This window comes from Hyperoodon ampullatus (genome assembly GCF_949752795.1).
Source record: "Hyperoodon ampullatus genome assembly, chromosome: 11".
NCBI lineage: Eukaryota > Metazoa > Chordata > Mammalia > Artiodactyla > Ziphiidae > Hyperoodon > Hyperoodon ampullatus.
This window is the reverse complement of record NC_136924.1, coordinates 101,774,303-101,844,795: the sequence shown is the minus strand read 5'-3', so window position 1 is coordinate 101,844,795 and position 70,493 is coordinate 101,774,303. Positions and strand designations below refer to the sequence as shown.

The 70,493-nt window shown below is 53.9% G+C and overlaps 1 protein-coding gene across 2 annotated transcripts; it reads left to right on the top strand.

Moving 5' to 3' along the window:
• Nucleotides 1-48,137: 48,137 nt before the first annotated feature.
• On the top strand, nucleotides 48,138-70,288 carry ADA2 (adenosine deaminase 2; the record flags this gene model as incomplete). 2 transcript variants are annotated; one of them, XM_079714212.1, is made up of 9 exons in its annotated part: nucleotides 48,138-48,640; nucleotides 49,405-49,630; nucleotides 50,796-51,006; nucleotides 63,786-63,913; nucleotides 65,297-65,387; nucleotides 66,640-66,748; nucleotides 69,208-69,365; nucleotides 69,784-69,986; nucleotides 70,189-70,288. In XM_079714212.1, the coding sequence occupies 9 exons, from the start codon at nucleotides 48,205-48,207 to the stop codon at nucleotides 70,286-70,288; spliced, it is 1,662 nt and encodes a 553-aa protein (XP_079570338.1). The 2 variants fall into 2 exon arrangements, with proteins under 2 accessions (XP_079570338.1, XP_079570337.1); XM_079714211.1 differs by having other exon boundaries at nucleotides 48,328-48,640; nucleotides 70,162-70,288.
• Nucleotides 70,289-70,493: the final 205 nt, after the last annotated feature.

Genomic DNA, 70,493 nt, shown 5'->3' with positions numbered 1-70,493 from the left:
CCGTATGCCGCGGAGCGGCTGGGCCCGTGAGTCATGGCCGCTGAGCCTGCGCATCCGGAGCCTGTGTTCCTCAAAGGGAGAGGCCACAACAGTGAGAGGCCCGCGTACTGCAAAAAATAATAATAATAATAAAATAAAATAAATAAATAAATTAAAATACTGGGCATTTCTAGTTTTAATAAAGTGTCCTCTAAAGAAAGGTTCTGTGCAACAAATGTTTTCTCTAGTCCAGTGTAACTGTCAGTAGTATTTTTCCCCCAATCGTAGCTTCAACTGCACTGCCCGGTGTTCACCGAGAGGCTACTTGGTACCTGACACAAAAGTCGATGCTCTGAGAGGCGTGAGATGAACAGGATGCGGCCCCCAGTTCTGAGCTGTTTACAACCTAACCAGAGCGCATCCTGTCTGGGTCCCTCACTTTGCTTCAGCCTTCGTCACCTCGCTCTCTGAGCCCCTTTCTCTTTTTTTAAAAAAAATTTTCTCGGAGTATAGTTGATTTACAATCTTGGGTTAGTTTTTGCTGTGCAGCAAAGTGAATCAGCTATACGTATACATAGGTCCACTCTTTCTTAGACTCTTTTCCCATAGAGGTCTTTACAGCGTACTGAGTAGAGTTCCCTGTGCTCTACAGCAGGTCCTTACTGGTTATCTGGGCCCCTTTCTGAAATAGCTCCACCACCTCTTCCCTCTCCAGTCCCTCACACTTGCTGATTTTCCCTCGTGTCGCTCGTCAGCAGCTCACAAATTACATGTTCATTTGATCATCATTCATCTTCTCCAACTAGAACAGTACCTGCCCCATAGCAGACTGTCAATAATTACCTGTTGAACAAATAAATAAATGAGTTAAGAAAGGAAGGGCTGAGCATTCCATGTTACAAAGGTGGTGTAGACAGTACACAGGGCCAAATAAAGTCGAGAAGAATCAGGGATCCTACGCATGAGTTTGGGGCGGGGATGGCTGGAGAGTCATCATAAAGACAGCGGATCCGAGGTCTCTTGTGTTCTTCACTTGGTCAGAAATAATCCCTAAGAAGCTAATGGCCCACAAACGGGAGGCAGACCTAAATTCTGCGCAAAAGTTCATCAACTAGAATCAAAAACCCAAGCCAGAGCCCGAATATAAATTTATCTAAAGACTCAACAGTCCTCACAAGTCCTCGTGGGAGCGAGTTCTACATCCTAGTGGCTGGGAGATAGCACCCTCCGTACTACTTACACCCTGTTTATTTTTTACTTTCTATTTTTAAAATTTTTATTTATTTTCTCTTTTTTTTTGGCTGCTTTGGGTCTTATTTGCGGCATGTGGGATCTTTCGTTGCAGCACGGATTCTTCATTGCAGTGCGCGGGCTCCTCTATAGTTGTGGCATGCAGGTTTTCTCTCTCTAGTTGAGGCACGCAATCTCATTAGTTGTGGTGCTTGGGCTTAGTTGCCCTGCAGCATGTGGGATCTTAGTTTCCCGACCAGGGATCGAACCCGCATCCCCTGCATTGGAAGGCGGATTCTTTACCACTGGACCACCAGGGAAGACCCTACACCCTGTTTAAATCCCTTTGATTATGAGACCCTTTTCCCTTCTTTCTGGCCTCAGCTAAAGCGGCGAGCTGAAGCCTTCATTACTTACCTGGACCTTCCGTTAAAGGCTCCATCCGCAGACAGTCAGGGCTGGGAGGGCGGTCCCCTCCAGGCACCTGAATGGAAGGTTAAATGGCTGATGGCTCTACATTGATGCCAGAGAAGGCTGGTGATGATGCATTAGCCACCTTGTTTCCAGAACAGTCACAGGAGTGCAAGCCTTCTTGTCATGCTTCATCAGACTCGTTGGAGAGCTGGGCAGGTGTAGCAGAGGGTGTGCTTGTACACACAGGTGTTACAGGTGGTGAGAGCGTGTGCTTATACACACGACACTGAAATCTCTATTTTATCTCCTTAAAATTTAGTTTACTGAAGTAGAGTTGATTTACAATGTTGTGTTAATTTCTGCTGTACAGCAAAGTGACTCAGTTATACACTTATATACATTCTTTTATATTCTTTTCCATGGTGGTTTATCCCAGGATATTGGGTGTAGTTCCCTGTGCTCTACAGCAGGACCTTGGTGTCTATCCATTCTGTACAGAGTAGTTTAGAGCCTCACTCCCGAGCATCCATTCACGGTAACAATTCTCATCCTCTGGGCCTGTCATCAGCTCAGCACTGTGACCACCTCACCCTGAGACGCCTTCATCCTCCATGTCAGTGACCCCGGCCTGCACCCCTGCTTTCGAGGCAAAACAGCTGGGGGTACAGGATGCGGCCCTTGGCTCTGGGCCTTGTTGGGGGTTCCGCGAGCTGCTCCAGGTCTCTGACCCTCAGTGTTTTCAAGTGGTGCTTACCCCTTTAGGTCATTGTGAGAATTAAATGAATTAATACTTGAAAGACCCTCAGACTAGGGCTTGGAATGTAACAAGCACTTAATTGACCTTAGTTGTGGTCGTTTCATCTTTGGATTCTCCATCTCCTTCTCTGGCTCCTTTTCCGGTTCCCTGAAGATGACTCAACTTTGCCCACTGACCTTCTTTTCTCTGTGTGTGTGTTCTTTCTTTATCACATGATCCTTCGAAGCTCCATCCGGCATTGGCAGCGGGCTCTGCACTGGTCCTGCTTTTCCTCCGAGCTCCAGCCAAGGTCCCAGCACCCCAGACCCTGACTCAGTGGTCCTGGCAGCAGCAACATCAACACTCCTGGATCTCAGCTCATCTCTCAAAGACTTTGATGTCTCCCCGGAATTTGATGTCCAAGTAGCTGGTGAGTCCGTTGCTTGTGTGCACCCTTCCGGCCCCAGTGCCCCCCGACTCAGAGTTCTCACTGCACCCCTGGATGAAGCCAGTCACCCCACTTCCTCCCACCCGCGTCTCACTGCCAATTAACCATAAATTGTACAATAATCTCCGCTCAGCAGCCTTTTGGGGTCTCCTCTCGTCCAATCTACTAAACTCCAAACCCGCACGGGAGGCCTTCCGGCCCCCAGCTCCCGGTGAGCCCCCTTTCTCCCCGATTCCTCTGCCACCTTGACCTCTTCAAGCCCTGTGTCCTTCTCACAGCAGTCAGCTCAGATGGCTCTTTACCAGCCTCAGCTACTGAAATCCCAAATCCTACTCACCCCCCAAAGCCCAGTGTGCGTGACACCTACTCCAAGAGACCCTTCCTGACCTCTTGGTCCTCATAGGCTCTTTTAGTCTCTCTACCATTTTTATTCTACTTATCACATAGTGCTTTGTGTTGTAATTGTTCATTTCCACGGCTTGGTCCTCCTGACAGATCACAGATTTGGGGGGCAGGGACCCTATGCTGTGTATGTCTGGGCATCAGACTCGCTCAGTTCAATACTGTTCCCATAGTAGATTCTTTTTTTTTTTTTTTTTTAATTTTTATTTATTTATTTAGTTATGGCTGTGTTGGGTCTTTGTTTCTGTGCGAGGGCTTTCTCCAGCTGCGGCAAGCGGGGGCCACTCCTCATCGCGGTGCGCGGGCCTCTCACTATCGCAGCCTCTCCCGTTGCAGAGCACAGGCTCCAGACGCGTAGGCTCAGTAATTGTGGCTCACGAGCCCAGTCGCTCCACGGCATGTGGGATCCTCCCAGACCAGGGCTCGAACCCGTGTCCCCTGCATTGGCAGGCAGATTCTCGACCACTGCGCCACCAGGGAAGCCCCCATAGTAGATTCTTAATAAACGTGAACGAAAGAGTAAAATCATAGTGTTTTGAGCCCAGTTCTGTGTGTAATTTTTCCACAGGGCTTGGTATCTGCCACCCAGTCATAATCTAAACCAGAAAGTACACTTTAGAGGATAATTTAATTTCCTTGGCTCATTAAATCTCATAATTTGGGAAGTGGCTTCAGGGATGTGGTCATTTTCCTGCTCAGCCCCAAACCCAGACCATGAGCTCATGAAGAGTCAACATGTGGAAATGTTTATCAGCCTCTAAGTGCCAGCGCAGAAGGTCCTGCTGCAGCCAGCAGCCAGTCAATCAGAGAACACAGTTCTTCAAACGGCAGGCCCAGACCCTGAGCAGGAAGGACGAGAAACACAAAAACCAGTTAAGGTGTCCTCACTGCCTGGGGGCTTTTCATCTGATTATGATACAAAGTCAGTATCCCCAAAATGATTTAAAAATCAATAAGGCTAGGGAGTTCCCTGGTGGCCTAGTGGGTAGGATTCAGCACTTTAACTGCTGTGGCCCAGGTTCCATCCCTGGTCGGGGAACTGAGATCCCACAAGCCGTGTGGCCAAAATAAAAATAAATAAATGCATATGGTATTGGTAGTAAGTGTCATGGGAATTTAGAGACAAGAAAGATAAAAATAACACCATTTGAGGGACTTCCCTCGTGGTGCAGTGGTTAAGACTCTGTGCTCCCAATGCAGGGGGCCCAGGTTTGATGCCTGGTCAGGGAACTAGATCCTGCATGCATACTGCAACTAAGATTTCCCATGCCAGAACTAAGGAGCTGGCGAGCTGCCACTAAGGAGACTGCCTGCTGCAGCTAAGGAGCATGCCTGCCGCAACCAAGACCTGGTGTAACCAAAAAAATAAAATAAATATTTTTTTAAAAAAATAGCATTTGAGGGGCTTCCCTGGTAGCCCAATGGTTGAGAGTCCGCCTGTCGTTGCAGGGGACACGGGTTCGTGCCCCGGGCCGGGAAGATACCACATGCCGCGGAGAGGCTGGGCCCGTGAGCCATAGCCGCTGAGCCTGTGCGTCCGGAGCCTGTGCTCCGCAATGGGAGAGGCCACAACAGTGAGAGGCCCGCGTACTGCAAAAAAAAAAAAAAAAAAAGCATTTGAGGACTTCCCTGATGGCACAGTGGTTAAGAATCCGCCTGCCAATGCAGGGGAGACGGGTTTGAGCCCTGGTCGGGGAAATAAGATCCCACATGCCGCAGAGCAACTAAGCCCTTTCCCCACAACTACTGAGCCTGCGCTCTACAGCCCACAAGCCACAACTACTGAGCCCACTTGCCACAACTACTGAAGCCTGTGTGCCTAGAGCCCGTGCTCCGCAACAAGAGAAGCCACCGCAGTGAGAAGCCCGTGCACCGCAACGAAGAGTAGCCCCCGCTCGCCACAACTAGAGAAAGCCCGCACACAGCAACAAAGACTCAACGCAGCCAAAAATAAACAAACAAATTTATATATATTTAAAAAATACCATTTGAGTGCTTAGTATTTGACAATTTATTATCATTATTACACATGATTTCCCCCCAGATCTTATGAGCTAAGCATTAATATTCTCATTTTAGAAATGCAGAAACCAAGTTTAAAGTTTAGGTGATTTTCCCAAGGTCTAGAAATGTAACCAGAAAATATTGTCATTTACCAGTGGGGTTTCAAGTACATGTTCTGCCTCCATCTGGGCCCAGCTTTCTGAAGCCACCTCTGAAAGTGAATCGCTCTTTTGCTTGAAACATCAGTCGTTCTTTCTTTACTCCTTAAGCAACATGACCCCGACTTCTCTATGTGGCAGTCGGGGTCTCCACGATGTGTCTCCAACAACCTGCCCTTCCAGCCTGGTGGCCAAGCACTTCCCTTGAACTCCGGGCAAAGGAGAACATCTCAGACCCCGCCTCTTTTTATCAATTCCAGTGTTTCGGCCGCTGTGTCTTATTTAAACGCTTTTTTTTTTTGCAGTACGCGGGCCTCTCCCGTTGTGGAGCACAGGCTCCGGACGCACAGGCTCAGCGGCCATGGCTCACGGGCCCAGCCGCTCCACGGCATGTGGGATCCTCCCGGACCGGGGCACAAACCCGTGTCCCCTGTATCGGCAGGCAGACTCTCAACCACTGTGCCACCAGGGAAGCCCTTATTTAAACGCTTTTGATGCTAAGTAACTGAAAGACACAAGCAAGCAAAAAAAGAGAAAGCTTATTATCAGGATTTGAAGAAATCTTATAAAACCCACAGGTGTAACATCTGGTCCAGCTTCTCAAGGGATTGGGGCCTGGACCTGGAGGTGCTGGCCCCCTGCAGCCCAAGCCACACACACACACACACACACACACACCCCGTCTTGTCTAGGTGTTGGTTTGGTTCCTCTTTCTCTTGCACGCTGGCACAGGTAGAAGATTGCTATCCCACAGAGGAAGAAACTCACCAGCACCTGCGAACCCTGACTTCAGATTCACAAATGAGGAGGCTGGCCAGCCACTTGTGCGGAGGGTCCAGGGAGCACAGCGTCCATCGCACACACGTGACCATCACAGCCCTTCCCTCTGTGGGGGGCACTTGCGGGGAGGCATCTTGAAAAAATCAACTAAAAATGAATCCAACCAAAGGGACCCACTGCAATCTATCAATACCTTTCCCGTCTCGCCCTAGAAAAATCCCCACCCTCCTTCCAATCCCAGCGCAAGTGCCATGTCTTTGATATATTTTTCTCCCTTAGAAAGACAAAAGCTATATATTCTGTCCAGCTTCATGACCTCCCATGTCACAGTTCCTCGCAGAAGACAGCTGCTCCAGAAATGTAGGTGGAATCGTGCACACGCAGAGCTGTGGGAAGAGGAGAGAGCGGCACGCAGGCCTGGGGCCCAGGGGCTGGCAGGTGACCGTGCAGGGACTTGGAGTGGGCAGGTGAGGCCAGATTGGAAGGAACTGCAGGCCTGGCATGCCCGCAGCCTCTGCCGTGCATCTCCTTGGTAACTGGTAACAGCGCACCCCTCCTTGTAAGCAGGTAGCTGAGGTCACACAGTTTGGGCTGATCGTACAGGAAAGAAGCCAGGAAAACATCCTCGGGGAACCAGGGCGGGTTTATTCACCAGCAAACAGGAGGGTGCCTGACTTTTCTGAGGTTTCACTGGCTACCAAAATCATTCCCAGAGCCGGCTTCTGGAGCACCACCTAGAAAGCCCCAGAAAAGCAACCACTTTACTCCCAGCTAGGTGTTCTGATATATTTTCCAGCTCAATGAAAAGAGGCAATTTATCTCAAACCTGCTCCCTTGTGCTGGGTGAGTGTGGCGCTTCCTTTGCTGTTTAAGGGAACTCTTAAAGGGGGCAGTGGGCCTGTCACCCAGGAATTGCCTTTGATTAAAAATAAAACAGCTGGGACTTCCCTGGTGGTGCAGTTGTTAAGAATCTGCCTGCCAATGCAGGGGACACGGGTTCGAGCCCTGGTCCAGAAAGATCCCACATGCCACGGAGCAACTAAGCCTGTGTGCCACAACTACTAAGCCTGCGCTCTAGCGCCCGTGAGCCACAACTACTGAGCCTGTGTGCCACAACTACTGAAGCCCACGCACCTAGAGCCCGTGCTCTGCAACAAGAGAAGCCACCACAGTGAGAGGCCCACGCACCACAAGGAAGAGTAGCCCTTGCTCGCCGCAACTAGGGAAAGCCCGTGCACAGCAACGAAGACCCAAAGCAGCCAAAAATAAATAAATAAATAGGTTAATTAATTAATTAAAAAAAAAAAAAGCTAAGTGTGACCAGGAAATAAATAAATAAAATATTTCAATAAAGAAATAAAAATAAAATAAAACAGCTGGACTTTCCTGGTGGCACAGTGGTTAAGAATCCGCCTGGCAATGCAGGGGACACAGGTTCGAGCCCTGGTCCGGGAAGATCTCACATGATGCGGAGCAACTAAGCCCGTGCGCCACAACTACTGAGCCTGCGCTCTAGAGCCCGTGAGCCACAAATACTGAGCCCGTGTGCCACAACTACTGAAGCCCCTGAGCACTGAGCCCATGTGCCACAACTACTGAAGCCCTCGCACCTAGAGCCTGTGCTCCGCAACAAGAGAAGCCACCACAATGGGAAGCCCGTGCACCGCAACAAAGAGTAGCCCCCGCTCGGTGCAACTAGAGAAAGCCCGCGTGCAGCAATGAAGACCCAACACAGCCAAAAATAAATAATAAATAAATAATTTTTTTAAAAAAACAGCTTAAAATACAAACAAAATACCCACTTGGTCAGATACTTCTCTGTCCTTTTATTTATTTTTCCTTTCCTTACACCTAAGCATGTTCACAGAGAAAATTGAGGGACTCCTAACCCCTTCTTAATACACAAATCCCTCTGTCTTTTCCAGTTAAAACTTTGAGCTTCCTAAGAACAGGCCGCATAGGTTAAAGTGTCCAAAATTATTAATCAGAGGCAGAGGCCAGTAAATTATGAGGTGTCATTCTGTTTCTCTTCCAGACATTTGGCCTTTGAAGATGATACCAGACTGTTACCTGAACAAGCAAAAAAAAAAAGCAATTAACTTGGTTCCAAAGAGGAGATCAAATGCTAGGAACAGGCAAGGGATCAGCCTGACAGGTAGGGGGGGTGTGGGCAGGAAACTTAGATCAGAGTAAAGAGAAGCCTCCCCTCCCCCAATTCTCCTTCCGTTTCTGTTCTCTGCAGGTGGCACATGGCACCTGCAAGGTGCTTTGGGGAGAGCAGGTGAGCTGTGACCTCCAAAGCTGGGGCTCGGATCAGGCGTTGACAAGGCCTCCGTGTGACCGAGATGTGTTGCTGTCCTTGCAAGAGCTTTCCTGTGAATTGAACTTAACAAACCTGAAAACAGTTTAATGAGAACCGTTATTAAGTTGGCTTAAGTGAACTTAGGAAGAGTTTCACTTGAGGACATCACACGCAGCATGGTACTCTGGTTAAGAACATGCATCGTACACTTGAACTTTGCTAAGAGTCGACCTGGGGCGTCCACACACGGAGGAAACGGTGAGGCAGTGGGTGGGTCCCACAGGTGCGTCAGTCATGGCGGCGTTCCCCTTTAGTACATACCAGTTTGTCAATTATACTTCAGTTATACCTCCAGTCCCCCAGTAAAGCTGGGGGACTTGATTAATTATAGAATCAGAAGATTTTTAGATCTGAAACGGATTTCAAAGGCATCTAGTTCAGTCCCTTCATTTTACAGAAACAGGAAAATGGGGGTGAAGTGACCACTGACGACTGCCCAGCAGGGGAGAAAAGGACACCAGGTGCCCCATCACAGGTGAGTCCCATGGGCTAAATTCCTCTGTCTTCTGGCTGCGATGGCCTGAGCTCTTCAGCAGATTGGACCTTCCTTTCCTGACCCTCGGCCCCTAAGGCACAGGAGTCTTCTTTTCCAGAGCTGGAACACAGTGGGATTTCCTCTGCCTGGCAGATGGGCAGGTTTGAATTTGCTGGAGTGGAAGCAGGGAGAGGTGAGAGAACTGGTTATGGTGGGCCTGCAGCCGCGAGCCCAGAACAGTACCTTTTACACTCTGGCGGGTCAAAGTTTGGGGAAGGGACCCCGACTTAGTCCGTTTGGGCTGCTTTGACAAAAACACCATAGACCGGGTGGCTCATCAACAGCAAAGCCTGTCTCTCACAGTCTGGGCACTGGATGGCCAAGGTGCGGGTGCCACAGATTCTGAGTCTGGTGAGGGTCCCTTCATGGTTCTGAGACCGCCCCCTTCCTCTCACTGCGTCCTCGCTGGCAGGAAGGAGGGAGAGCTCTCTGGGTCTCTTCATAAGGGCACTCGTGCCGCGTGTGACCTCAGCACCCCTGTGTCCCCATCACCTCTCCAAGGCTCTCCCTTCACACTGGGGGTTAGGATTCAGCACGTGAAACTTGGAGAGACACACGCTTTCAGACCATCACAGACCCAGTCCCTTAACATCGTTTTATTTCAGTGGATGCTGGTTAGGTATCAGCGCAAAGCATTGCTCGGGTGCGGCAGCGGCAACGTGGATGGACACGTCCGTGGCCCCAGTTACCGGGCCGGCCTTGTCAGCGGCTCCTTCCAATAGAAAGAGGAGAGAGTAAGCGCGGGCGGAGTGGAAGGCAACATGCGAGGAAGAAAGGCTCCCCCTCGGCCCTGGGAGAGGCACGGCCTCACAGAATACTTAGGATTTGGACAGAATCCGAGGGGCGGAGCTGGGGGAGCCCCGCGAGTTCAGAGTCAGCAACCGCTCCCTGAGCGCCCTGTGACGCAGAGTGATAGACAGTCGACTGTCAGAGCCAGTCCCAGGTCACAGAGTGAACCCCGTGCCGCTCTGACTCATGGGAGCTGGGACTAGGCACGGCCAGAGAAGCCACCAGGGGGCCACGGGTGGGCCAGGATGTCAGGCACACACCCAGCTTCTAGAGGGGCTCCTAGTGTCAGAGTGAAGGCGGCTGAGGACGTGGCCCCCCTTCCCACGGGCTTCAGAGCTAGGAAAATGCACAGAAGTCCATCACCCAGCGCGCCTTGGATTGTGCCCATAGGACCCCTGCAGCTGTGCTCGGGTGAGCCCCCGTGGGCGGGACTGCATCTCCCAGGCCGACGGGAGGCAGGAACAGGCCAGAGCTTCTTCTCCTACAAAGGCTGTGTGTCCTGCAGAGGCTGCGCCTCCCGCCTGAGCCCACCTCCAGCTGGACAAGGCTCCCCCCACGGCCTGGCATCCCCCCAGACACTAGCACTTCAGGAGTGGTGATGTCGCACGGTCCCTGCATCCTTCTAACCCTCAGGCGGCAGTGGTGCCAGCTACTGCTAATCCCCAGGGGACTCCCAAGCACTGCTTTGGCCCCTCGTGCGTCCAGCTTCCAGTCCTGGGATGTCTGCCTCCCTGGATGGACAGACTGAACCCCAGAGCCAGCCCACTGCTGCTACGGGCAGTGCCTTTGCTTATAAGGCCATCCGTGTCCCAGAATATATCTGTGCGTTTTAATATGAAAATAACGTTTCCCACAAATCTCAGCGTGACTTGAGCACCTCCCTCTTTCTTGCTCCATCGTGGATGGACAGGGATCCTCCAAGTGGTCTTGGACCATCTGTAGGAGTCCACTTGGGCTGCAGATCAGAGCACTGTGGATGGGGGACCCTCTCACCAGTCTGGAGACAGGTAGCCCCAGATCAAGGTCCAGCAGGGTCAGTTCCTGGTGAGGCCTCTCACCCTGGCTTGCAGACGGCCACCTTCTCGCTGTGTCCTCACCTGGCCTCCCTCTGTGCATACACTCCTGGTGTCTCTTCCTCTCCTTGTAAGGACACCAGTCCTACTGGGTCAGAGCCCCACTCTTACGACCGCAATTAACCGTAATTACCTCCCTAAAGGCCCCATCTCCAAGTACAGTCCCACTGTGGGGCTTCAACATGTGAATTTTGGACAATTCAGTCCCTGCCACTGGCCCTATAATCTTCGGGCAGAACTGCAGAAAATTCATCCCTATTATGAAGATGCTTATTCCAACATTTCCGGGCTTTTAACAATCCCAGGGGGCAGAGACAGTGTCCCCCCAGAGGCCACTACTGAGCCTCCCAGGAGTCTAAGAACTACCCGCCCCTCCTGCCCAGGGTTCTCCTATTAGCGCTGACAAACAACCACCCACACCGACCACACCGAAGGCACCGAGAGGGTCCTCCTGGGAAGAGGCTGCCTGGGTGTTGGGGTGGAGCGGGGCGTGGACTGGAGTTGCTCAGGCCACAGATGCCGGGCGGGGGTCTTCTTGGGCTCTTAGGTATTATAGCCGTGAGGCAGTGAAATGTCTTCTCCTTTTTCTGCTCCAATTTTTTCTCCTTTGCTCCCTGGTTAAGTCCTGGTGTGAGAAGCAGAGCCCTAAACAAGGAGGCACCGGGTGCTGTTCCATGGGGCCGTTCACGGGCCGCTGGCTCTGGGCACAGGTTGTGGCCACACCCCTGGCTGTTCCCCCTCCTGTGACACTCACAGTCTCGTATGGAACTTTGAGTCCCCTCAGCTATTCCAGTAGCTCATTTGAGTCACAATTTGAGAAAGTCAGCAGAGGGTATGTTACCACTATGAATTTAACCATATCCACTTTGGGGGGAAATTAAGCCAATTAGAAAATAATACAAGGACTTCCTTGGTGGCACAGTGGTTAAGACTCTGCGCTCCCAATGCAGGGAGCCTGGGTTCAATCCCTGGTCAGGGAACTAGATCCCACATGCCACAACTAAGAGTTCACACACCACAACTAAGGAGCCCACCTGCCACAACTAAGACCCGGTGCAACCAAATAAATAAATACATACATAAATAAAATATCTAAAAAAAAGAAGAAAATAATACAAAGTCAAATAATACAACAAGCCACCTTCTCCACCCTGAACCAGAGCCGACCAGGGCTAGGTTTCTGGCCCTTATGAGCCGCTGCCCCTTCTCCTCTGCTGTTTTGTGCCAACCACACCCCACGGGTCTGGTTGCTTCTCAGTATTGGTGTTAATTGCAGAGACATAATTGTTTATGTGTTTTCTGCCTCCATCAGTTATTTTTCTATTTCTTGCTGTCCCCATTCTACTGTAGAAAAGCTAGAGAATTCTCCACACCAAATGTGTTTGGGGGTGGGACTTCCCCAGCTGTCCAGTGGTTGGGACCCTGCGCTTCCACTGCCGGGGGTGTGAGTTCCATCCCTTGTTGGGGAACTAAGCTCCCGCAAGCCACACAGTGCAGCCAAAACCAAAAACAAACAAAAAATAGCTTTAAAAATGTGTTTGAGGTGAAGCTGCGAAATGCATGGCTTGTACAGGCCCCCCAGCTTTCGGGAGCTCCCCCCATGGTCCATCATCCGAAAGTCCCCCTAATTGCAGCAGTCAGAGGCAAATGCTGTCTTTTTGCGACAAAATGTCTCTTCCGTTTAACCACGTGTGTGCGTCCTGAGTGTTGGAGCCCGGTCACCCATCATCTGGGCTCCGCTGGACGCGGTGACAATGACTCCCTTCCTGGAGGGGGGTCGCCGGGGCCAGGAGCCTCTGGGCGCCAGGAGTGAGTTATAACCCCACTTCTCCCCATCCTCGTATTCCGCTTTCACTTGTCTTTCATACATTTTTTATACTTTTAAATCAGGTTGGGTAAAGTTAAATATGTGCGCTTCAATTTCTAACCAAAAAAATAAAAAGGAAAAGGAAATAGCATTTCTTAAGCCCGTGCACCATGTGAGGTGCCTTCATTATGTCGTCTCTGTTTAATAATCCCAACGGTGCTGGGAGATTTGCCTCACCGCCTGGCAGTGGACACACAGTCCCAGAAAGATGAGAGGCACTGGGACCCGGAGCCGGGACGCGCCGGCAGCCAGTCAGACCCTGGCCCGCATTCGCATCTGCTTTTGTTGCAGCAGGATCCCTGCCCCAACCCACACTTTGCTTCCATTTTCTGTTTCAGCTCCATCACCAAGGTCACACAGCTGGTAAGCCGCAGCACACGAACTGTAAAAAAAAATCAGGCCGCCTTTTTTTTTTTTTTTTTTAATTTATTTATTTTGGCTGCGCCGGGTCTTAGTTGCGGCATGTGGGATCTAGTTCCCCCACCAGGGATCAAACCTGGGCCCCCTGCATTGGGAGCACTGAATCTTACCCACTTGACCACCAGGAAGTCCCAAAATCAGGCCTTCCGACTCCCCATTTGCCATCAAACTTTAGAATGCAGAGGATCTTCCTTTGGATGAACTCGACCTTCTGGTTTTCTGTGTGAAAGTTACTGCGTCTCCCCCATGGGCAGCAGCTGCAATGGCGCATATTTCCACACTTCAGAAGAGTCACAGTCTCTCTTCTTTGTGGTTGTTTTTCTGTTATTGACCAAAATATCAGGACCAACTTTTCTATAGACACACATTTCTACAGAGTAATAAGCAGCATCTGAGTATTGGTGTAATATTCCCCAGCTTCCCCCTGCTCTTTCCAAGTATCTTATGTATATTTGGGGAGTGTGTGGAATGAATGTTAATTTGTACAATCCTTCACATTCTCAATTAAATATAAAGGGAGTATTTACCTTTTCCCCCCTAAGGAAATGCTCCGAAGCAAAACAAATCCACGATTGCCCAGTGATCATGTCACACAACGTTTTTGTTTTTGTTTTTGTTTTTTTTTTCAGTGTCACACAACGTTTTGAAGCACCAAGAATACTCGTGTGTGGTGTCTTTATCCTAAGAGGATGTTATTCACCTCATCAGCCATTTGTTTTTGCTGGTTTTGTGGGGCAATAAAATATTAAAAATTCAGTCCCTCGGGACTTCCCTGGTGGCGCAGTGGTTAAGAACCCACCTGCCAACGCAGGGGACACGGGTTCAACCCTGGTCCAGGAAGATCCTACATGCTGCAGAGCAACTAAGCCCGTGCGCCACAACTACCGAGCCTGCGCTCTAGCGCCCGTGAGCCACAGCTACTGAGCCTGTGTGCCACAACTACTGAAGCCCACGCGCCTAGAGCCCGTGCTCCGCAACAAGAGAAGCCACTGCAATGAGAAGCCCACGCACCACAACGAAGAGTAGCCCCCGCTCGCTGCAACTAGAGAAAGCCCACGGGCAGCAACGAAGACCCAACGCAGCCAAAAATAAAATTAATTAATTAAAAAAAAATTCAGTCCCTCGACGGGAGGGAGCGAGCTGACACCAACAGCAGGTTGCTGTGGGAAGCGGCCTCTCCATGGGGGCTGAGACCCCACAGGCCACTTGATTCCAGACCCCATTGGCCACTCGGCCGCTAAGCCCAGAGGGGGCAGGTGGTTTGATCACTGGGGCACGAACCGACTTTGGAGTGCGCTGAAGCACAGGAAACTACCAGCTATCCTTGTTTCAAAAAGAAAACCAAACAAACCTAGTGCTAACCTTAAAAAGCCTATAGCAGCATAGTTTAAAAAGGGAAATTATACATACATATGCGTGTATGCATACCTATGACAGAAGTCAAATATATATGTATGTGTGTGTGTGTGTGTGTGTATATATATATATTCTGAGTCTTTACTTTTTCCCTTTTTGCAAAGCTGAGGTTAAAATTTTGCATCCAGGGACTTCCCTGGTGGCGTAGTGGTTAAGAATCTGCCTGCCAATGCAGGGAACATGGGTTCGAGCCCTGGTCCAGGAAGATCCCACATGCTGCGGAGCGGCTGGGCCTGTGTGCCACAGCTACTGAGCCTGCATGCCGCAACTACTGAAGCCCGTGCGCCTAGAGCCTGTGCTCTGCAACAGGAGAAGCCACCTCAGTGAGAAGCCCATGCACCACAACAAAGAGTTGCCCCTGCTTGCCACAACTAGAGAAAGCCCATGTGCAGCAATGAAGACCCAACACAGCCAAAAAATAAAAATAAAAAAATAAAAAATAAATAAATAAGAAAACTAATAAAAAAAAATTTTGCATCCAGTGCTTTGTTTATAAGTAACAGCAGTGGATTCTTGCTAACTGGAGGCAGGGAAGGAAGGGACGAGGGAGGGGTGTTGGAGGACGGCTCACAGAACCAAAGGAAGAATCAAACCACCCTCTTTGAAAGGAGTCTCAGCACTTAGGTGGCTCTTGGACGCTGGTTCCAGCTTGCCTCGAGCCCCACTGTTTCTGCTCAGTGTTTACATTTGGGGAGGGAGTTACCGATGGGCTTGGGGGGGTCAAATGACCACGTGGCAAGGTGCAGAGCCCTGGGATTGACGTCCCACCTAAATTCGATGAAACGGGGCTAGTAGGGTAGGGCAGTTCCCCCAAAGGAAGGATGCTGGTCAAATAAAGGAAAAGCCCAGCGAGGCCACAGGAGACAGCTGGACCCAAAGGACTCACCTGGGCGAGGTGGAGAGGAGAACTTGAGGATGTTGCCAGGTGTCTGTGAAGGACCAGAGGCAGCAAGGCCGCAGGACTCACCTGGGAAGCGTCAGGGGGTGGCGGGGTTGTGTGTGGGAGCTAAGCTGGTAGGTCACGTGGGCCTGTTATGCTAAAGAGTTTGGAAGTCACTCCCAGAGCACAGTGAGCATCCCAAGGGCCAGGAGGAGAGTGATGGGGAGGTCAGTCCCTGCGGAGGCCAGGCTGGAGGTGGGCAACCGGCTAGGCGGGTGTGGCCCTAGCCCAGGAAGCGGCGGTGGGTCTGCATCCAGGGTGAGCAGTTCATTCCTTTCTCATCTTGACGATGGCAGGCTCAGGCCCTGGAGCGTATGAATGTTCCTGCACCAAGGAAGCTCAGTGTCTGGTAAGGGAGACACACCATTATCCGCAGAGTAAATACGGGGTGCAGTGCTGTGTGCTGGGTGCTACTGAGGTGGGGGGAGGGCAAGCGGGAGGGAGAGCTGGGCCTCGCGGTCCTGCAGGACGTGGCTCCCCGCCCTCCTTCCAGGGACGGGCTTGGCCTCCCACCCCTGGAGCGGGCGTTCAGGCCTCTCTTGGAGTTCAGGATGTGAAAGTGAGTGGTGGGTGAACCAGGCGCTACTCCCCGCTTCCTGGGACCCTGGGCTTCGTGAGTTAGGAAAAGAACAGAAATCATTTAAGTGTTTTCTAAAACCGTTGCGGTAGAATACTGAATATTCTCTAGCTGGTATTGTCAAATAGAATATGAATGTGTTGCAGCCTCTTCCACCAGCCCCAAGCCTCTAACCATCGCCCGTTAACTGTGTTTCATCCTATAGGCTTCCTCTGATTTGCACTTTTTTAACATGACCAGAGGGAGGAATGTCAGGTCTCTGGAGTCACAAAAGCTGCTGCACTCAATTCTGCTGTGTTTTGCAAAGGATCCATCTATGAATAAAATGCTGAGATTTAGGTTACCGTGCCAGCAGCCCCTTCCACAGAAATTCCTATTTGGGGAATGGATTCCAGTTCACAAAACTAAGACAGTAGTTTTCTGTGTGTTTTTGTTTTTGTTTGTTGTGTGCGGGTGTATTTAAATATCCTTTATTTGGGGAGCCAGCAGTCAGACAGAGAGGTCGCTGAAATTCTCACTTGTCAGTGAGATAAAAATCAGTTATTGTCACCCAATCATCTAGGTGGCGTGACATCTTGGGAAGGGTAGACCTCCCGGAGCTCAGCCTGAAACAAGCGAAGGATTCTTGCGTCAGGGTATTTTAATTGGTGTCGGCATTCTGTGGGCTCATCAGGTAATTGCCACCTCCTCTGTTCTGTGTTCCAGGGACCTGGTGCAGAGGGTGGGTAGGCGTGGAGGAGAGGCTCCTGGGCAAGACCACAGAGTGGAGAAGCGAGGTGCCCCTGGGCGGGGGGCAACGGGGGGCTGCAAATTAAAGGACCCCTGACGGGAGGCCGTCAGCATAGTGGAGGGCACAGAGGCTCCCTGGAGAGGCCCCCGAAACTCCCTCGGAAACCGAGGTTCAGAAGAGACAGTGATGCAAAGGAACAGGGTCAGGACAGAGAAGCAGATGTCCCAGGGCAGCCTGGCGGGTGGGCTCGGTGAGGATGAGACGTCCCAGGGGCTCTTTGTCCAAAGGGTGCCTGAGAGAATGGGAGGGGCGGAAACATGAGCCCGGCCCATCCCAGATGGAAACAGGGAAGTGACGCGTCCCCCAGGATCAAGACGGGGCTGGGAGGTGGGTGCTGGGCAGGGGGCGGAGGTCAACGTGGCGGGAGTTTGTCCAGCCTGAGCAAGTGGGCCAACACTAGCCATGGTGGAGTCTTTGTCTTGCCCTGTTGAAGAAGGTTCTCTAAAGAATAACCACACCTGCCTTGTGAAGAAGTCGCCCAATGTGTCATAGCCAAAAAAAGGGAGGGGGACGTCAATATCCAACCATAAGGGAAAAATTAAACAAGTCGTGACACCCAGACTAAGTCATGCGGTGAAGCAGCTAAAAACAAGAGCCGAACACACACCCTGGAAGAGAAGCACAGAGTGAAAGCGTGGTTCCAGCGGACGTGCGGGTGCGTCTGAGCGAGGTGACGCCTGGGCGGTGCACCCCAACTTTGGGCCACAGGCTGGGGGCGGGGGAACAGGAGCCACCATGCCGAGGAGGAGGAGGGGACTTGGTTTGTTCCGAATGTGTGTATTGTTTGTTTACTTGTGAAAACAGAACAAGTCACCAAAAGCCACGATGAAGATGTCAGTGAAGCAGAGATGGCAGACCCGGGAGTGGCTCTAAATCTGCAAGGTCAGCATGGTGGGGGAGGAGTGAGGATCCAGAAGGGTCCGCGGGAGGAGTGGGGGGACACCTCTGGCTGGCGAGTCTAGCAAAGGACCTAGCAGCAGCCCCACGGAGCAGGCAGAAAGGAGAAACGACGGGCGTAACTGATGCAACAGTGTGTTGGGCTTGTCTGGGGATCTCAAAACGCTCCTCTCACCCTCGGGAGCCAGGCCCACAGCATCGTCACAGGGAAGTCAAGGGCTGCCAGTCAGGCCACACAGCGAATCAGCAGAAAGACCAGGAAGAGGCCTGGGCGTGGAGCCGGCCCGGGCGCTAGCTCCGCACCTCTGTGGCCTGTGCTGACTGAGGACCTTAGCTCGGACACCCGTTCCTGCCTCACCCCTGCTGTCTCAGCCCTGCCGTTGCCCGTTCCCAAGAACCCACCTTTGCCATCACGTCTGCACTGGGCTTGCTACCCGCAGCGTCCACCCTTGCCCCACGTCCTCGACGACCTCCACACCCCTACAGCCACGTTTCCAGCACGGAGAGCCCAGGCTTCCCTGCGCCCCCGTCCCAAACCAGGCATCGGAAGCTCGGTGCTCGGGAGGTGGGTGGCCAGGCGGGCTCCGGAACGAGCCCCACATGTCCCAAGCAGGTCAGCAGGTGAAGGCGCCAACCCCAGCCGCAGCCCCTGTGCACCCAGCTGTTTGGTGAGATGGACGGCTGCACACTCCCAGACTCTGGGCTGCCGCCTGGTGCTTCAACGTGGCCCTGGGCAGACCCGAGGGCAGGGTGGGACACGGGAGCCGCTTGGCCTCGCCAGGCTCAGGGGAGCCAGAGGACGCCCGAGGAGGGGGGCTGTCTCCCTTCGTCCTCCAGCCCACCCACGGGAAGGACCCCCGAAAATCCCTCTCTGCTTCTCCCGGGCACGTGGGAGGAGGCACCCCAGCTGCTGTGGGTGTGTGACGCGGCCAGGCTCCCCGAGGCCTGGGGGCAAGGACGGCAGCTGCAGGTGTTCACCCCAGCTGCTCCGTGTGGGAATCAGCACGGGGGCGGAGAGAAGCGCGAGGCTCCAAGGGCCGCCGGCGGGGGCTGGGGGGGAAGGCCTGCGTGGGAGCCGGCGGCCCCTCCCCCAGCTAGCCCTCACCGCACCCCGGGGCCGGCACCCCAGGCCGGCGGGCCCCACCTTCCCTGTACGGCTGCCTCCACAGCACGGGTGGTGCCCGGGCCCCCCTTCCTCCTGCTGACCACGCCGAGGCCGGCCGGGACTCCGAAGTGCTGGGCCCAGGCCACCTCCCTGTGCCTTGACCCAGGCTGCATCCCCGGAGCCGCAGGGAGCTCTGCTGGCTTCACTTCCCTCAGCTCACAGCACAGAGTGACAAAGCCAGAGGCCTCCAGCTTTAGGGTTCACAGGGGGCACACCTCTGGCTGCTCAGCTAGGAACTCCCTCGGCCTGTATGGATTTCAAGCGAGGACCACCTTACCAGCCAAATAAGTCCCAGAGCACCACGACCAGCAGGGCCGGAAACCAGCGGGCATGGGATCTGGGGGGCCGGGCACGTTTCTGGGGGACATCTGAGGAAACGAAGATTCCCTTGGGGTCCTGGGGAAGCTGGGTCCCAGTTCCCAGATGTTCCTTGGGGGTGAAGGGACCACTGTCTTCCTCATGTGGGGTTGGAGGGACCCAGTTCCCCCCCATCCCCATGCTGTTCATGGGAGGGTGGGAGGGATGGCAGAGCTCTTTTCAAAGTTGCTCAGGAAACTCCCGCATCACAGCACTGCCAGACGTGAGGACCAAGAATCACTTTTGTTTTCTATCCTTTTGGGTGAGGAAAACGAGGCCAATTCTCAAGAAATGCACATTCTCTCAGAAAACGTTGATACAACGGAAGCAGCCGGCATAAAGCATGGATAAACCATGGACCAGGACCATCGGGCCAACAGCTCCACAGCTCCTGGCCTGTGATCATGGGTTCCAGGGCTGGAAAAAGCAGCCACTCCAGACAGCCATCCGGGACGACTTCCTCTGCAGGAGATGGCCCTGCTGGGCGCTGAGATTCAGGCCACACTCCTGGTGTCACTCTCACATTTCCAGGCCATGAAGCAGCCCCAGACTCATGAGATCGGGACATCCGCCCATCACCCCAGGGCAGGGTCTGCTGTGCGTTTCCAGGCTACTCCCCACCCTCTCTGGGCCTCAGTTTACTCCTTTAAAAAATCTTATTTATTTATTTATTTTTGGCTGCGTTGGGTCTTCGTTACTGTGCACGGGCTTTCCCTAGTTGTGGCGAGCGGGGGCTACTCTGTTGCGGCGCGCGGGCTTCTCATTGCGGTGGCTTCTTTTGTTGCAGAGCACAGGCTCTAGGCGCGCGGGCTCAGCTGCTGTGGTGCGGGCTCTAGAGCTCAAGTTCAGTGAGTTCACTCCTTCTTATCTGAGGCCTCAGCAGATAACTTACATTAAGTGAGATAAGGTTAGTATGGATGCCCCCGTGGAGGCACTTGTCCCCCCTACTTCAAGCTCCCCCCAAAGCAAAGTGGGAGTGTCGGTGGACCACCGTCTGACGCTGGATGCCAGCTGCTTCCTCCTGAGGGTCTGCCTGCTTCTGCTGTGGGGAGAAGAGTCCCCACACCTCCCAAGAGCCTCGACAACTGTCTCTGTTTTTTCAGCAAAGGAAACTGAGGCTCAGAGGAGCGGACGCTCGTCCAAGGTCACAGAACTAGCCCATCAGTCCGTGCGGTTAACCCCGGACCCCGCGCCCTGCACCAACAGCCGCTCCGCGTAGCTGGGGGTGCCCAGCCGGCCCCGCACGGACCGAAGAGGCTCAGGGTGAAGGTCGGGCCGGCTGGGAACGGGAGGTGGTCTTGGGCCGTGTCTTAGGCTGCGATTCCGTCAGGGATGGGGCTGGCTGAAGCCCTGTAGCTGGCTCCTGAGGTGCCAGCTCTTCCCGAGGGGGGCCTGGCGCTGGGGGGGAGGTGCGAGGCTGCTCAGCAGAGGGTGGGGGGCAGGCCCTCCCGAGCTCCCAGATCCGGTGCTGTTCCCCTAGACCAGCTCAGCCCAGCTCAGCCCAGCTCCCGAGGGCCTGGGGGCAAACAAGCATCTCAGCCTCTTCCCGCAGCTGCCGGAGGGAGACGCCCCGCCACGTAGCCACGTGGAGCAGCCCCGCTGGAGCCTCAGGAAGCGGAGCTGCTGGGATCTCTCCTTGTCCTCACCTCCTGCCGAGAGTGTCCTTTGTGAGAGCACTTCCTGGCCTAATTAAGCAGGGTAATGAGCAGCTGGGGGAGGGGGGATGAAAGCCCTGGGCGGCTTGGAGCCTGACCGTTTACAACGACGGGGCGTCTGCAGCTGGTGACACTCGGGGAGTCAGTTCTCGCAACCCTGGGAGGCGGCCCTTAGACTCACAGTGAGCGCAGGGGACGCTGAGTCTCAGGGGCCCGGTGGGGGTCCTGCGGAGGCTTGGGCCTGGGGAACGGCCCGTCCGAGCTCTGGCTCAGGCCCTGGCTTCGCCCAGGCTGGGGCGTCCTTGGTCACCACGTGTGACCCTGTTTCATCTGACGCTAGGAGGGACCGTGGGGCGGCTTCCTAAGACTGTCGGCTCAGAGTGAGGACATCTGAGCACCGGGGCGGCGGGCTGGAGGAGCCCCTGGCAGCAGCCCCGGGGGGAGGGGAGGCGGACCGCAGGCCTGCCTTTCAGAGACACTCGGGGCAACGGTCAACTGTCACCACCCCAACCTCTGCCCACAGCTCAGAACCCTCCGCTCCACAGCCATGGCCGCTGCTTCACACCGGGGTCCATCTGTCTGTTTCCATTACTCTGCTGTCACTGGTCAGTGCCCAGGGGAGGGGCACAGAGTCGCCGGCCGTCACTGAGCTGTCACCTTCCCCTGCACGGTGAGGATTTACAGGTGCTGCCTTCCAGTGTGCTGTGAGCCCAGCAGCCAGCACCGACGGGGAGCCCAGGGAGGCTCCCAGGCCCGGCCCCTCCCCACGCCTTTCAGACCAGAAGCCTGGTGAGCATTTGTCCCCCGACTGCCCTGGGGCGGAGCTGTGTCCACTGAGTGTCACTGAAGAGGGAGGCTCAGACCCGACAGCCCACACTCGGTGCTTTGATCTTTTCTAATTTTCTAAATGTGTCCTGTTTGGGGCCAAGTCCTCAGAGCCCCGACCCCTCACTACACTCCCTCTGACCGGAGTCCAGGCCACAGGGACTCTGTGGGGATCCCTGCTTTCCCACCCGCTTCATTCTTCCCTCTGGGCCCTCAGAACCCTGTCGATTCTCCTGGCCTCTTGTTTCTCTTTCTTTTTCCCCTAGTTTTACTGAGAAACAATTGGCCTGTAACATTGTGTGAGTTTAAGGTGTACAACATAACGATTGGATATACGTACATGTTGTGAAATGTTCCTCTTTCTAAACAAACAAACACAGTCAGGACTTCCCTGGTGGTCCAGTGGTTAGAACTTCGCCTTTCAATGCAGGGTGTGCGGCTTCGATCCCTGGTCGGGGAGCTAAGATCCCACATGCCACAAGGTGCGGCCAAAAGTGAAAAAAATTTAAAAACAAAGAAACAAATAAACAAGGACAGTCAGGTCACAATAGCCCGCTTCCCGTTTCCTCTCCCACTGTGGGTGTCTGTGGAGCATGGTCCGTGGAGCTTTGAGCTGCAGCAGCCGGTGCCTGAGCTGCCTGCACGAGCTCGTGGCCCTGCTCAGAGGCTGCTCCCAGCCTCCCCGCATCCCGAGGGAAGGGGCCACATGACGCTGCTGAGAAACCGCGTGCAGAGGTCTCAGCGTGATGCATAAGGAGCGGTTCTTTGCCTCCTGACCTGGAGCCTCGGGGCTGGTCAGCCTTGTCTAGAGACAGAAAGCTGCATTTAGGCTGAAGGCCGGAATCTGGTGGGGGGCTGCTCTGGGCAGGCGGGTTCTGGGGGCGCAGGGCCCAAGGCAGAGCCCCTGCCCGGAGATGGGTGTGTCGGGAGCAGCAAACAGAGGGACCCATCCCAGGAGGCCCGGTGCGGCCCAGGGAGTGTCCACAGGGGCCTGGGGCCTTGTGGACATGCTGCTCTGAAGGAGACAAGCTTGCGGCCCTGCAGGTTTGGGCTTCCTTCTCACCCACACACTCTTGTATTTCACAGCTCACTTATTTCTGTATTTACAGGCCATCTGTGTTCAAAAAGGATTCCAGCCTGTTTCTAGGTGATGGCACAGCTCCATGGAACCAGAGCCAGGTGAAAGATTGAGGTCCAGGCTGTAATGGAAGCTGGGCCAAGAGGATGATGACAGCTTCGTCATCAAAACCCAGGTTAGGGGGACTTCCCTGGTGGTGCAGTGGTTAAGGATCCACCTGCCAGTGCAGAGGACATGGGTTCAAGCCCTGGTCTGGGAAGATCCCACATGCTGTGGAGTAGCTAAGCGTGCGGGCCACAACTACACTGAGCCTGTGCTCTGGAGCCCGTGAGCCACAACTACTGAAGCCCATCGCCTAGAGCCCGCGCACCGCAATGAAGAGTAGCCCCCGCTTGCCGCAAATAGAGAAAGCCCGCGTGCGGTAACGAAGACCCAACACAGCCAAAAATAATAAATAAATTAATTAAATTTTTTTTTAAAAGCCCAGGTTTGGGGAAATGCTGTCACATCTGAGCCTGGCAATCAGCCCAGCCACCTGCCTGGCAGTGGTGTCAGAAAGGGAAACAGCGTGTCTGATGGAAAGGGCTCCCTCCCCACCACTGTCCCTACACTGGGCCTTGCTCGGGGGCACTCAGCTTCGCCTGCATGGGCAGCGTTCCACCTCCCTCACCAGGCAGAAGACCACTGGCCCTGCTTCCAGATCCAGCATGGACGCCCCCGCCAGCATCCAGTGTCAGGGCCAGATGCCTCCCCAGAGTCCGTCCAGCCCCCCAGGGCTTCTGGGGAGGCCAGCTGAGCAGGAGCCCTGCCTGCACCTCCAGGTGCCCTGGGCCAGCACAGAGCCCGGTGCAGAGAACCCAGTAAGTATTTGCTGCTAACAAGTGTTTTGCACTTGATTTTGTGCCACTGCCTTGCTAAGTCTCCTACATGTATTGTCTCGTTTAACTCTGACAGTTAGGTGGTGACGTGGGGGCCGTCATTACTCCCACTTTACAGATGAGGAGACTGAGATTGGGGGTCTGGCCTGAGGACACCTCCTAACTCGGGCCACTGGAGGCCGTGAGGCATTTTCTGTTTGTGGCCTTCTTCTGGGATTCTTTTTCTCCGTAACCAGATGGTGAGCCCTGGAAGGAGCAGGGAAAGGCCTTGTCCACGGCGCTCCCCTTGTCGGGGGACCCTGTGGAGCAGCTTTGGTCAGTGGCAGAGGGGGCTTCACAATGCCCTCGTCAGCGGTGGGCTTGACGGCAGTGGAGGCGTCCACGGCCCAGGACTGCGGCCGCTCAGGCGCGGGGCTCCCCTCAGGCCACGGCCCCTTCGCCGCAGAGCAGAGCTGCCTCCTACCCCCGCCTTGTTTTCCGCTTATTAAAAACCTTCGCCTCCGTTCTGCAGACAAGGTGAGACCAAGGTCCCGACGTGGGCACCTCCCACCGGGGCAGCACCGGGGTCCCGTGGGTGACAGGACCGCGTCCCGGCCCGCCGTCTCCTCCTCGACCTCGTCTTCGTCCCAGGGCTGGTCCGAGCCGCTCGCCTCGTGGGAAGGTCGGGGGGCCTCCTTCCAAACTTGCTGCCTCTTATCCTCCCGGGCGGCCGCGCGCCTCGGCCCAAAGCGGCAACTCTCAGCCAGGGGCACCGCGTGCTCCCCCCGACACTGGCCGGGTCTGCAGACATCCTGATGGTCGTAACTGGGGCCACAAGGAGGGGCCGCTCAGCCCCAGATGTCAGTAGCGCTGGCCGAGGACCCTGCCCCACAGCTGCAAGGAGGGAGGCCGCCGGGCCCGCGTGGACCTCCTCGGGCACCGGCTTTGGCGCCCTTTGCTCCTGCCACTTCCACTGTCCCTTTTGCATCTGTGTTTCCACCTTGCCTCCCTCAGGACATTAGTATTCTTTTTTTTTTTTTTTTTTTTTTCTTCAGTACGCGGGCCTCTCACTGCTGTGGCCAGTCCCGCTGCAGAGCACAGGCTCCGGACGCGCAGGCCCAGCGGCCATGGCTCACGGACCCAGCCGCTCCGTGGCATGTGGGATCTTCCCAGACCGGGGCACGAACCCGTGTCCCCTGCATCGGCAGGCGGACTCTCAACCACTGCGCCACCAGGGAAGCCCAGGACATTAGTATTCTTGGGCACCGGCTGGGCCGCAGCAGAGGGCTGGTGTTTCACTGTGGACATCACCTTTTCCGCCTTACCTAACCGCGCCTGGGAAATGAAGCGGAGCTAAAGCTGTGACGTAGATAGTATCCATTTTACCAATGGGAACACAGAGACTCAGAGAGGCTATGTAACACCGTCCAGGGTCACACAGCTGTCGGGTTTCCAGCCCAGCTCCGAGCCTTGCAGTCTGGTGCTCCCGCTGCCCCCCACAGGGCGGCATCGGGCCGTGCAGACAAGTCTAACACAGTCGCACGCGGACAGTACCTTGCTTTCCTCAAGCAAGTCCATTCCCCGCCTTGTGCTCTGAGGGGATGTGGAAGCTTCGGGGTGAGACGGGCTGGTGCGTCTTCCTAGGTGCAGCATGTTCAGCTTCTCAGAGTGAAGGTGAGCCAGGAGTAACCCAAACTTAGACTCTAAATTGCACAGGAAACCTCTGGGGGGTCCCCACCACCAGCACGGGCCCCCGACTCCAGGTCTCCCAGGACCAGCCTTCGGGGGTGCAGCCGTGGGCGCTGGGGGCTTGTTACACACACCAGCCCAGAGTCTGTTGTGACAACGTTTATTTTGTTAATGAGACCGTGTACGTGCGCGTGTGTCTGTGAGTGTGTGTGTGTGTGCACGCACACGCTACCAGAACAGCGGCCTTTGCTCAGGGTTTCCGCTGGGCCTTGGCCTCTGGGCCTCCCTCCACCCCCGGGCGCCCTCCCCTGCAGTCGGGATGGGGGGCCCCTCCAGGCTCTGCGCAGATGGACCCCTTCCTCTCAGCTTTCCTGGGCCTGGTAGCCTTGTGCTCCTCAGGGACCCTGGGCTGCACAACTGTTGTGCTGGGAGTGGCTGGTGGGAGGGGTGCAGGGCTCCTCCCTGGCTGCAGTGGGGTGGGCTGCAGCTGCTGCCGCGGGGAGTGTGACTGGGGGGAGTGGGGGGACGCCAGAGGGGGTGGGGCTTGGGGACCGTGGAGTCCGGGGAGGAGGAGCAGCTGCTGACTTGTTTATCTGCTCAGCTGTTTGTGTCTGAGAGCCCGAGAGAGACAGAAGCAGCTGGGGGCGGAAAAAGCCACACGGCGGGGGCCGGCGGTCCTCCTGCCTCGGCCACAGGTTCTGACACCGGAGCACAACCACCAGAGAGAGATTGGAAGGGGGTGGCCCTCCCTCTTCCTACTCAGAAAGGCTTCTTTGGGGCCCATAAGCTCGTCTCTGTGTGCAAACACCTGCGATGCCGTCCACACCAGGTGCAGTGTCCATGTGGGTACAGCGCCGTGGTGGGCAGTGCCCCTGCTCTGGCTTAGCACTGACGCAAACGCACATCCGTGTTCCTGGGCCCCTGTCTGCCCTGTCCCCTGTGTGAGCCGTAAGTCCTTGGGGGCCAAAGGCGCTAGGTCCTGGGCTTGCCATCAGCTCGACCAAGCCCAAGACATTTGTCCCCTGTGGGAAGAGGATAACTGCCCCAGCCTCGCTCCCCTCTTCCCAGGGCCCTGCTGCTTGCCTCTTCGACTGCCCCAGACCCGGGCAGCCTCACCCACTGATACCCTTCCCCCGGGGCTTAGGTCTTATTTGCCGCTAGATTGTTTAGAGGCTGCAGCCTAATTCTCCCTGATGCCTTTTTTTTTTTTTTTTTAATAAATCTATTTATTTATTTTTGGCTGCGTTGGATCTTCATTGCTGCACGCAGGTTTTCTCTGGTTGCATGGAGTGGGGGCTACTCTTCGTTGCGGTGCGCGGGCTTCTTATTACTGTGGCTTCTTTCGTTGCGGAGCACGGACTTTAGGCACGTGGGCTTCAGTAGCTGTGGCTCGCGGGCTCTAGAGCGCAGGCTCAGTAGTTGTGCACGCAGGCTTAGTTGTTCCGCGGCATGTGGGATCTTCCCGGACCAGGGCTCGAACCCGCGTCCCCTGCACTGGCAGGCGGATTCTTAACCACTGCGCCACCAGGGAAGTCCTCCCTGATGCCTTTTGACCAGGGTAGTAAACACACTGTCCTGTCAGCGGAGTCTGCAATGCAGCCAGGCTGTAATCACAGTGCAATTTCCAGAGTTTGCTTGTTTTTTCCCCTTGGCTTTTTCTCCTTATTATTTCCTTCTCGCTGCTGTTTGTTTAAATGAGGATATTGCTAGAACTCCCTTCTCCCCCGGAGGAGAGTGTTGCCCCCTTCTCAAGCACAAAGTCAGGGCACATCTGTTGACAGAGGTTCTGCTTGTCCGTCACTGGGCCTGGCAGCTGGGGACAGTGTGAGAAGTGCAGCAGCCTTTTGTACCGTTTCCGATGCATCCCATGGCCAGGACACCCACAAGTCCCAGCTCGCTGCTCTGGACATAAGGCCCCTCGAAGCTGCGTGGTGCCCACGGGCGGGAAGGAGAGAAAAGGCTGAGAGATCTGAGGGAAGAGAGACTGAGACTGTCCGCCTGCGGGTTGAGGGCAGAGGGCCTGTCCTGGGAGAGGCTGCCGGTGTGCGAGATCTGGGAACATGGATCAGAAGGCCTGGCTTCTGGCTAGTGCTTGCTTTGCTGCTAACAAGTTAGGTGATGGGGCAGACATTTCCCCGCTCCAGGCATCCTGCTTAAAAGGCAGGATTGGGGCTCCGATCTCCGGGTGCTTTTCTGCTTTACAGATTCTCTCCTGTTAGAGTGCTAACTTCTTTGTCTATAGCCCATTCCTCCTCCGGAGACCAGGTGGCCCCATAAAATCACTGCTTAATGGTGCTGGCAGCACAGCCAGCTTGGCTGACTGCCTGTTTTCCTGAACCCAGGTGCTCCTGCTGAAGCTCCGGTTAAAACTGTTTGATCGTGAGGGAGCTCTGGAAGTTTCCCTCTTATGGGTCAACGGCTCCAAAGGGCAGAAGTGCCCGAATCTTCTCGAGCATTTCCTGTGATTTCTATGGAACAAGGGCCCCTCCACCAGACCCCTCCTCCCTCCAGGCATCTTCCCGGAGCTCCACTTGATAGAACTAAGGCCAGGGGCCTTGGGCATCAGATGGGGTTCCCTTCTATTTACCAGATGTTTCCTGAGCACTTACTCTGAGACTGACGTTGCTGGACCCAAAGGAATACAGACACGACCTAGTCCTGGGTGAGCTGGAAACCCTTGGAGGACACTCGTGTCCTGTGTCTCCCATCCCCCCACAACCTCAGAGAACACGGCAAAAGAAATCATTACATTGACTGATGAATGTATTTCAAAGGTGATGGCGGAATTTCTTCCTCATATTTAAGAAAACTGGATCAACTGTATGTCAATAAAATATTTTATTTTATCTTATCTTATCTGATTTGATTTTATTTTACTGCGCCACATGGCTTATGGGATCTTAGTTCCCTGACCAGGGGTTGACCCTGGGCCCTCAGCAGTGAGAGCTCGGAGTCCTAACCACTGGACCTCCAGGGAATTCCCAAGAAAATAAATGAAAAGAAAAAGAAAACTGGCGAAGAGAAACTTATTCAGGTGGAAGTGCATTTGCAATCATAACAATAATCATACCAACTATTGTCTACTAAGTACCTGCTATATATCCCATGCATTTTGACAGATATTTTACCTGTATTACCTTATTGGTTTCTTTTATGAGAGAGGTGCTATTGGAATCTCCATTTTAATGAGGAGATGAGGAAATGTATGCTCAAATATCCAGTTTTTGGTGGAGCTGGGTCATCTCCCCCAGCTTGAAGGGGAACAGAGGTAACAGCACAGTCAGGTGGAAATGCATCAGTCAACGCTTGGTACACCTTAAACTTACACACTGCTTTGCATCAGTTGTATCTCAATAAAGCTGGACAAAATGAATAGCACAGCAAGATGATCAGCAACAAGGCTGGGCCCAAGTTAAAACCATTTACCAGGGCTTCCCTGGTGGTGCAGTGGTTGAGAGTCCCCCTGCCGATGCAGGGGACATGGGTTCGTGCCCTGGTCTGGGAAGATCCCACATGCCACGGAGCGGCTGGGCCTGTGAGCCATGGCTGCTGAGCCTGCACGTCCGGAGCCTGTGCTCCGCAACGGGAGAGGCCACAGCAGTGAGAGTCCTGCATACCGCAAAAAAAAAACATTTACCAGAGTAGAAAGTCATTCCTGGCTGTACAGATAAAAGATGAGATTGACATTCCCCAGGTTAATTAACAGATTTAGCACAAGTTCCATAAACACCAGTGAACAACTTTATGGAACTTGACAAAATCAAAGCATAACTCGTTATGGAGAAAGAAGTGGGCCAAAAACACAGACTGGAAGAGTGAGTTTGGAGGTTATAAGCTCCTTGAGGAGGAGAATCCCCCCTGGATTGTCTGTTTCCCCAAAACCCTACCACTGCCACAGGGGCTGCCTTTCTCTTCATTTCCAAGACACCTTGGTCGTCCAGCCCCAGAGCCAGTGCTCCCTGGTCTGGGGGGTAGGGGTCACAGTCTGCAAGCTCATTCAAGCCTCAAAGAGTCCAGGCTGAAGCGGCAAGAGAGGGCACCAGGTGGGCAAAACGGGACCAACAGGGGCCCCGGCTTCAGGTCATCATCCGACGGTCATCTTCATTCAGTTTGTATACTTTTCATCCTGAAAAGCCTTTTTCCCCCCATTTTTATTATATTTGAAACCCATACAGAAAAGTAGAAATAACAGTACAATGAGTATTCATAGATCCACCACCTAGATTCCACAATGGTTGACATGTTGTCGTATTTGCTTGCTATATCTACCCACCTGTTAGCTACGTATTTACCTACCTACCTATTATCTGTATACCTCTGAATCCCTTTCAAGTAAATTACAAACATAGTGAATTTTCTCCTTCAAATACATCCCCAGAAAGTAAGGATAGTCACCTGTATAATCCCAATACCATCCTCACACCTAACAAAATAATGAATTCAGTCTAATAACAAGGCTATATTCAAGTTTCCCCACTTGCCCCAAATATTTTTTGAAGTTGGTTTCTTGACATCAAGAATCAGACATTGCGTTTTCTTATCATTTCCCTCAAACCTGTTTTAATCCAGAACAATCGTGTCTCCTTTTACTGTGTCTTTGACTCTTGAAGAGACAGATAAGTTACCTTGTATAATATCCCATGTTGTGTGTGTGTAGGGGGGTGGGATGCGTTGGGAGATAACACAGGGAACTCTACTCAGTGCTCTGTGGTGACCTAAATGGGAAAGAAATCCAAAAAAGAAGGGATATATGTATATGTAGAGCTGTTTCACTTTGCTGTACAGCAGAAACTAACACAACATTGTAAAGCAACTGTACTTTCATAAAAATTAATTTTAAAAATCCATACTGTGAATCTAATTATGTCTCCATTGTGCTATTTTACTTGTTCCTTTATCTGTATATTTTTAAACTGAAAGTTAGACCTCAGAGGCCTGATTAGATTCTGATGAAAGCTTCTTGGCAAGAGCACGTCCTAGGTGCTGCCTCTGGTTCTATTACTAACGGGGGTGTCACGGGGGGGGTGTCTCCAGGGAGGGGGGCGGACAGGCAAGCAGGAGGCGGACGTGGGCTGGGAGCAACCTGGCCTTCCCTCGGAGTCCCTGTGATAAATCCCAGCACGTGTGCCAGGGCAGAAGGCTCTTCCTTTACCAACTGGGGGCCTAAGAGGAGCTCAAGCTTAGGGCTCTGATGCAAAGGTCCCGTTGCCAGAAGGTAGTCCAGAGAGCCCTGAGGTCCGGCCCAAGGCCCCTCCGGGGAGCTCGTCGGGATCTGAGTGCAGTGGCGCAAGGAGGAAGGGCTCAAGCAGAGACAGGCAGACCCAGCACTGCAGGTTCTCAGCTCTTTGGTCTTGGGAAACTCACTCAAACTCCTTGAGCCTTGGTTTCCCTGTCTGTGAAATGGGCGCCATAATCATCCTACTTAACAGAGGAGTTTCAGGGATTAGCACCAATGGACAGAGACACTGGCACACGGGGGTGCCCAGCAGTTGGGAGCTCGTGTGTGGGGAGAGCTGTGTGCACAGCAATGGGCCAGGGCCAGTGCGAGGGGCTGCCCCGTTTTCCTCCAGGTGTTGGGGGAGGTGAGGCTTGGAGCAGCTGGAGCCTCCCCGGCATAAGGGACTTTTAATTCTCTAATTAGGAGAAGCCGGTGGGTGGAGGCTGGCGGCTCACAGAGCCATGTCACACGTCCTCAGGGCCAACGGCCCTGTACGCCTGTGAGCTGCTGGCGGGGCGACACCTGCTGTTCCGTGCGTGTGCTGTCTGAGCCCTTGGTGAACCCCTCGGCCCTCTGTAATCCAGGTTTTCGGGCATATCACTTACACACAAACTCTGGAGTTAAGATGAGGGAAAATTCATCTCTTGAGATTTAAAAACAAATAAACATTCAAACATAAAATGGTTGAGTGTAGCTTTATACATGAGAAACCCACCCCCAAAAATATGGGTAATGAATTGAGCAAATGGTGGGAACTGGAGGTGTCCTGGTGTCGGTCACACACTTGGAATGAGAATGTTACACTCCAGTCGGGATGATTTTGGTCTCAAATAACAGAATACATGACTAGGAGTGGCCTAAACCATGGGGCGTCTATCTCACGACAAGAAGTGCAGAAGGAGGCACCTGGATGGGCGGGCAGCTCGACACACTCAGGGCTCTGTCCCAGCTTCCCTGTGGTTCTCATGACCCCAAGGTGGCTGCTGCAGCGCCCAGTGTTACACACCATTGTGACAATAAGCAAAGATGGCAAAGGGGGGAAGGGTCTGCTCCAAGAGCCCCAGCCAAAGTCAGTGTCCACTCCCCCACCCCAGAGCAGGCCACACACCTGCTCCAAACCAATCACTATCCAAGAAGATGCGTGGCTCCGACCAGTCGCATTTCACCCTTCAGAGCTGGGCCCACCTCCCCTGAAAGTATTACATTCTGAACAAAACAAAAGGAGCAAAGCAGGAGTTGGTGGACAGCCAGCAAGGTCTACGGTGGTAACTAAGGAGAGTCATCCTCTGAGTCACTGTCACAAGGTCCCTGGGGAGAGAAGCAAGCTTCAGCAAAGGCCCCCTGTGTGCAGACAGCGAACCCCAAAGAGAGCAAGAGAAGGGACAAAGCCTAACTGTGAAGTGCCTTTGCTTTCAGAGACGGTCGCCCAAGTGAACAGATCAGCTCCTTTTTGGTGAAAAGCAGGGACGGATACTGTGACAACAGAGAGGCCACAACGGCTGTGCCATCTTCCATGAGGATGAAGCCAGGTGTTGGGCTGTGATCCGGGACCCTCCTGGGCCCCTCACTGATTTCGTGAGGAACCGGGGGCACAGCCTTGTCTGAGAGAGGCAGCTGGTTTTGCCGTGTATGAAGGAGGGTCCAGGTTTGCCCAATCTTCTGATCTTTCAAGAGAAGTCAAAATTTTAAAATGTTATATGAAATGGTCTCATGTTAAAAACCTAGCAAATTTAGAAAATATATATTTAAAATATCGTGGACCAAGTACAGCATCTGTGGGTCAGATTTTGACCTGCAGGTAAACGGGCTTGGGAAATGTTACTGGGGTGATGGAGGTGTTCTCAAATGTATTTATGATAATGATTGCACAACCTGACTTTTAAATTTACTAAAAAACCATTGAATTGTACACTTGAAATGGATGAATTATATGATACGTCAATATGCCTCCATAAAGTATGAAAAAAAATTGGCCTGCAGGCTGTAGGTCTGCTGCCTGTGGACTGGAATATTCTTCCCAAGGCCTCTCCTGCCTGGTCTTGGGCTTGCACCCACCTGCCTGGGGCACTCTTGACAGTAGGTCAGGACGGCCTTCCCTGGTTGCTCAGGTCGATGTTGCTGGTGATCACCAGCTCCTCAGAGCTGACACCCATCGATGGGGGGCGGCAGGACAGCCTAGTGGTTACGTCACCTGGGTTCACTTCCCCTTTCTTTTTTCTTTCTTTCTTTCTTTTTTTTTTTTTTTTTTTTTTTTGCGGTATGCGGGCCTCTCACTGCTGTGGCCTCTCCCGTTGCGGAGCACAGGCTCCGGACGCACAGGCTCAGCGGCCATGGCTCACGGGCCCAGCTGCTCCGCGGCATGTGGGAACCTCCCGGACTGGGGCACGAACCCGTGTCCCCTGCATCAGCAGGCGGACTCTCAACCACTACGCCACCAGGGAAGCCCCACTTCTCCTTTCTTTGACCCACACTGTGACCTTGGGCACGTTCACCCTCTGGGCCAGTTATCTTAGTTTCCTCATCTCTGCGATGGGAATGGCAGTATTAACTCCTGGAGGATTAAATGAGATGATACACGTACCGCTTCTGGCACAATGAAACCCGCGGGGGATTATACAGTTATCACTGGGAGGTCTCGCCACCAGGGGCGCCTGAGCAGTGGGGGCTCCTTCCTCCGCCCACCGTTGGGTGGGAACTCCATCACTAAGCTCAAGGGCGCCGGAGGAAAGGGTGTCCCCCGCACCCCAGGGGTCCGCAGGGCGCCGAGGGAGGGCATGGCCTGAAGTCGCAGTTCCTGGGAAGCTCAGATTTGGGCTCCTTTTCCTTAGAAACTCAAGGAGGGTTGGTGGACATCCTCTGTTCCTGTTAAAGCCAGATTCCTGCTGAAACAGGGCTTCTGCGGAGCTGCGGGTGCCCCTGGAGCCCCAGTCAGAGACCCAGGGGACGTTACATGCAGAGGCTGTGACCTCACCGCCTCGCCCCTGGCCGCCGGCAGAGGGCACAGCCCTCGGGATTGCCAGGCCCGGGATGCCTGCGCCCCCGTGCCCGGTCTGACTTGGCCCTGCTGATCTCCGCTCCACCCAGCAGCCCGGCCCCTACGAGGGCCCTGGGAGCCCCACTTAACGTGCTCAGCAAAGGTGAATTCTAATTTGCTTGCTTCAGGCGGGTCTTAAAGATATTCCCGAGGCGTCACCTGAAGTGGAGGCACCTTGGCCACCTCCAGGGCCAGGCCGCTGCCCTAGACTCACGGGCACAGAGAGGGAGGCCCCAGCCCGGGGCAAGGGGCCCACCGCAAAGCCGGGAGCCCAGGAGGGGTCACGTGCCTGCGGTGAACACGGGGGCCTTCCGGAGGGCAGCGTGGAGTGGGGCACACGGAGCTGAGGGGAGCCGGGGGGCGCCAGGCCAGGCCGGATCCCTGGACCTGAAAACGCAGCGCCGAGGGAAGTGGGTGTCAGACCATCCGCCTGGTCCTCAGCTCCGCATGTCCTCATCCTGTCTCTCTGATTCCATCTGTCCTTCCCTAATTCTACAGGCTCCTCCTTCCCCTCTGCCCACATCCTGTTGCCCGAGGCCACAGCGGCCGGGAAGGAGCCCCTGAGCGAGCTGGCTTTACCACCAGCAGTCGGGCTCCCGGGGGCTAGGCTGCGGTGGGCGGCAGGGGTGAGCTCAGGGGCGCCTGCAGACTGCGGGGGGAGGTTTTCTTACCCACCCTCGGGGGTGGGAAGTGTCAGTTCACACCTGGTGTGTCGGGTGGGGGGCTTAGGGAGCAGAACAAACCCCACGGTTGTCTGGAGGTTTTAGAAAGTTGAAATGAAGCTCAGATCTTGGGCATCCACGTGACTGAGGCTTTCTGACTGGCTTTCACTGTTTCGGACAGAAAGATCTGTAGCAGGAGCAGTGGCTCAAGACTCCTAGGCACTTCAGCCCCAGCCTCGTAGACCTTCCTCCTGAAATCAAGCTGCAGTAGAACCAGCTACACAGGGCCTGGAGGTTCCTGTTGTCTCGTAGGAGTTTGTCCAGCCCCCCAGCAAGAATTACGAGCTCCCTCAGGCCTGGGGTCCAGGGTGTCTGACCCTCCACCGCCAGGAACCTTTTCCTGCTCAGACCAGCCACCTGTGCCCTGCTGTGGGGCCCTGGCTTCACCACGTGGAGGGGGACCCTTTTCTGTTAACATAGGACAAGACAGCCCTTCCCGAAAATCCTGGGGGCGCTTCACTCCACACTCGACTGACACACCTCTGCCTTCTCGGCCCAGTCACCCCTTCAGCTAGTGAAACGGTTTGGTGTTAGAATTCCAGATCGTGTTACAGGCTGAATCATGTCCCCAGATTCGTATGTTGAAGCTCTAACCCCAGGACCTGAGAATGAGACTGGACTTGGAGACTTTACAGAGGGGATTAAGGGTAAATGAGGCTCTCAGGGTGGGTCCTGATCCAATCTGACTGGTGCCCTTACAAGAAGAGGAAATTTGGACACACAGAGAGACCAGGGGCCATGTGAGGACACAGCAAGAAGGCCATCTCCAAGCCAAGGAGGGAGGCCTCAGAAGGAACCAAACTGTGGACACCTTGATCTTGGACTTTGAGCCTCCAGAACTGGGAGAGAACACATTTCTGTTGTTTAAGCCCCTGTCTGTGGCACCCCTTATGGCAGTGCCAGCAAGCTCGTACAGAGAGAGAAGCTGAGATCCCACAAGGAAGTGTCTCCTACCACAGATTCAGAGCCCCAGCTTCTGGAAATGCCCTGTGGGTGTCGTGCGCCCACCGGTGGAGTTCCCTGAGGGGCTGCAGTCCAGCCGTGTCGAGGGTTTACTCCTCCTCATTCTCCCTGCAGACAAAAAAAGGGCGCGTGTCTCAATCAGGAATCCCCCCTGCCCCGTCCGGGCCTCCCACGCCCCTCCCACTCCATCATGCTCTGCCCCCAGACCACACCAACGTGCCACCGAGTGTCACCTCACATCGTGCGGAGGTGCAAGGCCCACTCTGCACTGTCGCTGAGGGGGCTCCTAGAAACGCCCTCCCAGGGCCCAGGTCTCCGGACAGGTGGACGACACCAGGCAGCCACCCACGCCGTCTAGCTAAGCTGTCACCACCCTCAGCCGGGCCAGCTGCTGGACACCAGCGAGGAAGCTGTGCCACAGAGATGGGGGCCGGGCCACGGAGACGGGGGGGCAGGCCACGGAGACGTGAGTCTGAACAATTCCTGGGGAAAGACAGGGAGACACAACCAGGAGAGACCAAAAGGCAACTAACAGCAGAGGCTGGTCAGGCCATTTGGGCAGGCGTCTGTTTGTTTACGAGACCAGCAGAGGCCTGGGCCGCGGGCCCTGGGTGAGCAGGCTCCCCGATTTAACCCCAGAGCGCTGTCCTGTGTGTCTGTGTGACTGTTCTTCGTTTTCCTCCTCCAGGGACCTGGGAAGGCCGTTTGCACACGTGAGTTCCTACTTCCCAGGGTCCGCTGTGAGCCACACTTGCCCAGCTTTGCTCAGCCCCATAGGACCTGGACTGAGCACACAAACTCCTTTCAGGTTTGAACAACATTCTCCAGTAATCGTCAACACGCATCTGTGGCTCACGAGGCAGACTTGTCCGAAATCTGGAATAGCGCTTTCTAAGCAGGCCTGTAACTGCAGGACTGTGCTTCTGAGGACACGTGGCCTGCAGTGACCCTAATGACATCTGCAGAGTCCCCTCTGCTATAGCATGAGAATGTCTGCAGAAAAAAGTCTGCCCCCGTGCCCCGTCCTTCGCAGCCGATCCCATGCCACCCTGTCGCTAATCACAGCCACCAGCTTCGCTGGCATGCTCCCAGAGGTGCTTTTTGTAAACAGTCACGAGTATATACTGTTCTTTCTTCTTCCTTTCTTATATTGGGGTGGCCCAGTACATACCTCTGCACCCTGTTTTTTCTTTTAACTTAAATGAAGTTTGCACAGAGAAAGGTCTTCCTGTCTCGGTAAAGCACAGCCTATCATTCTCCTGTCTCTGTTGATGACCTGCTGGTCTTTTCCAATATTCGGCCGCGTGACCATGACCATCAGTGACCAGCTTCACATGGTGTCCCTTCCTGCCTGTGGCCACTGCTTCCTTTCCAGGTGTAACGTCCCTAAGGCTATTGACCAGCGGGCTCAGTGACAGTCTCTTCCAGGAATGGAGGCTTCAGCTGGAATTTGTGAAGCTGAGTCATGGCTGGACCGGGACACGGTCTCAACGCCCCCGAAAGCGTTCTTGGCTTTTCTACAGGACCTCGACCTCCTGCCCAGCCCCTGGCCCACCAGGCCGCACACCCCGTGGTGGTGTGAGCTGCCACCTGGTCCCCAGCCCCAGAAGGAAACCCCAGCTCAGCCGCAGTGCCAACTGTCCCCTGACCTGGTGATGTCCCTGCTCTCACCCTAAGGGTCGCCTCCTCACACTGCTTCTGCCCAGTCCCCCCTCTTCTCGTGTTCCCTCCGGGTTTTCTTCAGTTGTCCGGAGAGGGCACCTAAAGTGGTCCACTCAGCCCCCCGCAGGGAGCCCACATTGGCCTCTGGTCCAAGGCCCTTCCTGCTCACCCCACCCGGCCCTCGGGCATCGGCCTCATTACACAGAAAAGACCCAAGTCCCTTGCAGGCTCCAGTCTCCGCCCCTTCCTCCAGACCCTCTGGTGACACAACTCTGCTGTCACCACTGGGGACGCCCAGGGGCGGGGGGCACCGCGCTTCACGCAGAAGGTGTCCTCGGGGAGGCCGAGGGCTGCTCCCAGCCGGTGCGGGGCAGGGACGAGCAATCCCATCCCAGCTCCACGGACTGAGCGCCCGCGGCCCTAGCGCCTGGGCAGGGCCACGTCCAGTCTCGGGCCAGGCTCCCTCTATTCCACCTCCATCCTTCCCTCCCTCCCTCCCTCCCTCTCCGACCAGGCCCTCCGCGCGCATCCCCGCCTTGGTGGATGCTTCTCCTCCCTCTGCCACGTCTGCCCACCCCCCCAGGTCTCATTTAAAATGTCACTTCCGGTAGACACTGCCTTGCTCCCCCGCCCTGGGTTGGGTCTCCCCGCCTACACTGTTCCATCCCTCCAGACCCTAAATGCGTCCACGCCTGCGTCTCCCTACAGACGGCAAACTTCCTGAGAGCAGGACCGCCCCCAGCACAGAGCTGGGCACCGAGCAGATCTTGGTAAGGGTTTGGTGAGTGAACGGTTGAGCAGAAGGAAATCAGAGGCAAAGGATCAATCATCACTTTGTCAGTGAGCGCTCAGGCGGCCGGACACTGGGAACATCAAAATAAATCCCACACATCGAGCACATCCGTGTACCAAGGAGGGGGATGTGGGCAGGAGTCTCTGGCGGGGAGGGCGCCTGCGGTGCCCCCGCTTGATTTCATTTCCTGTACTCGGTCGAGCTAGCAATTCTGGGCCCAGTTCCGTCCCGGAAGACCCCGGGTTTTCTGGTGGAATAAATGTCCTCCTTGTCACCCTGAGTCACTGACCTCAGGAATCCCGACCTCGGTCAACAACCTGGTCAACAACCTGGCTTCCCCCGGGAAATTTTTATCACCTCTCCTGGGCTCTTGCGTCCCCTTTCGGTCTTGTTGTTGTTGTTTTAATAAAATGCTGGCCCACCCAGTCAGTCCCTTCCCTCCAGCCCTCAGCTCATCACCGTGACAATAACTGCACTTAAAGATTCATTATTTTCATTTGCATTTAAAAGGTAATCCCTGTGGCCCCAGGACAATCTGTTTCTGGTATTCCAACCTTAAAAATATTTAAGACCCCTGCATTTGCATTTTAACACAGACCTCGCCAGGTTCCGTGTTAGGGGGGTAGAGTCACCTCAAATCTCTCCATTTGCGTTGGGGGAAAAGAAGCGTTGCCCGGGCGCTGGCTCTGGCATACCTATGGAACAATTCCAGATGCTAATGCAGGTGCTCGGCCGGGCGGGGCACGCAGGCCGCACAAGCCCCACTCCCTGATCCGGAGCCCACCTAGTCCCCAGGCTGACCGAGAGGGTGGCCGACATTTCGGGCTCTTTGGTAGGTCTGGGAAGTAAGGCATCCTTGTGGATTTGTCCCAAGCCCTGCCTGCATTTTGTTTTGAGGCAGAGACAGCCATGTTCCCCTTCTCTGCCCTCCTGCACTTGCCTCGAGCAATCTCGTCTCAGCTGGGAACTTCCCCTGTGCCACTGCCCAACAGATGGTTTTCCTGCTGCGGACCTCAGGTTCTGTCTTTGAAACTTTGGGGCGGAGTCAGGAGAGGGTGTGGGTGTCAGGACAGCGGCCCCCCACACAGAGTGGGCCAGGCCTGGCCGATGCCTCCGCTTAGGGGGAGCTGCAGAGGAGCTCCTCTGGGAGCAAAGGAGCCGACACTGCCCTCCGAGTGCAGGTCCCCGCGGCAGCACCGTATCCCCGAGGCTGGGGGTGAAAGCGCCGGGTCTGGAGATGGGGGAGGAGGAGGGGGGCTCCCTCCCCTTCCCATCCTCTCCCCACTGCTGTCACATCTTTCTGCTTCAACAACCACCGGGCGCCTTTTAAATAAGCCCTGAAGTCAACGTTTCTGCTGGACGGCCTGACTTCCCCGCTGACCTCCAGCCTGGGACCCCCGCCTGGAGATGAAGTCTGGGGGCCCAGGGCCCCAGGGCTGTGCAGGCCCCTCCTCTGACGTCCCATCTCACCTCCTTTACGAGGCAGCCGCCATCTCCCCTCTCTGAGTCCCCGAGAAGTTGAGCCTTTTTAATCTGTGCCCATAATGCCATGAACTACTATTTAACTTTTCCACGTGGACCCATCTCCCGAAATGCAGTGGTTCTCAGCCTTGGCTGTGCTCGAGAACCCCAGTGAAGCTTAAAAATAAATACCCGCACCCAAGTCCCAAGGCCAGGGAAGCAGATTTAAGTGGTCTGGGGTGGGGCTTAGAGGACCCCACGTGCTGTCAAGGCTCTGAACTGGAAGGCAGGGCTGGCCTCAGCAGGGCTGTCTGAGGTCTGTACGGACGGGAGGGCTGGACATGTCCAGTAAGGAGGAGGTGAGGCCCGGCCGCTCCGTGGAATAATGAGGGAGCCTAAGAGGTGTGCGATGCGCTCGTGGCCTCCTGGTGAGTAAGTAGTCCTTGCCCAGAGCCTCCGCCCCGCTGGTCATCCTTCCGGTGCTTTGTCTGCGTCCACACACCTGCAGCATCCCCCAGGGGCTTCAGCGAAGGGCAGGAGGACGGTACCTCCAGGCTCAGCCGCTTGCTGTGTGACCTGGACAGAGTTTAAGAACGTCTCTGAATTCCAGGTTTCTCACCTGTCAAACAGGGTGAAAGGCTCGCCCACCTCCTAAGGCCACCGTGCGGATTACAGAGTGAGGACTACAGCACACGGTTCGCCTCGCAAGCCGAGCTCACGGTAAAGGCCACCGCGGCCGTTTCCACCTGGTCCCGTCTCTTGGAGGCTGCAGAACGGACCACCTGGGCTGGGTATTGAACCCTGAGGCCTCTGTTGCAGCATCGTAGACAATAGGGGCAAGAACAGGTCTTGCGCACGTTGGCAGCCTTTGTGGGTAAAGGGCAGCACACAGATGGGGCACCCCTGACCCCTTGTCCTGCTCTAGGTCTCCCCTCTCCCGGCTCAGACTCTCCCCTGATCCTCCTGAAGAGTCAGAGATTGGGAGGCTGTGGATGGAGCTTGGGGATCAAAGAGAAGGTAGAGACGGAGGACGGGGCGAGGAGATGCACTTCAGGGAAACAAAGCCCCGTCAGTGCAGGGTCTGAGTCTCCCGGAGGAGCTGAGGAAACCCCACGCTTCCTTCACCCATTCACCATCCACTGTCCGCTGGACAGGCGTTGATGGGGGTTCAGTGCGAGGGGCACAGGGCTCTGTGGACGGTCTCTGCCCACAAAGGAGATGCATCCTTCTTGCAGACAAAGTCCCCGGCACGTTTCAATGTAGTGAGTGAGCCCTAAAACAGGGGGCTGAGCACCGGAGGGGCCCCTGACCTGGTCTCTGTCCTGGGGCAGGAGTCATGACCTCTGGGAGTAAAAGGAGCCCTAGATGAGATAAGAAAGTGGGAGTTGGCCTGAAGGGGAGGGGAAACCTCTCAGGCCCAGGGAATGGGCGCCAAGGTCTGAGGTCAGGGCGAGCCTGGCTCGACAGGGGCACAGCCTGGAATTCAGGAAGTCTCTGGAGACCGTGGGTGACTGGTAAGGCTGGTGAGGCCCCACGGGGACTTCTGGAGGGTTTTTAGAAGAAAAGTGATGGGATCTGCTTTGTTTTATGAAAGTCTGTCCCCCAGAGAGGAGAAAATGCTGGAAGAGCTTCACGGGCCAACGTGGAATCCTCGGTGAGAGGTGCTCAGCCAGGGAGGCCTCGGTGTCCAGGGAGCAGCCCTTTCCCTCTCCCGCTGCTGGGGGACAGCCCAGGGGAGCGGCGGACCCCTGACGCCCTGTCGGCAGACGGTGATGAGTCCTCCACCCCCGGGAGGCTCAGGTCCCCACGTCTGCAGAGACCACGCCACCCAAAACGTGCACAGTCTCACCAGAGGCTGCTTCTTGTCTTTGGACTCAGAACCCACATTGAAGGAGGCATGATTGGTGATGCACCCCTGTACCAGCCAGAGTGAGGGACCACAGAGCAGCCTTGCAGGTAGGACAGGTGTAATAAGGGAAAAGCTCCCCCCAGCAAAAAAAAAAAAAAAATAGGAAAAGAAAATTAAGACTGGAACAAAAACATTACAGAGAGTATAAAGGTCAAATGTGGGGCTTGCCAAGAGTGAGCCGGCACCTGCAGGCAGGCGGACAGGCCGAGGGACACTCAGTGTCCACGGAAGGTGGACGGGAACGGAATCCAGCCCCGGTCCTCAGGCTGGTGCCCACAGGGGCAGGTTGCTGTTCACACCCGCTGCTGTGCAGCCGTCTGGGAAACCGCTGTCAGGATCTTGGGGCTTTGATTTTCTAGGCTGAGGGCATGAGCTGGTTACTGATGTCTGGGAGACCAACAGGGGAAAAGCTCGGAAGACTCAGAGCTCAACATGCAAAATTTCAACAATGCCCTCATTTTCAGTGGGGTACCCCCATCCTTAACGAGGCCAGAATCCACTGCCTTCCCCGAAAACAAACCTGCAGTGCTCTGTGGAACGGAGAGTGGGAAGGATGTCTATGGCTCTCGAGTTTTTGGGTTGTTTTTGTTTTTAAACGGTCCAGCTTGCCTGGCGGTTTTTCTCTGAAAAGCTTTGGGTCCTTCCCGCATTCCTCCTGTGTGGGACCCACCTCCACTCCCGCTCTCAGCAGCGAGGTCGTTAGCCTTCCTCACTGCTGGTTGAAGAGTCCGCTTTTTTGAGACTTCCAAATTATTAGCACTTGTTCCAAAAATATTTTGCTCTTTTCTCCACTCCTGTTTTCTTCAGCCTTGTGGATCTATGTTTTCAAAAACCCCACCTCTTCTGCTATCATTTAGTGGGGTTTGGGGGGCCAAGGTTAAGTCCTGGGCTCAGTCTGCCTCCGTTACTGGAAATCAGTCCGTGCAGTTAGGAGGGTGCCCAGCTTGGAGGACTCTCCGGGCTCTTGCTGGGGACCCACATCCCTTGTAGTTTTGGTCATCTGGTCCCTCAGTCCACAGCCAACAAGAAGGGACCCTTCAGAGGGGAGAGTTTAGAGAAAAGACCCTCCAGCGCTGTGGTAGGATTCGGCGCTTTCACTGCCCTGGCCTGGGTGCAGTCCTTGGTCAAGGAACTGAGATTCTGCAAGCCGTGCGACACAGCCAAAGAGAAAAAGAAAAAAGGAGCAGGTTGACTGCGCGGGAAGTGACAGAGAGTCATGTTGATATAAAGCGTGCGTGGGGGCAGGGCCACCGAGAACAGGGCTGAGCGTGGCCACACCTCAGTGTGAAAGGCTCCCGAGCGTGACCCTGACACGGCGTAAAAGGTCAAATGACGTTCGGTACATTCTACGAAGCCAGAAAAAAACATACTTTAGAAAGACTTGTGCAAGGAACATTACTTCCCCTGTATAACTGCATAGTTACTTTACAGTTTTAAAAATATTTCCACCTGTGTCGTGTCACAAACACACAAACTGATTTGGTAAAAAGCTTAGTGGGAGGCACCTGTTACTCCCCACTCTTTGCAGGTAAAGCCACTAAAGCTGAGGAATGTTCAGATTTTTTTCAATACTACACAGCAGTTCTGTGGAAGAGCTGGATTTTCTGCTTCTTAAGAATACTTTACTTGTTAAAAACACAAGCTCCTGTATCTGGAAAATTCGTCTTATGCCTGATCTTTTCTGTCCGATGTCCCACCTGTGCTGGGGAAAGCTGCCCTGACGCCTGCAGACCTGCGGCCTTGCTGCCAGGGATGCGACAGGTGACCCTGCCTGGGGCATGTCCGTGTGACTGGGCAGGTTACCCAGTCTCCAGGTGCTCTGTGTGCTCACCCACCTGTCAAGGGAGCTGCAAGGATTCAATGAGTGAATATATATAATTCTCAATAAGTTTTACCTATTATTATATCCATTTTCTTAACTCTGGTGGTCAGAGACCTTATTATCATCTATAAAAATGGTATGTCCATCACATTAAAACCTCAACCTATATACTGCTGTGGGTTGAATATAGCAACAGCAGATAACTCACTGTACTGGGGAAAAAGAAGTTGTTTTTTTTTTAGAGGCATCTTTTTTTTTGGCTGTGTTGGGTCTTCATTTCTGCGCGAGGGCTTTCTCTAGTTGCGGCAAGTGGGGGCCACTCTTCTTTGCAGTGCGCAGGCCTCTCACTGTCGCGGCCTCTCTTGTTGTGGAGCACAGGCTCCAGACACGCAGGCTCAGTAGTTGTGGTTCACGGGCCCAGTTGCCCCATGGCATGTGGGATCTGAAGTTTTAATGAAAATACCTCTCACATATTTGTGCAGCCGGAGACCATCCTGAATCCTGAAAAGCTCTCCTGTCTCCAATTTTGGGGTGTCAACTACAAACTGGCACTTGCCATCCACCTCTACAAGGATTAAATCATGACCTGCTGCAGCAGCTGACCTTTGACACCCCCTGAAAGGAGCTCAGGGTGGAGATCAGGAGTGAGGCCCTCTGTGCTCTGGAAAAAACTGGCAGACAGGCCTTCAGATAGTTAGGTGTTTTCAGGAGAAGATTTTATGAGCCCAATTCTTTCATCTCCTCATATCTAAAAGAGCAGTAAAATCCTTCATGGTGACGTCTGCGCCTCGAGATGAGCAGAAACCTTCTGCAAAAATATGTGCTGGGCTGTATGTACTCCCCCTTCACATTGATACTGACCTTCCCGCTGCCTCTTAGGAGCAGTTTCTCAGAGCTATCCGAGATGCCCAATGTTGTTTTTCTTTACTACTTGCTTTTTCCTTTTGATTCCTCTTACTTTTTTTTTTCTTTTTTTGGCCATGCCATGCTGCATGCAGGATCTTAGTTCCCTGACCAGGGATCGAACCTGTGCCCCCTGCAGTGGAAGCACGGAGTCCAAACCACTGGACTGCCAGGGAAGTCCCTGATTCCTCTGACTTTTAAAAATTAATCTTGAGGGCTTTCCCGGTGGCGCAGTGGTTGAGAGTACGCCTGCCGATGCAGGGGACACGGGTTCGTGCCCCGGGCCGGGAAGATCCCACATGCCGCAGAGCGGCTGGGCCCGTGAGCCATGGCCGCTGATCCTGCGCATCCGGAGCCTGTGCTCCGCAACGGGAGAGGCCACAACAGTGAGAGGCCCGCGTATCGCAAAAAAAAAAGAATCTTCCTGCCAATGCAGGGGACACGGGTTCAATCCCTGGTCCGGGAAGATCCCACATGCTGTGGAGCAACTAAGCCCGTGTGCCACAGCTACTGAGCCTGCGCTCTAGAGCCCATGAGCCACAACTACTGAAGCCTGCACACCTAGAGCCTGTGCTCTGCAACAAGAGAAGCCACCGCAATGAAAAGCCTGCACACCACAACGAAGAGTAGCCCCTGCTCGCCGCAACTAGAGAAAGCCTGCGCACAGCAACGATGACCCAATGCAGCCAAAAATAAATAAATAAAAATTTAAAAAATATATATTAATCTTGAACTCTTGATGAGGGAGTTCTTAATTCCTATTTATCTTATCTTTAGAATTTCTTCCTGCTTAGTAAGCGATGGCCTTTTTACTTCTTGGAGTGATGACAAGGGGCCTGGCGGTTCCAGCAGACTAGGAGCTGCTAAGTGGCTTTGTGGGTGATTTGGGGCAGAAGGCATTGCAGGCGTGGGGCACGGCTGGGCTGGGAGGGGTGCAGGGCAAGCATGTGGGCCGTGGGTGTGACACAGGTCACTGGGGCAGCCTACCATGGTGTCGCCATTAGGTCGGCCTGGGGCTGAGTCACAAGAGTTACTCCAATGACAGTGATGTTCGTATTGCTGGAAACCTGCCGGGCACTGGGCCCTTTGCAGGCCTTCCGCACTGACCCGTGCAGCACTGTGTGCAGCCCTGCTTCTACGAGCTCCACTTTCAGCCCAGGAAACTGAAGTACAGAGCGTTTCAATGACACAGCTGAGGTCACACCGCTGTGCATGGCCAGGCTGGTGTGAAGCTTGGCCTGATCAAAGCCTCTGGGCATCAGTGCTGTGTCCAATCTGCCCTCCCTCCCGGGGGGGCTACGCTTCCCACCTCCCTCAGCCTCCCACCCCCCCATCCTCCACTGTCCTTCCCCGACATCCCTGATTCTCCGTAAAACATCTACCTTTTTGTTTCTTTTTAGCCACGCCGTGCGGCTTGCAGGATCTTTGTTCACTGACCAGGGATTGAACGTGGGCCTTAAGCAGTGCAAGGGCCGAGTCCTAACCACTGGACCGCCACGGAAGTCCCAAACATCTACCTTTTATTATATCTACTTGTTTACCTGCTGTCCAGTGGGCTGGCCCACACTTCACCCTGCACTTTGAGGAGGGGAACACTTCCTGAAGTTCACGAGCGGGTCTGAGTGCCTCCCGGTGGTCCGTGTGGTCCAGAACTATGTTCCGGGTCATACAGGCACGGTGCACAGCGACTCACACCCCAGACAAATGAGCATAACCCACCTGCACACAGACTCACGCACACACACAGACACACGTGTGTGTATAACCCCCAGAAACGCACAGGCACACAGGTGGATGCTCACACACATGTAGAAACGTGCACATGGGCGGCCCCCCCTTCCTGGGCTGCAGGGAAGTGAAACCCCTTGGGGAAGTGAAACGGCCGGGAGCCTGGGCTTCCCACAGGCCACTGCGGGGACAGAGTCCACGATCACGGTCTCCGGAGCTGCCCCGAGGTAACTGGGGTCTCCTGGGCGGGGTCCGGGGCCAAGGCATGTAGGTGGCTGGGGGCACTGCTGACTCACCTGGGCGGGGCCCTGCCCGCGGGGTGACTCCCGAGGGTGGGGTGGGGGCAGGGCAGCCTGGCTGCACCACCTGCTGCAGCCCAGGGACATGACTCAGGCTCACAGATGCACCGATCCTTTCTTCTTAGCCTGCAAACAAGCTATTTTTGTAGAGCTTTTATGCGCTTCCTTTTTTTTTTTTTTAGTAATTTATTTATTTTTTATTTTATTTATTTTTGGCTGTGTTTGGTCTTCGTTGCTGCACACGGGCTTTTCTCTAGTTGCTGTGAGCAGGGGCTACTCTTTGTTGTGGTGCGTGGGCTTCTCATTGCGGTGACTTCTCTTGTTGTGGAGCACAGGCTCTAGGCACGCGGGCTTCAGTAGTTGTGGCGCGCGGGCTCACTAGTTGTGACTCACGGGCTCTAGAGCGCAGGCTCAGTAGTTGTGGTGCACGGGCTTAGTTGCTCCGCGGCATGTGGGATCTTCCGGGACCAGGGCTCGAACCCGTGTCCCCTGCATTGGCAGGCAGACCCTTAACTCCTGTGCTACCAGCAAAGCCCTACGCGCCTTCTTCTAAAAGGGAGGGAGGACATGAAGTGGGCGTGTGGACGGGATGACCCCTTCTCCCGCGCGGCTGGCTGCTTCTGACCTGCACTGGACACACTTCGGTCTGGCCGGCGGGGAGGAGCCCCCAGGTGCTGGGCACACAGATGCTCTGGGGTCCTTGGAGAGGACAGGGTGGGAGGTTTGGGGGTGGTGGCCCTTGTTAAATGTTATGGGGAGAGGGAACAAGGGGCGGGGCCCTTGGTGGAGGATGTTAGGGGGGCTAGATGGCTCCGTGATGGGGACGGGACACACGTCACTGTCCTTCTGCCTGGAGATTTCAGATTTGGCAAACACTGTCATCTGAGGAGAGATTTTAGGACCTGATGAAGTGGCAGGGATTCTCCGAAAGCCCAGCTCTCGGATTCGGGGTCCAGCCCTGCCATGCTGCCGTCCCAGTGGATGACCATCTGGTTCCTTCTGAAAATCTCCCCCTGCGGTCCGGTATAATCATTGAATAAATACCTAGAATAATTGAGAGCCATCCCTGGAAAGGACCTTGGACAATGTGTCTTGATGATGACCAGACTTTCCATTTTTGTTGTATTGCTGTACCTCTATTTACTTAACATTTTTCTTTAAATTAACTGCTTTAAGTTTTTTATTCCACCTGAACAGGGATGACACATGTATCACACTTTGAGAACCACTGATGTCATCCAATTCACCCTTTTTTGCAGGTGAGGAAACAGACCCACAGTCATGACGTGATTTGCCCAAAGTCTCACCAAGACGTGCTAATTTGGGGCTGGGCCTGGGGTCTCCCCAGTTACAGTTTTGATTCTTTCTGGTAGAAAGTATCATATTCTCACGTGTGCAGAAACAATTCCTAAAAGTGGTTCCAGTAGTCAGCCCAGGTCAGGGTCCGCCCGCAGACCGAACCGGGGCAGTTCCTTCCTTCTTCCCTCAAATCCCCGCTCACTGGAGACCTGGGTCAGCTGCTCTCTGGAAGCTCCTGGAATCTTTTATGCTAATATTCTGAAATGTCAGGAACACATGTCGCTGTTGAGTGACTGTGCTGGGTGCCTGGCATGTCTTGCCAACGCGAGAGGGCAGGTCTTCAGTTCTGGGACAATTTCATATGGTATTTATCTCCTTTTTTTCTCCCATCTATTTTTTCTTTTTCCTTCTGAAATGTCTGTTATTTGGGTGTTGGATTTCCTGAACCAATATTCTTCTCTCCTATTTTTGTCCTACTTTCTAAAAGCTTCTCTTCAGTTCCATCTTTTAATATTGCTAGTCAATGTTTTAAATTTCAGCTTCCATGTTTTTAATTTCTGAAAGCTCGTTTTGTTTATTTTTTACACCGCCCTGTTCCTCTTTTAGGGACACACATCTTTTCTCATCTCTGTAAAGATGTTAACCATGGTTCTTCTGGACCTTCTTTCGTTTCCTGTGCTAGTTCCTTCTCTGTGCTATTTTTTAAGTTCCTTTGTTATGCTGGAGCCTTTCTTCCTAAGCCTCATCATCCTCTGCTCTCCGGCTGTATTTAGAAGTGAAACACTAAAACTCCGATGTCAGTGTCTTCCTGTGCATGTGAGCAGGGCTCGCGGAGGACAAGCCCTGGTCTGGGAGGCCTCGTGATGAACTTTTAGGTGGGGAAACCTCCCTTGTCTGTACCCAGAGGTCTCTTCTCTGGGATTTCAGGGAAGGAGAAGTGTCGTGTACATGCTGCCTCCTGGTCATCGGAGTATAGGATGGGAGGAGGGCAGTCCAGCTTCAACACTAAAATCTTCAGCTTCCCCCCTTCCCAAGTGTCCAGCAGAGCGATTTCCTCTTCCAGGCGTCCCAATGTCCGTGTCAGGGCGACCAGCCCTGCCCACCCTGCTGCTGGCCGTGGCCATGTCTTATTTCTGCTCGGCCACATCCGGAGACGAAGCACGAAACCGGCTGTTGATGAGAGAGAAGATGATGCGGATCGGGGGGCAGCTGGTGCTGAAGCAGGAGGAGGAGCTGGCCAACCAGAGGCTCGGGGCCCTCAAGGAGGCTGAGATGCAGGAGGCCCTGAGGGCGGGGAGCATCCCACCCAGCATGCACTTCTTCCAAGCCAAGAGCCTCATTGAGAAAAGTGCGGTGTTCAACATCCTGAAGAAGATGCCAAAAGGTAGGGGTCTAGAGGGGACGGTTCTGGGGTCCTGGGGACATAGGAGGTACTAAATTGGAGCCGGTGGTTCTTGTTCTGAGTGGAGCCCAGACTCCACTGGGGCCCTGAGCCCTAGTCCTTGCTGGTGGGCTGGGGGCTGGGGCTCCACGTGGCTGCCGTCCACCCTGAAACCAAAACCCTGGCTCCGAGGGGACTCGGCCTCAGACAGATGGCAGGGAGGGGGCTTGGACATCACCAGGCATCCCTGGCAGGGCTGGAAGTCGTCCCCTGTAAGAACCCTATCCCTCCCTGCATACATTCTTCTAGCCTTTCCAGGGGCTAAGTTACCGAAGAGGATGTGTCCTGGATAAACAACACATTTCTAGGACTTCCCTGGTGGCGCAGTGCTTGAGAGTCTGCCTGCCGATGCAGGGGACACGGGTTCATGCCCCAGTCCGGGAAGATCCCACATGCCGCGTAGCGGCTGGGCCCGTGAGCCATGGCCGCTGATCCTGCGCGTCCAGAGCCTGCGCTCCGCAACGGGAGAAGCCACAGCAGTGAGAGGCCCGTGTACTGCAAAAAAACACCCCCCAAAACAAAAAAAAACCCAACACATTTCTACTACTTTATTGCTACTGTCCACTGGAAAAAAAAATGCACAACGTGAGAGCTGGGAGTTCAGTTTTATTTGGGGCAAAATGAGGACTATAGCCTAGGAGACAGCATTTCAGAGGGTCCGGCATCCGCTGCCCTCACCTCACACCCCGCCGCGCCTCTCCCTGCAGGGGCTGCCTTACACATCCACGACTTCAGCATCGTCAGCATGGACTGGCTGGTGAGAAACGTCACCTACAGGCCCCACTGCTATTTCTGCCTCACCCCGAGGGGGACCCCGCAGTTCAGATTTGCTCACCCGACTCCCCCCACCCTGAACACAACAGAATGTCCCGCGTGGGTTTTGCTGGAGAAGTTTCGAAAGGGGCTGCCGAACGTCACCGAGTTTGACCACAGGTGGGTGGTGCTTTGGGAAGAACCCGTCTCGCACCTGCGCAGGTGGGGTTGGCGTGTGCGGTGTCCCCGTGGGACAGACCCTTCTAGAAACACCTGGCATTAAAAAAGTCAGGAGGCTTTTTCTCTTAACTTTATGGGATCTTTTGCTTCACCAAGGCATTCAACACCTTTCCCATCCGCAGCAAGTTCCTGGTACATTTAAAACCCGATTTGAAAAACAAAAAAACAAAAAAAAACCCCCTGATTTGACCAGCGACACTGCTGCTGCACCGAACGGGATTTGTCTGGACCGTCAGTAAGGCCGGAGACAAGGGGATTCCCAGCTCCTAAGCCAAGAGGGCCCAGGATGGATGAAACAGCCTGAAAACTTGATGGCCAGCTCCCTAACAGACTTGTATACAAATATTATAATAACTATTCTAATCGTAGAACCATCTACAGAGGGCTTTCTTGAGGTATTTCCTTGATGAGTAAGAAAATGCAGCTCAGCCTGCATTTTAAGGAGGTTGCCCAAGGCCACACAGCTGGTAATCGGCTAATCAGGGAAGTAACCTGCGTCCTGTACTGCCAAGTCCACGATTATTTCCATCGGACCTCGGGCTTGAGTTTGCTGGGGCTGCCACAATGAAATACCACAGACGGGGTGGCTTAAAGAATACAAATGTATTTTCTCTCAGTCCTGGAAGCTGGAAGTCCAAGATCAAGGTGTGGGCAGGTTTCTCCAAGGCCTCTCTGCTGGGCTGGCAGACGGCCGCCTTCTCACTGTGCGCGCACCCCTGGGGTCTGGGACACCAGCCCTGCTGGGTCAGGGCTCCACCCTCACGACCTCATTTAACCGTCATTACCTTCTGAAAAGTCCTCAGCTCCAAACACAGTCACACTGGGAATTAGGGTTTCAGCATATGAATTTTGGGGACACAATTCAGTGCATAGCACCCTCCAAGGAGAGCTTGGTCTGAGATGTCCATTCAGTGGGGTCAGCCTGGCTAAGAGGCCAAGGGGGACAGCAGAGTCTGGCTGGTGGGAGCATCCTGCCAGGTGTCTCCTGGGGAGCACTTGGAGGTCCCAGGGTGGGGGGCCTCCGTCAGGGAGCCTGGGCAGGAGTCCTACAGGCCGGAGTTGACAGCCTGCAGCAAGCCTCTGCCCACCCTTTGTATCCTGACAGCCTGCTGAGGAATTTCACTCTGATGACTGAGAACCCCCAGGCGACTTATGCAAACCAAGACATGGTCTGGGCCAAGTTCGAGACCATCTTCTTCGCGATCGCGGGCCTCGTGAACTACGCCCCGGTATTCCGAGACTACATCTCCCAGGGCCTGGAGGAGTTCTACCAGGACAACGTGCTCTACCTGGAGCTCAGAACCATGCTGTACCCGGTGAGTCCATCTCTGCTCTCCTCTGCTCAGGCTGGACTCTCTGCTCTCACCCTGTAAGGCTTCACGGGCTCCCCACACTAGTGCTGCACAGGACCGAGGGCCGGCTTCACCCCTAAGTGGCCTGGTGCCTTTCCGGAGGCCATGTGAGCAAGAAGCCCTGGGCTGGCCCTGAAAAACTGGGCACGTGCCCCTCACTGCCCGTCACCTCCCTTCCCTCGGGATCCCCACGGCCCAGCTCCCCCCACACGCACGGGGCCTGCTGATGCCTCGGCACCTGCCCTGGACTCTGGGCAGTGCCTCGTGCCCAGAACATCCTTGACCGTCTCCTTTCCTATCCAAATGCGCTACTGTGAGTCCCACAGGACGATGCCCTTGGTGCAAGGCCCGCTGGGCCTTTCATCTGGTAAATGGGTCTAGTTGCAGGTAGAGTGGGGTCTGGTGAGTTCCTGGGGGCCCTCTCTGTGGAGCACCGGGTCTTCTAGGGGCAACAGAGACATTTGATTTGACTTTGAGGAAGAAAGGTCAAAGAGAAAGAAAAGGGAAAGATTGAGAAGAGTCCAAAAGTATCCCAAAGTGTCAAAATATTAACAAATTGCTCACTAGGACCTTGCATGTTGGCCAGAAGCAAAGGGTGATGGGGTCTCAGGTACCTGAGACGGGCTGACCTCAGCTTTGCAGACCTGAGCCGGGGGAGGCAGCAGGGTGGCTGGGACTCCAGGCTGGGGAGGCGTCCCACAGGGAGCCCGGGCGGGTCAAGTGCTGCCGAGAGAGGACCCTTCTGGTGGGTACGGAAGAGGACTTTCCTGAGGACTTCTGGGGGGAGGTGGGGATTGGGGGTTGAGGGAGTAGCTGGGGTACTGGAAGGCTCTTCCAGTACCTTTAAGGGGGCTCACAAGAGTGTGTGCATTGCGCTGTAGGGGAGCATACTCGCCCCCAAAAGGGTCACCTTGGCATGTGGATTATTTCGAGCTGAAACAATCAAGGCCCAAAAGACTTAGGAAGAGACTTTGACCCTCCCCCTAAGTGTCTAAAAGCACCTAAAGGGCCTATTCTCAGCACAGAGCGGTATCAGAGTCTCTGCAGAGACTACGGCCAGGTGTGGTCGGGGGACCCCTCAGGGCCTGGACACCAGAGTCCACTCTGTCCCACTGTCCCTGCTGGCCCAGCAAACATTTGTTTACCAAACACTTGCTTTTTATCACCCTGTGAATTGCCTTCCTCCCCTTTGAAGTCCCAAACCCCTACCCCCAACAGCCTCTTTTGTCTTGAGCTGAAGATGGTATTTAGGGTGAGGGCTTCAGCCATTTGGGTGAGTGGCCCAGTCTTCCTGGGTCTCTCCCACGTAGAGCTGTTATTAAACTTTTGCTGGATTTTCTCCTGGTAATCTGTCTCATGTCAGTTTAATTCTCAGACCAGCCAGAACCTCGGAGGGTAGATGGAAATGTCCCCCCTACACCCTGACAGTTGGCCAGTTGGCCTAGGCAGCTGGATTCAAACTTACTGGCTGGACAGCCCTGGCCCCAGGCTCCTGCATCTCAGAGATCCTGGCAGAAGGTGAGAATCCTTATGCTGTCAGTCTGCTGGATCTCTGCCTGCAGGGGCTTTTGGAAACAGTAGTGGTAAGAGTCCTTTTTCTCTTTTCTAAAATCAGATTAGCAGGAGAAAATATTTGTGGAGCTAGTTCTTGGGCCTTAGGGCCTCTGGGTCAGTGAGTTTGGAAGAGAGCTCTGGGCTTGTGAATCCTTTTCCTCCCAGAGATGGTCGCTGTTTTTCTGTGTTTCTGTCTTTTGTGTCATGAGGAAAACCATTGGTCGGATTGGTTTTACTTTTTTCTTGTTCTGTGTCTTGAGAGTTTGGCCTCAGCACCCGTGAGAAAACTTTGCTGGTCCTGCCGTCCGGAAGGCGCAGGTACCAGGGCATTTGGTGGCCAGTCGGATAGACTGGGATTCCTAGCTGTCACCTCTGGTCGGAAGCACAGGCCACACCTGGGCTTGCAACCAGCGTCCTTGTCCGACTGTGCCGGCTCCCGGGGGTTTGTCACAAGGGGCCTCTGCCATCTCAGCCTTCACGGCCGCCTTTCCTTCCTTAACCATCCTTGGGGGCGAACTTTCTGGAGCTTGTGAAGCTGCGTCCTTTGCACTCTCCTGCGACACCCCTTCTGTTCATGGTTAAGCCAACGGAAGCCTTATGGTGTGAGTTGGTATTACGATCTCACTGTCAATGGCCAGAGGATGGATACTTTGAACTGGAAAAACTTCTAAATTGGTAAATTTTTTAGAGACCTCTCCTTGTAAACACCTGTTTTATTGGTACCAATGTTAAGACCAAAAGGTTACCTTAACTCAAACGAACAAGATGGTTTGGGAAGCCGTATGGAATTCAGTGTCCTAGCTTCGCCTCATGGGTCTTACAGATGCTAATAAAAACGGTCCATTAATTAACAAGGGAGTGAGAAGAAGAGTGAGGTCGGGACTCTTTCCAACAGGATAGACATTTGTAAAGGGTCATTAAGGGGAGAGTCACAGGACTGGTCCCAGCAGTGTGGGAATCTATAGATGGTTATTAAGAAATGGGATGACGGGCTTCCCTGGTGGCGCAGTGGTTGAGAGTCCGCCTGCCGATGCAGGGGACACGGGTTCGTGCCCCGGTCCGGGAAGATCCCACATGCCATGGAGCGGCTGGGCCCGTGAGCCATGGCCGCTGAGCCTGCGCGTCCGGAGCCTGTGCTCCGCAACGGGAGAGGCCACAACAGTGAGAGGCCCGCGTACCGCAAAAAAAAAAAAAAAAAGAAATGGGATGAATACAATGGACATTGATGGGATTAAAACAAAGGTTTTGATAACAGCACTACCTAAGGCTGGGTGGGCCAAAGGGACCCCCCGCCATCCCCCCCAACATGAAAGGGCCCCAAACAAGTCCTCTCTCTTTCCCCCAGTTTGGAGAAATTTAAAGGCCAGGACACAAAAGTGACACCTAATAAGCCGACCTGCAATCCCAAGGGCAACAGTCAGGCTGATTAACCAAGTTAAAGGTTGACAGGAGGGCCTGGGTCCCTGGGCTGGACTCCGCACTGGGGACCCATGGCCTTTGACAAAGGAGGGCGGAGGGAACTTCCCCTGACCCCTCGATGCGGGAGCCCCAGGAGCTGTGGCACCAAAACCGCTCGTGGAGCCGAGTTGGGGTGTGAGTGTAGACAAGGTTTATAAAGCTTGGAATGTTTGCGGAGTGTTTGATGGGAACAGATGTGATGTCCAGCTGAGAGTGCTTCCCCGACAGTATCCAAACTGGTCTGTCATTCATCCAAATTATTGAGTGTGCCAAGGCCTTGCCACACTCAATAATTTGGACTGACTTCAAGGGGGGCACTATTTTGGTTTTGTTACCATATTCCATGGTCTTTGTTGGCTCAGAAATTTTACTGTTTGTACACCCAGAAGTAAAAGGGCTCCAGAGGACTGACACACATTGACCAAAGTCATAAGAGACAGATGTATACACAAGAAAGTCAGAATGCAGTTTTCAGAGAAAATTATCAATCAGACCAGTCACGTATGCTTCCACATCAGTAAATTCTCTCTTGAAGACAATTTTTTTTAATTGAAATATAATTGATTTACAATGCTGTGCCAGTCTCTGCTGTACAGCAAAGGGACTCTGTTTTACACATATATACATTCTTTTTTTTTTTTTTGAGTATAACTGCTTTGCAATGTTGTGTTAGTTTCTGCCGCACAGTGAAGTGCATCAGCCATACACATACACGCATCTCCTCCCTCTTGGACCTCCCCCTACGATCCCACCCAACTAGGCCATCACAGAGCACCAAGGTGAGCTCCCTGTGCTAAGCAAGTTCCCTTTAGCTATCTATTTTACACATGGTAGTGTATTTATATACATTCTTTTTTTAATACTCTTTTCCATTATGGTTTATCCCAGGAGACTGGATATAGTTCCCTGTGCTGTACAGTAGGACCTTCTTGTCTATCCATTCTAAATGTAAGAGTTTGCATCTCCCAGCCCAACCCCAAACTCCCCGGCCATCCCTCTCCTCCACCCCACCATGGTAACCACAGTTCTGCTCTCTACGTCTGTGAGTCTGTTTCTGTTTTGTAGGTAGGTTCATTTGTGCCATATTTTAGATTCCATATGTAAGTGATATCATATGGTATTTGTCTTTCTCTGTCTGACTTACTTCACTTAGTATGATCATCTCTAGTTGCGTCCATGTTGCTGCAAAGGGCATTATTTCGTTCTTTTTATGACTCATATTCCACTGTATATATGTACCACATCTTTATCCATTCATCTGTTGATGGACATTTAGGTTATTTCCATGTTTTGGCTATTGTGAATAGTGCTGCTATGACCGTAGGGGCGCTTGTATCTTTTTGAATTATAGTTTTGTCCGGGTATATGCCCAGGAGTGGGATTGCTGGATCATATGGTAGCTCTATTTTTAGTTTTCTGAGGAACCTCCATACTGTTCTCCATAGTGCTGCACCAACATACATTCCCACCAACAGTGGAGGAGTGTCCCCTTTTCTCCACGCCCTCTCCAGCATTTGTTATTTGTAGACTTTTTTTTTTTTAATTTTATTTTATTTTTTTTATTAGTTTCTGCTTTTGTAGACTTTTTAATATGACCATTCTGATTGGTGTGAGGTGACACCTCACTGTAGTTTTGATTTGCATTTCTCTAATAATTAGTGATGTTGAGCATCTCTTCATGTGCCTACTGGCCATCTGTATGTCTTCTTTGGAGAAATGTCTATTAAAATCTGCCCATTTTTCGATTGGGTTGTTTGTTTTTTTGTTGTTGAACTGTATGAACTGTTTGTATACTTTGGAGATTAAGCCTTTGTCAGTTGTAGCATTTGCAAATATTTTCTCCCATTCCGTAGGTTGTCTTTTTGGTTTTTTTATGGTTTCCTTTGCTGTGCAAAAGCTTGCTAAGTTTGATTAGGCCCCATTTGTTTATTTTTGTTTTTATTTCTATTGCCTTGGGTTGAAGGCAAATCTTAACTTCTCCTGAAGCCAAACTATCTGATATTTTTGCATTCGGAGTCTAATTTTTAAATCCTGGGTGGGATCCCTAAACTGACTCTATTGCCCTACTTTGAGTTGAAGGGTCAGGGGACCCTGTCGTGGAGGCTGCTCCAGCCCTGAGAACCCGTCCTTCCCGTCCTGAGTCAGGGCCTCCTTTCCCCCACTTCCAGGTCTCTACTCTCCTGTGTATCCTGGATGACTCCCTTTTCCTGGGATATGTTCACACCTCCTTGAGGTCGGCCCAGGTGAGGGTGTGCATCTCCACCAGGATCTGGTGATTGTTTGCTGGTTTAATGCTGAGCACAGACCTGCATACCTATTTCTGATTATTGGGAAGTGGGAGTGGGCCTGACCTTGGCCCCCAGGAGAGTCTTCGTCAGCCTTGTGAGCAGAGTCAATAAGTCCTGGGTACAAACGATCCTTTCAAAAGAAAAGAGAGGGTCCAGTCCCCCTTCTACTAAGAGAAGAATTTTGGAAAGAGATGAGCTGGCCCTGGACTAGCCCGTGTAGGTTGGAGGACAGTGCATCTCCCAGAGCCATTAGCCAGTGCCCTGTTTGGCCTGAAATCCCTTCCTTCACTCAGCCTGGGCCCCGCCCCCTAAGCCCATCCTCCTCTGGAGTCCGGTTTAAGCCCTGCCTCCACCCACCCCCCACCTTCTTGGGACTGGCTTCCTCTCCTTGAATCCCCGTGTGTATGTCAGCCCTGGTTTCCCAGCTAGGGAAATGGCTGAATCATTTCAGACCCGGCAGAGTCCTCCAGAGACTCCAGGGGTGATAATCACGCTTAGGGGTGGTAGGTGTACATGGGACTAAGTTGGAGGTGCTCTTTGGACCCTGACCTCCCAGGGTCCCAAATCTTGGGTCTTGGGTTGGGCTAGGAAGCTGCCGAGTTAACTAGCTAAACACCACTGTCCCCTGCACCCCTTGGTTCCAATGCAGATGATCTGACCCAGGCCACACTTCAAGACCTTTTGAAAGCACTTTATCTGCATTGCCTCCTTTGAGCCTCACAACCTGCACTTTGCAGAAGTGGAAACTGAGGCTCGGAAAGGTCAAAGAGCCTGACCCAGGCCATGTGGGCAGTAAGTAGGGACGGGACAGGGGCCGGGGTGCTGGGTTTTGAGAAACCCTGTGGGGCTACACGCATCTCAAAAGGAGCTCCCCGATGGGCTTCCGGCCTGGGGGCGTCGCTTCCTGTGGGCACATCCTGGCAGCTTTCGCAGAGTGGGGAGTGGGAGGGAGGCCTCCCCTTGGGGAGGGGCCTTGGGCTCCTGAGGGGGAAGGGGAGAGGAGGGAGAGAGGTGGGGAGAGGAGGGAGAGAGGTGGGGAGAGGAGGGAGAGAGGTGCGGAGAGAGGGTCTGCGCCCCTGGGGAGGTATCTGGGGAAGCTGCAAGGAATTGGACCTTGCTTCCTCCCCCCTCCTCCCTCCCCACGCTCCTTGGGGACACTTGGCTCTGGGGTCTGCCCTGGGGACCTGCCCAGCTAACCTCTCTCCCCACCTCCTCCGGCACCCAGCCAGGGCTCCTTGAAGGTGGAGGGCGGCCAGGATTTGGGCTGGGGTGAAGACTAAGGGGGATGGGATTTGCTGTTTGCTCTGGTCTGACCCTGGAACAAAGGGCCCTTGCAGTCCGGAGTCTTTGCCTAACGCCCCCTTAGCCAGAGTAGGGGAGCCATCAACACATTAACAACTAAAAACGTCTGCCCTGGAATTCTTTTCTGAGCCCCCCTGCCTCCCCCGCCTCGCCTGTGGGGCTAATTCAGGGCCTGGGATGATGTTGATGGACTATCCCACTGCCCAGCCTCCTATTGTGTCACTAATGCTCCATCACAAAGGCCACTCACCCGTAGCAACAGTTGCTAGGCGGGTCTGATCTCCTGGGCCCCATCCCCGCCCCCTCGGCCGGAATCGGAGACTCAGACTGGGTCGGGCCAGCCTTCCGAGAGGAGCTCCCAGGGGATTATGCACAGGAGCTAGCCCAGCTGGCATTTACCCGTGGGCGGTCTTGGGGGGGACACGTCGGGGGCCGAGGGAGCTCAGGATGGTCGTTCGCGGACGGCTTCTTGGATGCTGTCACTTGTGTAACCAGCGGTCCTAGTGCTCCCCCTACCCACTCCCAGGGTTTTCTCCTGGATTCTTAGCAGAATCCTTCATTAGAAACTCCACCTGGCTTTTTGCTCTAGTGACCCCGTGTTTCACGTCATTGGTGTCGCTCTGCAGAATCCTGATGGCCGCACTTTCCTACCACGTTAGGCTGTGGTTGGGCTCTTAACAGGGCTGTGAAATTGACAAAAATGGTAGATCTTCAGCCTAGAGGTGAATTATTACATGGGAATCACCTGGGCGAGTTTATAAAACCAGGTTCTATCCCCAGAGAATCTGATTTAATTAATCCGGGGTGGGATCCAGGCACTTTCTCCTCACTAGGTGGTTGGAGACTTTGAGACAGCGTCCCTCCACCGCGATGCCGCCGACCCCCAGCCCCCCACTCCAGCCAGGGAGCCTCAAAATCCTCATCTGTAAAATAAGACCTACTTAACAGTGCAGTTTTGAGGATTAAATGAAAGCTCTTGGCTTATGCCTGGCACATAGTAGAAGCTCAGTTAATGCTTTTTAAGTGAATCGGGCTCTAGAAGTGAAAGCTGGTTGTATTCGGAACTAGAGCTTCTGAGTCCTAGTTTCTGGTCTGACACAAACTAATTGTGTGACCTTAAGCAACACTGCCCCCAAATTTCCTTTCTGTTCCGTCAGCTTCAAATTCTTTAATTCCATAATATCATAGACAACGGGAATTTGTAATCTTATACTAGTTTATGAAAGTAGTATGTAGTTTGAATAACTTCCCCACAAATTTACACTGCCTCAAGTAAACTGTAAGATTTGAGATAATCTAAATTGAGTCCAATGTGTTTTTAATCCAAGGGGGCTTATTATAGGGACATAGCCGCTTTTGTACCACTGAGCCTTAGTTGAATGACAGACCCCTTCTCGTACTTACAGGTTGTTACATTCTTAGATGGTAACTCATCTTCCTAGGACAACTGCAGATTTGAGTTGTTTTTCTGCATCTGGTGATAGGTTGCTAATAACAACACTGTATTACTAGTTATCATTTCTTTTTTTAAATTTTATTGGGGTATAGTTGCTTTACAACGTTGTGTTAGTTTCTGCTGTATAATGAAGTGAATCAGCTATAGGTATACATATATCCCCTCCCCCTTGGACCTCCCTCCCACACCCCCCATCCCACCCATCTAGGTCCCCACAGAGCACTAAGCTGAGCTCCCTGTGCTATACAGCAGGTTCCCACTAGCTATCTCTTTTACACGTGGTGGTGTATGTATGTCAAACCTGATCTCCCAGTTCATCCCACACCCCTTCCCCCATTTTGTTCACATGTCCATTCTCTACGTCTCTGTTTCTATTCCTGCCCTGCAAATAGGTTCATCTGTACCATTTTTCTAGATTCCACATATGTGTTAATATACGATATTAGTTTTTCTCCTTCTGACTTAACTTCACTCTGTATGACAGATTCTAGGTCCATCCATGTCTTTACAAATGACCCAACTTTGTTCCTTTTCATGGCTGAGTAATAGTCCATTGTATACATGTGCCACATCTTCTTTATTCATTCATCCGTCGATGGCCATTTAGGTTGCTTCCATGTCCTGGCTATTGTAAATAGAGCTGCAGTGAACATTGGTGTGCATGTATCTTTTCGAATTGCGGTTTTCTCAGGGTATATGCCCAGTTGTGGGAGTGCTGTGTTATTATGGAGAACAATATGGAGGTTCTTTTAAAAACTAAAAATAGGGGCTTCCCTGGGGGCACAGTGGTTAAGAATCCGCCTGCCAGTGCAGGGGACACAGGTTCGAGCCCTGGTCTAGGAAGATCCCACATGCCGCGGACCAGCTAAGCCTGTGAGCCACAGCTACTGAAGCCCACGCACCTAGAGCCGAGAAACCACTGCAATGAGAAGCCCACGCCCCAAAACCAAGAGTAGCCTCCACTCACCGCAACTAGAGAAAGCCCGCGCACAGCAACAAAGACCCAACGCAGCCAAAAAGAAATAAATAAAATAAATCTATTTTTTAAAACCCCTAAAAATAGAACTACCATATGACCTAGTTATCATTTCTGAGTGCTTTACAAATATTAGCTCATTTGATCCTTGCAACAAGCCTCTGAGGTATGATTGGTTTGGAATATATTGTATCTCACTGGAGCCTGAACCCAGAAGGCTGACCACAACCTCAAACCAGCTGAGAACTTTCCTCTGAGGCTTGGCTTCAGAGCCTGTTCTAACTGCACCAGTGCGGCTGTGAGGGGCTGCAGGTCTCACACTGGAAAGGGTCTCCGCTCCTGGAAGTGGGGGGCTCTTGAGTTTTCAGATTCCCATCTTGGTGCTCCCATCAAGGCTGCAGTTTCTTGGGCAGAGGCTGGAGGCCAGAGGGGCATGAGCTTAGGGCCTGGGCGGCCCCAGGGGAGACTTACTGGGGTGCCGGAAGACCAGGAAATGAACTGGATGCGGCTTCAGCATCTGCCCTTGTGGCTCTCCGTGCCACGGGAACTAGCAGTGGGACCGCTGACAGAATCCATGAGTGGGAACCACCCTGAGTGCAGCCCCATCAGGCCTCCATGGCACCTCTTGTGTAGCCATGCAGACTCGATTAACCTGTCAGGGATCTTCCTTTAGACAGAATGTCATGTGTTGATCTATATATTTAAGTTCCTTTCTTTTGTCTCCTGTGCCCCTCCAACATCCGTCTATCCACCCATTCCCTAAAACGTGCCGTGTGGGGCTTACTTTTTTTTTTTTTTGGCCGCACTGTGCAGCAGGCAGGATTAGTTCCCCAAACAGGGATGGAGCCCACGCCCCCTGCAGTGGAAGCGCGGAGTCCTAACCACTGGACCGCGAGGAAAGACCTAGCACTTTTTTTTTTTAATTGAACTCTAGTTGGTTTACAATGTTGTATTAGTTTCAGATGTACAGCAAAGTGATTCAGTTACACACATATATATGTATCTATCCTTTTTCAGGTTCTTTTCCATTATAGGTTATTGCAAAGTATTGAGTATAGTTCCCTGTGCTGTACAGTAAGCCCTGTCTTAGTATTTTTAAAGCTGCAAGTAGGGATTTCCCTGGTGGTCCAGTCGCGCTTCCACTACAGGGGGTGCATTTTCGATCCTGGGTCGGGGAACTAAAAAAAAAAAGAAAAGAAAAAGGTGCAAGTAGACAGCACTCTTCTTAGGTTAAAGCTTGTTTCTGGAGCGCCTCCTCTGGTCCTAGGAGAGGAGGTGGGAAGGTCAAGCGACACGGACTCCGCTCTCAGGGATCTCCGACCCAGTTGGGGTGTCTGGACAGGTGACTTGTAATGACGGAGCAGTCAAGGCACGGGGCAGAATTCTGTCCTTCCCTTCTGCAGATCAGGTGGGTAATGCCAAGATGACGTCAGCTAATAATTTTGGGTTGAGTTAATACAATGGTTCTCAAACTTTTACTCACAAAATCTTTGAGGATCCTAAAGGGCTTTTGTTTATGTGGATTATATCTACTATATCCTGTACAATATAACCAGTATTAGAAACTAAAACTGAGAAATTTTCAAAGCACAAGCCTACACAATTACACCATCTATTTTGTGTCAGAGCAATATTGCCATATATGATGCAGCTTCTGGAAAATTCTGTACACTCTGAGAGAATTAGAGTGAAAAAGAAAACATCTCAACATTTTTATGAAGACAGTTTTGAATTTGTAGACTTTGCAAAAGTCTAGGGGACCCTAAGCGGCTCCCTGACTATCCTTTGAGAACTGTTGGAGTACAGCATCGAAGATTTGAAGATTCTAACAGAATGCCTTGATCAGTAACAAGAAAAGCATTCTTTTAAAAAATCCTTTGGGGACTTCCCTGGTGGTGCAGTGGTTAAGAATCCACCTGCCAATGCAGGGGACATGGGTTCGAGCCCTGGTCCGGGAAGATCCCACATGCCACGGAGCAACTAAGCCCCTGCACCACAACTACTGAGCCTGCCCTCTAGAGCCTGCAAACCACAGCTACTGAGCCTGCGTGCCACAACTACTGAAGCCCATGCACCTAGAGCCTGTGCTCTGCAACAAGAGAAGCCACTGCAATGAGAAGCCCACGCACCGCAACGAAAAGTAGCCCCCGCTCACCACAACTACAGAAAGCTCGCGCGCAGCATCGAAGACCCAACACAGCCAAAAAAACCCCACAAAACTTTGTAAGTAGGAAAGGAAGAAAATAAGTTTCCTTTACCTTCTTACGTTCTGTTCTTGGGATGTGCAAATTAAACTGACAAAAGCAGGGCTTCCCTAGTGGCACAGTGGTTAAGAATCCGCCTGCCAATGCAGGGGACACGGGTTCGAGCCCTGGTCCGGGAAGATCACACATACTGCGGAGCAACTAAGCCCATGCACCACAACTACCAAGCCTGCGTTCTAGAGCCCGTGAGCCACAACTACTGAGCCCACATGCCACAACTACTGAAGCCCGCGTGCCTAGAGCCCGTGCTCCACAACAAGAGAAGCCACCACAGTGAGAAGCCTGCGCACCACAACGAAAAGTAACCCCTGCTCGCTGCAACTAGAGAAAGCCCACGCACAGCAACGAAGACCCAGCACAGCCAAAAATAAATAAATAAATTTATTTTAAAAATAAAAAATAAAATAAACTGACAAAAGCCACATTAACAGGAGAAAAGGCATAGAAATTTTATTTGATGTTAACGTTTAATTTTTACGTGCACGGAGACCTTCATAGAACAGAAGTGAAGACCCAGAGAAGTGGGTAGACCAGGTTCTTATATACTACAGTATTTTAACAAATGGTGAGAAACTGTGGAAAAGCAATAAGACAAAGGAAAAGAGGTGTGGGCTTCCAGGTGCAGTAAATTGTGGGGAGGTGAGTGTACGGGGGAACTAATAGAAGACAGGGGTTATTTTAGTCAGGTTTGTCTGTTCAGATCCAGCTTGGAGCCCAGTTTCTGTCTCCAGTGATAAGGGCTGTTCTCCTGGAATATGGGGGCTGGAAGGGGGCGCCTTCACAGACAGAAATATATGTCCTGCTCTGAGGCAGAACGGAGGGCACAGAGCTCTGTCTGCTTTTGTGCTTCTTAACTGCCTTCAGCTCAAAATAATCCTTATGTAAAAGTGGGATCTTTGGGGGTAGCACATTCTGATACCCTTCAGGACCCCCAGAGGTGGACAAGCAAAAAGCCTGCATTTCCCCTCCGCAGCTTTTCTCTTGTGTCACCGACTGTGCACCCCTGGCTCTTCCTACTCTGCCCCTGACCATTGCACTCTTGGTGTCCCTAGTGGCTTGGCCACCTCAGGGGTCCCCCGCCTCGGGATGGGAGAGTGAGGAGATGAAGTGGGTTCTTGGAACACCCTTTGTGGCTTGTGTCCTGTCCTCAGCTGGCCTGTTCCTCATTTGCTGCACAAATGCTTACTGAGCACCGACCACATGCCAGGCACTGTTCCAGGTGCCAGGACCCAGCTCTGAACAAGAGGCAGACACCCCAGCCTCATGGCCCCAAAGAGCATTATCCCATTCAGGGCTGGGACTTCTGATCAACCTCAGAGGCCGTCACAGGCACTGAACAAGGAAATCACAGAGTCCAACCTAGTTTTGGAGACCGTTGGCAGTTGGGACTGGAGATCTGCTCCGCTCACCTCTGACATCTGGTCGGGACCATGCTTCCCTCGCAGGTGTATGAACTGAACGGGACGGTCTACAGCCCAGAGTGGTCGGTGAGGTTGTACGAAGAAGTGGCTCGTGATTTTGCAAAAGAGCATCCTGGGTTTATTGGAATCAAACTCATTTATTCGGATCACAGGTGAGAGTGAGCACGGCTGAGGCTGAAGCAGCTAGGAGGAGACGGTGGGGGGAAGGGAGAGGAGAAAGGGGTGGGGAGGGGCTGGGAGGCTGGGGCTAGAGCCCCCGGGGGACTCCATGTGCCGTAGCGCGAGTGCAGAATCCACTCTGAAATCACGACCAGGCTGGAATGAAGAGCTGTGGCAACTTTCCAGATCATTCCAGGCTGTGACCCACACTGGCCTGGGTCATCAGTTATGGGTTTAGTGTTTTTGCCTGAATGTTTTTTGCTTCAATCTGCGGCCGGGTTCAGCCTCACGGCAGCCACGTCTGTGTGGAGACCTCTGGGAGCTGCAAAGAAAGACTCACCCTTGCCCCAAGCAAGAGAAGGAAGCCTACAGCGGAATTCGGGTTTTACCGAGGAAGGGTCTCCCTTTTGTCAAAAAGCAGCCAGTCTGGACCGTCGGTGCCGTGTCCAGCTGGAGGGTTTGGGGAGGACAGACCCCGCCTGCTCAGCCCCCCGCCGGGGGAGGTGGGAGGGCAGTCAGACCTCCCTGGAGCCCCCTCCCCTCCTGGTGAGACTTGGGGCTGCCGGAGCTGGTGGGCCAGGGTGGAGCTGGCAGTGGTGAACGGTGGAGGGTCCCGGGGGCCGGGGGCAGGAGCGTGGCTGCACGGCGTCCCCTTGGCGCTTGGGACAGAGGCAGCTGCTCCCGGCACAGAGGAGGGGCGGGCAGGTGTGGGGCTCACAGAGCCAGGGATGGAACAAGTGGGCCAGTGCCTCGGCCCCATCACGGACTTGCGCCTTTTCTCTTTGTGCTTCCGTGGTGTCGCTCCCGCCTTTTCCCCCCGCCCTGGGCTGGAAGGGAGAGACGTGCGGGAGAGAAGAGACACTTTGGTCGTGTGGTTTCTGCAGTGCCCAGGCCTTGCTGACGGAACCAGGGCCCAGGCCCAGCTGCCCAGGCAGGGACTGGGTGGCCTGTGGTGTTTCACAGGTGCCCAGGGAGCAGTGGGCTGGGCACATCCAGGACCATCCTCTCAGGGATGCGGGGCAAGCTTCGGGCATGGCTGCTTTGCTTCAGCCAAATGCAGACAAATAAAACTGCGTTATTTGTTTTGACCCTGTGGGTCCCCGTCCCCACTGGCTTTCCAGAGCCTATGCTCTCTGTGGACCCCGCTGGAGTCCTTGAAAGGATGGATTTGGGCAGAATTTCTCCGTGATGTGGCACTTGGTGGGCACAACAGCCTGGATGGGGCGGGGTGGTGTGGGAAGGGTGGCTGGGTGCCCTGGACGAAGCCAGACTGGCCGTGAGGGGCGCTCACGACACCCACCGGCCCCGAGGGGCGCTCATGACACCCACCGGCCCCGAGGAGCCTGCGCCCGTGCTTCTCTCCATCTCTCCCACAGGTCCAAAGATGCGTCCACCATCACGAAATCCATCCAGACAGCCATGGAACTTCGAGCCAGGTTCCCCGGGATGGTGGCGGGGTTTGACCTGGTAATGGGCCCAGCCCAAAGCCCTCCGGGAAGAGCTGGGTGGCCGGCACCACTGAGACCCTCCCTCGGGGCCTGGGGGGCGGGGAAGGGAGAGCAGAAAAGTTCAGAAAAAGGCTAGAAAGGGAAGCTCCAGAACAAGGAAGGGCCAGGATGAGGGGCTGCCCCCCACCCCCCGGCCTCTGCCCTGCTCTGGCCTCAGTGCCCACGACACATCGCTCTTCAAGCTGCAGCCCAGGGCTGGGGTGTCTGGAAGGAGACACGGGGCTGGGCCGGAGCGCACCGTCCAGGATCCGAAAGCGGCCCCGCCCCCTTCACCCCAGCTGTTTCCAAAGCCCCCTCACCTCCCTGCCCCAAACAACAACCAGGCCACACTTCCAGGTGACAACTCCGTAATCTCATTAAGAGGCTAAATTAATCTAACTGGCTAAATGCACCCCTGACCCCCTCTTCCAGAATCTGCACATTTTACTCGAGACTCTGCTGAAGCCCTTACTTTCAGACCCACCAGGGCCCCGGAAGCGGATCTCAAGGAATTGTTTTCTTTGGACCAGTGTGTCCTCCTGGGGTCCTTGGGGGCTGCTCAAGGGATCCGGCCTCTCCATCCCCTTTTCCCCTCTGTGCGCGGCGCCTCCCGACCGGTCCCTACAGGACTCAGGTGCACCAGTCCTCGAGGGAAGCCGGGCTGGTGTTGTTCAAAGGGTCGGCTCCCGAGCCCCACGTTTCCTGGGGTCTGCCCTCTGTCCTGCTGCGCTGAGCACCCAGCTTGTGTTATCACGAGAGTGTCAGCGCCCCTCCCCGCTTTCTCTCCCAAGGCTCTCTCACTCCCGCCCCTGCGGGTGGGGCTTCCTTTGAAGAGCCGGACTTTGGTGCAATTGCTGTCGGGTTAATTACAGCTGTGGGACTCTGCTGGGAGCTGCCAGGCCCGGGGACCCCAGGGGTCTAGGGCTCAGGCTCTCCCGCCCTCTCTGTCTCTGTCTCTGTGTCTCTCTGAGTCTCTCTCTCCCCCAACAAGGAGCTCGGGCTGGAGCGCAGGGCTGGGAAGCCCGTGTGCAGGACACCACGCAAAGGCTGGGAGGGTCGAGGTATACAGCCTCTGAATAAGGGGGGAGTTGTTTCGGGGCAATGCGCTCTCTTTTTCTTTCCCAGTCCTGCTACTGGTCCCTCTCAAAAGGCTGTGTGCCTGAGGCCTCGGCAGTGCTGGCAGGCACAGGGCTGCAGGGCACACCAGCAAGGTCCCCCACTCTGTCCTGCAGGTGGGGCGAGAGGACACGGGCCACTCCCTGTATGACTACAAGGAGGTTTTGATGATTCCAGCCTCGCTGGGCATTAAGCTGCCTTACTTCTTCCACGCCGGAGAGACAGGTGAGCCTGTGACCCCGTCGGGGACAGAGGGGGTGATGGGCAGGGGCCCTGGCCATCTCTGAGGGCACAGACGGGACACCGGGAAGCGGACTGACAGCCCCAAGGCGTCTCGCGGCACCTGTCCCCTTCACGTACATGATCACACCCGTCCTGACAGCAGCGCCCGGAGAAGGAGGGACGGCGATGCTGGGGCAGCTGCCCTCCACATACATTACTCCCAGCTCTCAGCCGGTCCTGCCAGGAGGGCGCTTTTACCCCCATTTACAGGTGAGGAGCCCAAGGCTCCAGCGAAACACGGTAACTGGTCCACGGTAAGGAGCTGGGAACCTTTCTGATGATCTCCTTTTTATAAGGCATGAACTGTGCTTCCGAGGTTGACTCACCTGCAAAGTGGCACACCAGAGGGTGGTGGGAGAGGGACCACCAGACCAGCGCCATGTCTGGGAGGCCCTGTCCACATCCACCAGGCTGAAGGGGGGACCCCACCCCACTCAGGCAGCCTGGCTGCCCTTGTTTCTGAAATGCCATCCACCCAGCCATGTCTCTGCTCCTCAAAGCTCAGTCCACGGGCTCACTGGTCATCGCTCAGCCTCCAGACATTCCAGACCTTAAATAAAACATGTCAACCCTTGGGCTTCCCTGGTGGCGCAGTGGTTGAGAGTCCGCCTGCCGATGCAGGGGACGCGGGTTCGTGCCCCGGTCCGGGAGGATCCCACATGCTGCGGAGCGGCTGGGCCCGTGAGCCATGGCCGCTGAGCCTGCGCGTCCGGAGCCTGTGCTCCGCAACGGGAGAGGCCACAACAGTGAGAGGCCCGCGTAACGCAAAAAAAAAAAAAAAACCCAAAAACCCATGTCAACCCTCAGCAGAAGCAGCACCCGGTCACAGCTGTGACATCAGATCCCAGGGAAGGTTTGGGGGGCTTAGACCTGCTGCATCCCGACTGGCACCCCTCAGAGCACCTTAGGCTCCTGCCACCCGAGAAGACCTAGGAGACAAGGGCAGAGCCGTGGGAGCTGGGATTTCACAGCGGGGCTCTAACCTTGGGGTCTTGCATCATCTCCCAGAGGAAGGCTCCTGTGCACTAATCTCTTATTTACTTATATATATAGGCTGCCCCGGGTCTTAGTTGTGGCATGCGAGCTCTTAGTTGTGGCATGCGGCATGCGGGATCTAGCTCCCTGACCAGGGATCGTGGAGTCTTAACCACTGGACCACGAGGGAAGTCCCGCCAGGGAAATCCCACGTTAATCTCTTTTTCCTGACATTATTTTCAAGTTCATTTAGATCCAAGCTGTTCTAGGAGATTTAAAGAATTGTTTGTGGGGATGGGGAAGTGGAGATGGGTCAGGGGGTGTGTGTAGTGGGGGCGTTAGCCTTGAAGACCGCGTGGTTTGGTTGGGAAAATCATACTCACCTCTGTGAAATCATCTCAGTTCCAAGACGCATGGTCCTAGGAGAGGATTTTGCCAGGACTTGGGTATTTGATATCTTTATTTAAAAAGAAAAAAATATTTGAAAAGAAGTATTAGTTAGGAAACTAGTGAAAATCCACCTGAAGCACATGCCCTCACCAGCAATGGGAATACTTGGGTTTCATTCCCAACAGAAAAGTGGAGTTTTCACATTTCACATGTGAATCAGTCAGGATGCTTTTGGCATCCAGGCATGGGGCCCTCCCTCACACCTGAGTCTCACAATTAGGTCTTCTGTGATCTCCCGCAATAAGCAACCTCTGCTTTCTTTCTCTGTCCGGGATTTCACCCCACTTGGTCACAGATAGTGAAGTCACAACCAGGCGTGACCAAAGAGGAGCTGTTTCCTCCAGGGCACCTCCTTGTACGGGGTGGGGGGAAGCTGCAGGAGTCCTCACCCACACCCTCCCCCCCCAGGCTGGCAGAGTCAGAACTGCCTTGCTCACCTCCAGCGAGGCCCTGCCAGCGGAAAGCTGCCTCGGGGTGGCTGGTTCCTGCCGGCTGTTGCCATCCTGCTACGGGTTGTCCCAAGAGTTCTGTTAAAGATAGAAATTAAAGTACGTACAAATCATTATAGTGACCGAGTCTGCAGCACATTCTTGTAGAGATCCTACACATAAAATTCCCAAAAAACAGCTCTGGAAACAAACATGAAATGGAAAGAAAGAATATGGACGGTGGGTCGGGTAGGCCAAGGCTGGAAACCCAGTTTTGCTGCCTCCTACCTGAGGACCTTTCCTGAGTGTATAAAGCCCGTGTGGGTTTCAACTTCCTCAACTGTTACATACGTACATACATACATACGTATCTATAGGCAGGCCGCACCTCTCTTCAGCATCGTCATAAGGAAAACATGTGCGCGTGTGCGCTCTTGTGTTAGTGTTCATTTCTCTTCCTTTTCCTGCTTGGGGAGTCTGGGCCCTTCACCTGCAGATGGTCTGTGGGTCCCATCCATCCTAATGAAGACCCACCCCCTTTATTCCTAGACTGGCAGGGTACTTCCGCAGACAGAAACGTTCTGGATGCCCTGATACTGAACTCGACCAGGATTGGCCACGGGTTTGCTTTGAGCAAACACCCGGCCGTCTGGGCTGAGGCTTGGAAGAAGGACATCCCCGTCGAGGTCTGTCCCATCTCCAACCAGGTACGCAGGCTCCCTGGGGCCGGTGGAGGGCACTCTCCTCCCCCAGCCACGACCAACCTTTCTCCTGCGTAATCTCTCCGTTAACTCCCTTGGTTTCTCTGTCCCTCCACTATCTCACTCCCGTTCATGAAGTTATGTAGGAATGGACTTTGCCTAAACCGTTCCTAGTAATGAGGGTCCCCAGTGGGGCGGGATTGTGGGTGAAGCTGTGAACAAAGCTAAAGGGGCCCGGGACGGACACGCAGAGGGTAGTGTGGGGTCCCACTGCCGCGCAGCTGCTTGGGGCTTTGTGCTGAGGACAGCTGCTGCGAGCAGGACCAAGAGAGACCAGATGTTTGTGGAGAAAACGAGGAATCGCACGGCCTCACCTTGCTCGTGACGGCTCTTCATGGATGCACGGTTGTCTCTGACTGGGCAGGTTCTGAAGCTGGTGTCTGACCTAAGAAACCACCCTGCAGCTGTGCTGATGGCCACCGGGTACCCCATGGTCATCAGCTCTGATGACCCCGCTACTTTTGGAGCCAAAGGCTTGTCCTATGATTTCTACGAGGTCTTCATGGGCATCGGGGGGATGACGGCCGACCTGAGGACACTCAAACAGCTCGCCATGAACTCCATCAGGTGGGTGTACGTGTTCTCCTCTTTGGTCACCGCCTGTGTTGACCGCTGCGAGGTTTGCGCGGAGGCCTGAAGCTTTCCGTGCGCTTCTCCGCATCGTCTCTTAGCCTGTGACTGCTCTCGGGCTGGGGACATGGTGCCCTGCCAGCATCCGAGGTCCCCTCCCGCCCCTCCCCAGGCTGACCCGGGCGCCCCTCCCCCGCAGGTACAGCACCCTGTCGGAGCCGGAGAAGCAGTTGGCCATGGCGACCTGGGAGGAGAGGTGGCAGAAGTTTGTGGCCCAGCTGGCAAGGGGCCCCAAGTGAGGAGACGGCGGTCTGTCACCCGCTGCCTCTGCTTCCCTCCGCCCCGGCCTCACCTTCTCTCAGCCGGTCCAGAGCCCACGGAAGTCACCTCCGTCTCTTTACCAGAACCGACCTGAGAAGGCCACCCTCAGCCTCCACCTTGCCCAACCTCTCAGAGCCTCATCCGTGGACCCCACACACCTCGTGGAATGTCCTCCCTCGGCCT